Below are 71,021 nucleotides of genomic sequence, written 5' to 3'. Positions count from 1 at the left end.
AACCCATTCTCTATGATCAGGATCCCTTAAAATTCTGCTTGTTCTTTGTTACCTGCTCTCAGCAGGATGAGAATCAGAAAAGTCAAGCAGCAAATTTCCCCTGCATCAAGGAAAAAAAGCTGAGGCAACCAGGTTGTGTCTTTATCCAGAATTTAGAGACTTCCTTGGCTTTATTTCCTTTGCTGGTGGCAGCTGCTCTTTCTTCCCCTCACAGACATCATTTCCATCACCCCAAGTGATCCATCTCTCCTGAAAGAACCTCTGGAAATCAGAGGGGGGAAAAAGAAATCCAGAAGATGATGAAGCAACCAATATCTGTGTACAAATTTATCCTGACACCTCTCAGACCCTGAAAGGAACCAATACCTCTGACTGGAAAGTAAAACATCCTGAAAAGTTATCCCTTTATCTAAAATCCAGATACCATCTGGATTCTTTTGTCTCTCCAAAATTTGGCTCCGTGCACCTTCACTGAGGGAGCAGCAGCAGTGCCCCTGTGAAAAATATCTAAATAACTTCCCTCTCATGATCCCAGTTTGTTCTTGATGATCCCAGTTTCTTCTTTTGGATCTGAAATCCAGATACCAGCCAGCAGGGGAGAGGCTGGATCTTTGTTTATTTCCCTTATGCAAACTCTGACAGTGCTGTGGGAGGATTACTCAGAGCCACTTCCAGGTGGAAGATTCCAGAAGGACTTGGTACCACTTGCAGAGACGATGATGCACCAGAACCTTGGAACCAGGAACATCTGTATTTTTTAGAGCTAAATATCATTTATTACTCATTGGTGCGCGTTATGGTTCCAAGTAACCTCACTCAAGTCCTGCGTGGAGGAGAGAATGGGGAGAAAGGATTTCCAAAGAAATTTCAAAGAATACCAAAGAAATTCCTCCCTGTGAGGGTGGTGAGGCCCTGGCACAGGTTTCCCAGAGAAGTTTTTGCTGCCCCAAAACACTGGAAGTGTTCAAGACCAGGTTGGAGCATGCTGGTCTACGGAAGGAGTTAGATGGTCTTGAAGGTCTCTTCCAAACCATTCCATAATTCCATGATCCTTGGGGTGGAAAGCTTGTCCTGAAACCCCTTGTCTACTGAGAAATAAGTTTTGGTTCATCACCAAAAATGTTGGAAGAAACTTTTCCTGTCCCCTCCACCCAACAGGTTAAATAAGCTCAAAGTTTTGGGGTCTGCGCATTTGAAAATGCATAATTTTGTCTGATACCAAGGAAAACACAATCCTGGAGGATGTTTGCTTGAAACAGGCAACAAAAAAAGTGGGAAAAGAAAAAATGAAAGTGATAACTGAGTTTATTGAATTCCCTGTTGTGGTTCAAAATTCCACCTCAGAACTGCAGCAGACCCTGGATTTTCTTTCAGCTCTTTGAACTGGTGGATAGAAGTGAAGAAAACAATTGAGTCCTGAAATCTTCCACAGATTTCTAATTCCAGTAGCATTTTTTTTCCAGTATTACCAAGGAAAATTGTTTATTGTTACAGGGTGGGGAGCCCTCTGCTGACTAAAATGCCATTTTCTTGTCCCAAGGATTCTCATCAAATATTATCTGTAATTAGTTATCAACTCCAAGGTAGAATTGAGCTCTTCCAGATCTTATCACCAAAGTTCTTCCCTTTTATTCTGATCTGTTTGCAGCAGGTGGAGATGGAGAGGGGATTTTGCAGGTGTGAGAAGTACCCAGCAAATTATGAGGATGATTCATCCCCATCTTCACTCCAGTGAATATTCCCACATTTCCATGCACAGCAGAACAGCACCAACAGGCAGAAACCTCAGTGTGTCTTGCTTTTCTTCTGGAGAGATGGATTTGCTTTATCCAGAGAAAGGAGTTGAATCCACCCCATGGTTCACTGAGCACTTGTTGGCCCTGAGGGTAATTGCAGAGGTTTTACTGTGGACTTAAAAAACTGATTAAAATTAACTGCATTAAAATATTCAGCTGCCATCATTAGAGAAACAGTTAATGAATTTATTCCTGTGGCAACCTGGGGAGATTCTGCACCGTGGACAGCTGGAAGGAAAAATTCAAGCAGTTTTTTTTTCATTCTTCAAATAGATGAGAATAAAGTAAAAACCTTCACAGCATTAAAAGGTGGCTTTTGCTCCTTGTTGGCCATGTCACTGCTGAGCGGAGCAATCTGTGCAAGGAGAATTTGCCAGGAACCCCAGGAAAAGCACAGGGAATTGTTATCTGTGCCTGGAAAGCAGCAGAATTCCTTTCTTGACTTGAATGGCCTTTGTAAAAATAATGAACTGCCAGATGGATAAAGAGAGCACACGTGAATGGATGTTTCCATCTGCAGATTAATTATCTCTGGGCAGAGCCCATCATTATCTTGCAACACTTTGTTTTCAGTGGATCCTTTAGGCAAAAATGTTTTTGTGGACCTAATGACTGATTCTTTCCAAAAGAGTGGAGCTTTTCTCTCCACTCCCCTGGCATCTCCTCCCCACCCTCCTGGGTTGTGCCTGTGCTTGACCCAGAGCTCAAACAAATCTCTCAAAACCTCAACAGCCCTTGAGGAACAGAATAAGCAGACAAAACCATTTTAACAAGTATCAGTCCTTGGCTGCCGGGCTGAGTGCTGCAGAAGCCAGAAGGAAAAATCAGTGCAGGTAAAGAAGTGAAAACCATCCAGTGTTGAGACTGGTCATATTTTATGTGTAGGAACACAAATTTCTCATTTTCTAAAATGGAACTGGGGTGCATAAAGAGAAAATCAGTGTCCGGAGAAAATGTCTCTCAAATGGACAATTTATTGGTGATGGGAATGGTTTTAAACGGCAAGAAGGGGAGGTTTAGATGGGATGTTGGAAGAAATTCTTTACCTGGAGGGTAGCAAGGCACAGGGTGGCCAGAGAAGCTGTGGCTGCCCCATCCCTGGAAGTGTCCAAGGCCAGGTTGGACGGGGTTTGGACCAACCTGGGACAGTGAAAGGTGTTCCTGCCCATGGCAGGGGGTAGATGAGATGATCTTTTACGTCGTCTTCAATCCAAACCATTCCATGATTCTATAATTCCATTATTCTATGATCTCAGAAACAGCAGCTTCATTACCAGGACATTTTTTATGCTCAACAAGCATGAAAACTTCTCACTTATGTTTTATGAGATGTGGGCACGTTGCACCATCAGGTTAGGGAGCTAAAAACCCAGGAATAGCCATGAGGAGTGTTCAGGAATGTTCAGCTGCATGAGCCTCTGGATTGACTTACCAAAACCAGATAATTTTCCACATTCAGTGAAACTTCAGTTTCTTAAATAGGTGTAGTTTTAAAAGTTCCAACCTGTCTTTTCTTGATTTAATCAAAATGAGACCGAAGTAAAAAATGATTAGTCAGTAATAACCTCAATTTTTAACAAAACTACTTCAGTGACAACATAAGAAAAATGATTAAAGTTTTAGAATTTGCTCAAAAAATGGGCTATATCACAATCCTCCAGGAATGCCCAGTTTGTTTCTTCATCCACAGTTTCCAGGCTTTTGAATAACTTCCCCTGATAAAAAAAAGGAATCTGCTGCCTCCAAGACTAAAATGGGAAGCACGCAGAACACACCAAGGATGGAAGTGCTGAAATGATCCCAGGCAACAAATGGCTGGCAAGTGGGAAAACTGACTTCATCCCTCATTTGTTCACATTCCCTGCCTACAAAAACTAACAAAAAATAACTTCAGGCTAAGCAGGCCACGTCTTGCCAGAGAACTGTGACTCAGCTCTCTGAACATCTAGATCCACAGAAACAACGCACTGCGAAGGGAAATTTTAGAGATTCTTGGACCAGAATCTTTTAGGAGAGGCAAAATATTGAGGGAAAAATAACAGTAATGAATCCGTGATGTGGGATGGACATGAGGAGCTGTGTCAAACCCTTGGAACATTTCCAGGTGGATCACACAACCCTGGAGATGCTGCAGAGGGTTGTGTAAGGAGGTGGAGAATGGAAGGAGGTGCGCAAGGGGTAAAACTGATAAAGTCTGATGAGATTTAAATTAAAACAATAAATACATTTTGGCCTCGCTGTGTCTCCTTCAGCTGTTGCTTCAGGGATGGTGCTGATTTCCTGCATATTTTGGAGGCACCACAGAGACTTCTGAGGCATCCAAAATATTGGAGAAAGAACCTCAGGAGACCTTGAGGGATGGATATGTCCAAATTTCCATTAACCAGGAGCAAAAATGAAAATTAAAACCTCAGCGGAAGCTTTTTTAATCTCCAAAATGAAAATTCTGGGTTGAAATCAGGGACATTAATGAAGGAATTTCATCTCCCCTGAAGAATGGGACAAAAGGAAATTGAGATGGACAAGGGAGGAAAGAACATCTGGTAGAGCTGGGAGGGTGGTGAGGCCAAGGAATTCCCAGAGAAGCTGTGGCTGCCCCATCCCTGGAAGTGTCCAAGGCCAGGTTGGATGGGGTTGGAGCAACCTGGTGTCAGGGTCCGTCCTAGTGGACAGATGACCTGATGGTTCGTAGGAATGATCTCAGAGTGCAAAACACCAACACGGTACAAGGGGGTTTGCAGTGATAATCAAATCAAATGCAATTTTATTGAAATAACCACAGCAAAAAATGCGATAGAGGGATTAAGGGAGAGGAAAAGAGAGAGAAAGAGACAGAAGAGAGAGAGAGAGAGAGAGAGCGGATATAGCTACCAACGCAGAGACGAAGTCCTTTGGTGCAGTCCAGCCGAGGGTCCGCCTGCTACGCTGGGGAGATCTCAAAGGCTCTAGCTAACTCAGAGGGTTTCGTTACTGAAAATTGTGAGGGGGGGAAACAGATACAATAGGGAACAGATGTAACAGGTAGTCCATGTTCTCAGCAGTAAATGAGAGCCATTGTTTTCTTGGTTCAGTGGTCACAACTTGCAGGCAAACATCTCGTTTAGGTCAGCTTGCCTCCCCACACACCTCCCCCGGGCTGGGGGTTTCAGTCCCAGTCCTTGGAAGGAGCAGAGGGGCCTTTTAGGAGTTTCACGTCTCAGTCCTTGATGGAAAAGCTTCACACCTCTCCGTCTGTCTGTCACGGTGGTTGTAAAACAGATGAGGGTCTTCTGTGGGAGACCACCTGAAACTCAGGAGAAGTCCAGCCAGGCCGAGAGGTGGGACAGCTTCCAGAGCTGCTGTTGTTGCAAACGGGGCATGGTGCCCTCTTCTTAGCATACAGCAAACACACTTGTGAAAACAATAGCTCAACACTGAGCTTTCAGGTCTCAGGGCCCGTGGCGTGTGACTTTTCTCCTTCAGAGCCAGATATAGATGGGGGGGGGTCTTCTCTTCAGTGGTCTCCCAAGGACAATCGTGAGGCAGATGAGGGAAAATTCTGACAGACTCTCACACCTGGGACAGTGGAAGATGTCCCTGCCCATCTTGAAGATCATATTCCAACCCAAACCATTCTATAATTCCATGCTAGAAATCTCACGGGATTAAAAAGACAATCAATTTACAGCAATTAACAATGCTCCCTGACATTTTTTAATTTACTGTTGCCGGCAAAGCCGGTGTGGAACAGGTCATGGATTAACAGCAGCTCTGTTTATGAAGGAGAGAGGATATCACTGGCACGAAATGCGTGGCAAACAGTAAAGTGCTCATCCTGCCTCACAAACACCTCAAAATGAGATTTCTCAGGAAGATCTGCTGATTTGCATATTCATTACCAATTTATTCACCTGCCAGCAGTGAGACATGAACTGTTTAAAAGCATTAAAGGAGACAGTGCAATTCCTTCTTTGCTTTGCTGAACAGCCTGCAGAGGCTCCAATACAGGATCCTCTGTGACTGGAACACCTTCATTAAAGTGGATTTGCACAATTCATCCATGGCAAGGTCAGGAGCCCATCCCATTGAGCCAAGCCCCCAGTTCTGAGCATCCTGGAGAACCTCCAGAGGTTTGTCTAATACAAAAGAAAAAACTGGGATCATCAGAGGGAAGTTATTTGGATATTTTCACATGATTTTTCACAGGGGCACTGCTGCTGTTCCCTCAGTGAAGGTGCACAGTGCCAGATTTTGGGGAGACAAAAGGGAGGAGATTGTGCAAGGCCTTGGATTCAGGGAAGACAGATTAAGAAGCCAGGCTGGAATTTGAATGGAGCAGGAGAATATTAAGAAAACATTGAAATATGATGCAGCAAGATGGGGACAGCTCAGGAGACGTTCACTTCAGAGGTGTCCATAATTCTCATCATCCAGAAAGGGAGGAACAGAGTGAAAATAGGGATGGGACACGAGAATTCCAGGCTCTATCTGCAACCAAACGGGCACAGTTGTGTCTGTGGCCCAATGTCCAGCTGGACAGTCTCCAGGTTGCCCACCCAAGATGTCCACGGTGCTGTTTGGCTTGTCCATCATGACAGAGAAACCTCGTGCCCCTCCATGCAACCAACAGACACTAAAATGCTGCAAACAGAGTCTTCTGGGGCTCAAGGAATCATTGAAAACCACTTCAGGCACATGATTCTCTGGGTTGTCCTACGCAGGGCCAGGAGTTGGATTCAAAATGCTTGTGGGTTCCTTCCAGCTGAGGATATTCTGTGAACCCATCAATGAACCCAGGGCAGGGATGTCAGATTTTGGACGTGAGCTTGTGTCTCCTTATTGTAAGAAAGCAGGGATAAAATTAGAAATGGCTTGTTTGGGTTCATTAGCTCTGCCTGGGGATCTCTGTGGTGGGGAACAGCCTTCACTAACGAGTGAGGGGAGGGACAGGGACACAAGCAAGGCTTTTTTTTTTTCCATATTCTGCCTGCAGCACATTCACCAAAGTGGCACCTGAGTGCATTGCAAGTATTCATGAGTCTCCTCACGTCTCCTAGCTGTATTTACTGTGCATGACTTATTGAACACAATCCAGGCCATGGGAATGTAAGAGGAATTCAAAGACCCATTTGTACCGTGGCACAGTCACTTCTGTTCGTCTCAGTCCTCCTGGGCACAGTTGGGGACAGGAGAATTACCCAGTTAAGTGCAATAAAATCAAAGCCATGTCAGCTATTACTCGCTATTAAAGCTTTATGCAACGCGCAGGAAGGAAGCAAGCAAGGCTCCTGTTCTTTCCTTTTCCACTTGTATGGAATTCTTTGACTAGTTCTAGTGAAAACCACAAGGAAATCAGGTCACAAGGAGGCAAAAGGCCTCTTATGCAAGGTGGAAGTTCCCACTTGCTCCTGAGTAAACAGGGAGTTATTTTCCATCTGGTTGGCACTTGGTGTGGGATGGTTTCAGCTGCATCACCAACCACACCCCGAGCTCTCTGAGTTGGAAACAGCAGAGCAGGAGGATTTTCAGGAGGTAAAAAATTCCCATTTTCAGGGAGTTCAGGATCTCATCAGGGGACAAGTGGCAGCTACAACTTCCTGGAGAAAGGTTGTAGACAGGTGAGCGTTGGTCTCTTCACCAAGTAACAAACTATAGAACAAGAGGAAATGGCCTCAAGTTGTGCCAGGGAAGGCTTAGATTTGTACATTAGGAAAAAAACAATCTATGAAAGAATTATCAAGCATTGGAACAGGCTGCAGAGGTGGAGTCACCATCCCTAGAACTGATTAAAAAACCTATGGATATGGTGCTTGAAGACAGGGTTTAGTGGTGAACTTTGAAGAGTTGAGTTATGGATTCAATGACCTTGGAGGTCTTTTACAACCACAACAATTCTGTGATCCTGGGGTAAGGTCATGGAACCTTTGAAATCCTCTCCCATGCACAGATGGGACTTTCCAGGTCATCTCATTCTACTCCCCTGCCATGGGCAGAGACACCTTCCACAATCCCAGGTTGCTCCAAACCCTGTCCAACTTGGCCTTGGACACTTCCAGGAATCCTGGGGCAGCCACAGCTTCTCTGGGAATTCCATTCCAGGATCTCCCCACTCTCACAGGGAAGAATTACTTCCTAATATCCAAACTAAACCTACTCTCCATGAGTTTGAAGCCATTCTCCCTTGTCCTGTCATTCCAGGACCTTGTTAACAATCTGTCTTTTGCCCTTGATCCCTCTCTCATCCTGTGTGTCCCAACATTTATATAAAACCCTACACCTTCTTCCCAAGTACACTTTAAAAAATAAATTAAATAGTAACTTTTAACTGTAACAAATTTTTATAAACAAAACATTTCCACTTTCAGCCTTTTTTTTTTTTTAGAAAATACAGCTTTCCCTGAGCAGTTCAGGAAACTTTTCTCTGAGGAGGGAAGAGCTTTTCAAGGCCCTTTTATATAACTGAGGAGTCCATTGTTGTCCTACCTCGTGCTGAACTTTCCTCACAATGAAGTTAATTATAAATATATGAACTGTTATAAATAAATCTATAAGGCTCTGTATTTTTCTAAATCTGTGTATATGTTCCTTACATTATATCCTGGATGAAGCTGGAGTGGTGGCGTAATGCATATAATGGGATGAGTTAAATGTCAGCACAGAGTGGGCGAATCTGGTGTTATTCCAAACATTTTCTCAGGGGAGAACATTTCAAGAATTCACTGATGAATAAAGGCAAAGAGTTTCAAACAATGTTTTCTCTTCTTTAGAAACTTCTGCTCCCGAAGACTTTGATGTTGGAAAGGAAATTCACAGGTAACCTCCATTTTTCCAATCCACTTCTGCCAAGGAGTTGCCATTTTTTGAGGTGGTTTTCCCATTCTTTTTTGGAGGTTTTCTGGTGGGAAACCATGTCTTGCCAAGAAGCATTTCTGCTGGAATATTCCTGTTGAATAAGCCTTAAATTTTTTTTAGTTCTCTGTCAGAGTAACATCACTGATTCCAACAGAGTTTCAAGGACCTCAAAAGAGAGAAAACCTACAGCAAAACAACTCAGGAACGACAATTTTAGCTCTTCAGTCTTTCCAAACTTTGAGGTTTTTTGCCCAAATTTGACTATCTTCATTTGTCAGACTTTTTTTTTTGTTCCTTCTGCAGTTTTAGGTGGTGACTTTGTGTTTTTTTGTCTCTTTCTAAGTCACGAAAACCTTTTCAAGAAGAAGAGGAACTTTTTTTTGGCACAACTCATGGGATTAAGGGAGGTGAGAGTGTGGCCTCAGCTCAAACAACCCTTCCACCAAGAGACATCATCTCCTCCTGCTCCTGGCAGCACAGAGATCAAACTGTGCTGTGACACTCAGGAAAGAGCAGGAAGAAAAGGTCAAGGAGGCTAATTTGTAATTAAAGGGATGCAATTAAAGGGATGAGTCATTCCGCAAGTGAGCTGTGAACCTTAGCTCATCTCTTATCTCCATCACACACTGGTGGCTGCTGGGAGTAGCAGGGTGGAGATTGGATTTGTTTGAATGTTAAACATCTGTCAGGGAATGCTGGAAAAAAAAAAAAACCAGCCCCTTTAGATTTCAGAGGCAAAAAGAGACTTCACAGACAGTCCCTGCAGACCAATTCCACCTCTACACCTTCCTCCTTCCCTGTGTAATCCATTCTTCATGTCACATTTCTTCAGGGAGTCACAAAAAATAAATAAAGAAGTTTTCCTGACAAGGATGCACCTGGAGAGTTGGGAGAGGTGTGCTGGAATGTTCTTCCTGCAGAAAGGGAAGAAGAGAGAGAAAAAAGAAACAATGAGAACTTGGGAGGAGGAACACAAACCTTGAGCTATCCAATCTTCCTGATGGAATTATCATGGAATGGTTTGGGTTGGAAGGGATCTTCAAGGTCACCTGGTTCCAAGCTCTCTGGACCTTCCACTTGACCAGGTTCCTCCAAGCCCTGCCCAGCCTGGCCTTGGACACTTCCAGGGATGAGGCAGTCACAGCTTCTCTGGGGAATCTCACCACCCTCACAGGGAAGAATTTTTTCCTAATATCCAATCTAAACTTACTCCCTTTGAGCTGACAGCCACTCCTCCCCTCCAGTCACTCCATGCCCTCTCCAGCTTTCAAGGAGAGCATCGGCTGATGATTCCAGCAAGGGGAATAACCCTGGAACTCAGGTGACATCTTTCCCCTCTCTTGAAGCCCATTCCAAAAGAGAACTTTCCTGGGCGTCCCATTATCCCTTGGGTTGAGTTTTCCTAAGCCAGTCCTAGAGCTTGGGAGGAGCAAAGGCAGATCCCTGTGGCTGAGCAAGTTCTCCAGAGTTAAAACCACCCAACAAAAATTTTGGCTGACTCATTTAATTAGGAAAAAAATAGAGATACTTCTACTAATGGCAATACAATGGCTATATATAAACATATAGAAATGTCTGTGAAAGGAAGCAGCTCTCATTCCTAATTAACTGCTGGCTCTCCTGGCCGGGCTCCAGCTCCCACTGACAGATGGTGATGAGCCACTCTCCTCTACCCTTCCTTTTATTAATGAACTATCCAGGAGAAAATTCTTCTTCCGTGAGATCCAGAACTGCCCGGAGCCCATGGCCAACCCTTCCTTGGTTTTCATTAAGCCAGGAATATCTGAACTCTGGCTCATTAGTGCCCACGTTGCTGAAGGCCTCTGGTGCAATTAAGTCTCCAAATGGCAGCAGATTTCTCTGTAAAAGCTAAATCAGGGCTGACTTGTGATGGAAGATCTCAAAAAGTGGGATAAAAGGATAGCTGCAAAGCCAAGTCTCCAGGGAGAATCTCACAGCTCCACCCTAAGCTCCATGTGTATAGTGAAAAATAAGAAAGTTCTTTCTCCCTCTATTAGTTTTTTATCTCAAAATACTGGTGATGGCATGGAAATACTCCCTGATTCATTCCAGGGGATGTCCCGCCTGAAACACCTTGAAGATGAGGAAGGCAGACATTACCCTGGGATAACAGGGACAAGTTATGCCCAAAACAGTCTTTTAGATAAGTTTGGAAGTGTTGGAGAGGCACATTTGGACCATGAAGTGAAGCACTGAGCCCCCCTAGAACTGGAACCAGCATGGCCTTGCCTCTTATCTCCTCCAGAGATGTTAGAGGGAGCAAATATCACCTCCAAAACAACACCATATCCTGATGTTTAATGAGTTAATATAGAATAATATTATGCATATAACAATACCAATACTAATACTAATACTAATATGAAGAAGAAGAAGAAGAAGAAGAAGAAGAAGAAGAAGAAGAAGAAGAAAAAGAAGAAGAAGAAGAATGGTTTCCTGCTCACAGCATGGTTGGATCTGCCTTCCAGCCTTCGTGACATATTTTGCATTCCCCTGCCCATGGTGCAGAGACTGGTACTGGATGATCCCTCAGTTCCCGTCCAACATAAACCTTTCCATGATTCCACATTCTCGTGCACCCAGGAAGGAAGGCACAGCAGGATTTGTTGTGCAGGGGATGTTGGTCACACAAGGAGATGAGGGCAGAATCCTGAATGTGGCAGAGTGAATTTTGATTTGAGCAACAAAGATAAAAACAAGCCTCAAGTTCAGATTGTCATCTCTAGCTCAGGAACGTCCAACATCACATCCCTGCGAGTGTCCCACTCCAAAGAGCTGAATTAGGAACCAACATTCCTGCTGCAGCTCCTGATATCCCCTGTCAGAACCTCCTTTTCTCTTCCCTTTCTCCCACGATGGTGACAGTGCTGCAGTTATTGAGGGAAACCCCAGGATCCATGGACTGATCTTCCAAACCCTCAGTTTTATTCTGGGCTTTGTCACTGCCAGTGGGGTCATCTTAGTCAAGATTTTGCTGCTCTGATCCTCAATGTCCCAGCGAATCTAAAGGGACTATTAACACTAAATTTGTTTTTCTTGTGCCTCTCTGTCCCACAGGGTAATGACCTTATCATTTACCAGCCCTCCCAACACCTGCTCCCTCCTCAAGTGCAAGATGTCTTTCCCCTCAAATTATCTGTCTTCCCTCACAAATTATCTCCCCAATTAACACCACGAAGATAACTCAAAGCAGTTTGCTCTCATCTCTCGTTGTGTTCAAGCCTCCTGCTTCCATTTCACACCTGATTTGTGGGGTTCCATGACTGAGAGCTCAATGGTGTTTTCCAGCTGCATCTGGTGGTTCCATTAATAATATTCCTTCCCCTTGTGAGCTAAAATTCCTAAAAATGCTTTGGGACAAGTTGTTGAGGAATTCTAAATCAGACCAGCTACGATTTCATGACCCTGAACAGCTGACCCATAATTAATATTCCTATCAGGAAATTTTTCAGATGGATTGCTTCAGGAGCAGAAGTCATAAAGAGTGAGAGGATCCAAACCCACATAACTTCTTACTTTGGAATTATTCCTCCTTTTCTCTCTATATTGTTTATCCTGGCTCCATTAAAGGTATTCCAGAATGGTTCCCAGATTTATGTCTCCAGTGGCCCTATATTCCACTTTTTATTGGCTCTCTCAATTTTTCTCCCGTGGGTTTGGGGTGATCCCCATCAAGTATTTAATTCAAATTCCAGGAGAATTCAAGGAGAATTGCACTTTTGATTGGCCTATCAAATGTGATCTTACTGTACAATGCCATCTAATCCATGGCTTTTGTATATTTGGGAATTCCAGAAATATTATATCTCAAGATGAAACAGAGTTGTTCTGTTTTGATCAGACATGAGGCAGATATGGAGCAGGATGAGTTTTCCACCTGTCCATTCTTAGGGGTTAAACAATTAACATAAAAGAGCCAAAGCACAAATAATGGTGAAAAATTCACTTGGATGATTGCCACATATTCCTGTTTTTACACTTTTTGATAAAAATATCATGAAAGGGTTTGGGTTGAGAGGAACCTTAAAGATCGCCCAGTTCTAAACCCTTGCCATGGGCAGGGACATTTTCCACTATCCCAGGTTGCTTCAAGCCCCATTCAACCTGGCCTTGAACATTTCCAAGGATGAGGCATCCACAATTTCTCTGGGGAATCTGTTCCAGGACCTCACCACCCTCACAGGGAGGAATTCCTTCCTAATACCCAATCCAGAGCTACTCTCAGTTTTAAGCCAATTTTGAACATGTCGATTGAGTGTCTTAATTTTCAGGAGCATTGGCAGCAACAGGTCTGCTAAAATATTCATAGGGGAATATTTTCCCACAAGGGAATTGCCTGGATTTACCCTGGAGACTCCCCAGGATGAGTTATGCTTACCCAGCCCATGAGAAACAGCAGGCTGGGATTTTCCAACCTGCTCCAATATCACTCCACATGGCTACACTCAAAGCCCAGTCTCTCCTCTCTCCACAGGGGGTTCCTGGATTTTTTCCATGTTGATTCCAGTAGGGGAAAATGAAATTATTAATAAAATCATGGAATTGTTAAGGTTAGAAAGGACTTTTGAGATCATCAAGTCCAACTATCAGCCCAACACAATGTCCACCATCAATGCTATACCTATTGTGCTATATAAAAAATGCTTTTTGAATACATCAATGCCATATAAAAAATGGTTTTTGGACATTCCTAGTGGTGGTGATGGGATTAATTCCACAGTGTTTGTGATAATTTGCCTTCCAGGTCTCCTGCCCTCTTGGACACCACCCATTTCCCCTGTGACCTCTGCAAGTGCATCACAAATATTGTCCCAGACTGGCAATAACTGGAATGCAAAGGGAGGGAGAAGAGGTTAAATCCATGCAAAAGGAAAGAGAGAAGGTGGAAACTCCCTTACATTTAGTGCAAAAATCATAGAATCAACAATCTTAAAGGTTGGAAGAGACCTCTGAGATCATCGAGTCCACCCCATGGTCCCAGCTTCTACCCAGCTCCTGCCTCTTGTGTCTCCTTGGATTTCCTCCCTGGTGAGATCCCTGCTGCTCCTGCTGACTGCAGGGGCTGCATGAAAATAAAATCGGAGGCTGTGTAACCTGGAAAGTGCTTTCCAAATGTTTTTCTGCCCTTTTGGAGGGTGAGAAAGCTCCCACCCCGTGGGAGCAATCACTGTGTGCATTCAGAAAAAGCCTGTGCTGAGAGCAGCAATCCCCAAGGAGATTCCAAGGGAAAACAGGACCTGTGGGAGTGCAATCAGCCGCTGCAAAGTGCCTTTCCCTGCAAGACTCAGGCAGTTCCTATCAATTCCTTGTGTGAAATCAGTGCTGGGGAAAACTCAGGGACAGGATTTCCCTGCAGTGCCTTTGCGGGAGGATCTTGGTGGATCACAGGACTCATCCCCTTGGGACACAGATGCTCCTTCAGGCTGTCCTGCCCCAACAAGGATCCATGGGGTCCTGCAGGACCTTCCCACTCTTTCCCATCACCATTCACATGCTCAGCATCCCAAATGTCTATGGTCTCTCAACCAGAACCAAAAGCAAGTTGATTTTCCAGCTCCATCAGCTCCTCTGCCCGAACCAGGGGTGAGGAAGAGTTATGGGGTTTCTCTGCCATCTGAAAAGACAGATATTTGTCCTAAAGTCAGTGATTTTACATCTCTCAGGGTAGGCATAGGGGATTTGTGTGCTGCATTTACTGTCTGTTAATTTTGTGAATGCTAAAACTGAGAGGGGAAATGGAATCATGCTCATTTTATATAAATGTATCCATATATGAGGCAAAATGACACCATCATGGACCAGATGACCTCCAGTGGTCCTTTCCAAGCTCACCCACTCTGTGATTCTGTGATTTTGTGATCATCCCCCATATCTCTGTGTCTTGGATCATTCACCCTTAATTAATACCTGCTTTAATTAATATCTCCTGCCTGAAAAGCACAGCACAGGCTCCCACCTCCAAAGCCAGAACATTTCTGGCTTACACCAATGATTATGGGGGGATGTTCCCAGCTCCAGCTTTAAAAGCTTCTTGGGGACTGAAGCCCCAAAACGGATAGCCTTCAAGAAATAATGAGTTAAAACATGGAATGTGAAACATTTGAAGAAAGCTTAGCACTTAGGAAACATATAGAGCAATAAATCAGTTGAGGCATGGAACACTATGACAAGAAAGAGAGATAGGGATAGGGGAACTGATGGGCTAAGCATGTTCAGAGCCAACAAAGTCAAACTGACCCTAATAGCCTTGCCAAGCCATGGGACCAGGCCAAGTACACCGGGAATTGGCCATATTAGGATAGGAGTTCAAAAGTTTAAGGAGGAAGACTCATCAGGTGACCCCTGCCCATGATGAAGGCAACCGGAACGACCACCAAAATGATCCTCAAAAGAGATGTCTCCGCCCACGCTCCGCCTACACCACTCCTCTTATGAATATGTATGCAAAAACATGATTATGCATGTGATGTGATGTAACTTCATAATCAAAACTGTATAAAAGGCTTACCTCGGTTACGAGATACTCAGAAATCCCTTTGTGATTTCTCCGACGCGTCGCAATAAAATACCTCCTGTCTATGCTGACTTAAATTGAGTCTCTTAGGCAGTTATTCTCGCCTTTTGGGGCAAAATTCGGCATCAGGACTGCAAGAAAAGCAACAGAAATCATCTGGGGCAAGTTCTGGACCAAAATTCACAACAGAGCCTGAACTGCTTCTGCTCCATATCCTTGCAACAGCAGGCATTCCCTTAAGTAAAATCCCCAGAGAATCCTGGTGAAAAAAATTGACCTGGAAACTCAGGAAAAAGTGGGAGAAATTGAAACTGTTTTTTCCTCTTTGAGCCACACTCTAATTTTCTCATTCTGACCCAAAGAGGATCAATTCCTGAAGCATTTAAGAGCAGCAGGAATCAGAGCTGTTCCAGCCATTCCCATGTGCTTCAGGAGATCACAGGAAGCCTCCAGTCCAGATCTTCAGAACTTTTCACCAGCAGGAGTTAAGAAGATGAATATTTTATAGGTTTTAGGCTGATCTTTTTACTCAGGGATTTAAGGAATATTTGCCACAAAAAATGCAAGGAAAATTTTCAGTGAAACCTAATCCTCCCTGGCCTTCTCCAGGTGAAAAGAAGGCAATTAAAAAAACCCAATTGGAGAGATATCCACAAACATTAGTTACCCAAAAAAAAAAATCAAACTTTATTACGTTTTGTAACTTCTAAATATTTTGGCAAATTTGCTGCTTTCCAGACATGGAAAATGTCCATCACACACAACACACACAGCTAACTAAACCTGGCTTGATAAAAATGCTCGTGATAAGTGAAAAATGCTACATGCTTTGCCAGGAGTAATAATTAAATCCATGCATGCAACCAAGGTGAGCCACGGCTGAAAAGGCAAAAAGAGAAGGAAAAAAAAAGAAATTTTGGTAGCTGGGGAAACATAGAGACAGAATTTCATAAAGGCTGAGGGTTCAAACATTTCCTTGGTGTGATCCTCCCATGAGGTCACATTAATGAGCTGTTTCTTGGGCAGGACAAAAGGTCTAAAACAGAAGGAAAACTAATGGAGGAACTGTGGCCTGCTCCATCTTGATGTGGAAAAGAAAAAAAAAGCAACCCAAAACTTTGGGTTTTCTTAAATTTATTGAGGCTTTCCAACAACTTCATTCAGAATATTATTGAAATAAAGAACAGGCATCTTTCACTTAAACATGAACATCCAGGGGAGAGAAAAGAAAATTTTCCGTAGTTCTGAGCGTCTCCATTGGCAATTCCCACCTCTGTTCCTCAGCAGGTGGGATCTCCAGGACCTTCAGGAATCACAAGTCTCTGGTTGGTCTGGAATAGGAGAGGCTTCAGAATGGACACAAATGGACAAAACTGTCCATTTGTGGAAAGTTTTGGGCACCACTGTAATATAAAAAGGGTATAAAGATATTAGGAATCATCCAAAGGAGGGACATGAAATTAGTGATGGGTCTGGAGGAGAATCCTGATGAGGAGAGGTTGGCGTTCCTCGGTTTGTTCAGCCAGGGGAAGATTCTGAGGGAGGACCTGGAGCTTCTGCATGAGCGGAAGGGCAGGCACTGCTCTCTTCTGTCTGGTGACAGTGACAGAGCCAGAGGGAACGGCCTCCATTTGTGTCAGGGGACGTGTTGGACCTTGGTCCCTGCTCAGAATTTTAGACTTTCTGTGCTGACAGGCACTGACTCCAAAAAGAACACTGCATTTGACCTGAGGGTGTGGAGAAGGCTTCCAAAATTGAATGATAGAACTGGGATTGTGGGTGTGGAGTTTGAAATGAAGTGTGTAATATCACATGGTGCAAAACTTAAGAGTTTAAGGTTTTAGAATATAATAATAAATATAAAGTAAGGTGGAAGTTTTAGGGTGGAGGCTGGTGCTTGTTCGTCACCTTCTTCTTCACCTTCTTCTCCATGGGTTTGGGTGGTTTTGTAATTGGATATAAAATTAATTGGATAGAAAAATCCACATTGCAAGCTGCAGGTGGTTGGATATTGGGTTAAAAGTAAAAATAATTTAGGTGTAATTTCTTAATTGGACAGTTTGCCCTTAAAAGGCCTTGTAGAGAGAGAGATAGGTCTCCATTTTTAGTTTGTTAGAGTGAAGTGCTGCAGAACTCAGGGTTTGTGAGACTGTAACTGAGATAATAACTAATAAACATCTGAGTCCAAACAAGAAATACCATTTCACACATTTAATCCTGACCCTGGCAAAAAGAAGATACCAGAGGGGTTTAGTAGGATTTTAGGAAAAGGTTCTTCCCACAGAGGGTGGTTGGGCACTGGAAAGGGCTCCCAAAGGAATGATCAAGGCTCCAAGCCTACGGAGGTCAAGGAGAGTTTGCACAACGTTGTTGGGCACAGGGTGGGATTTTTGGACATCTACTGGAGATGGAGACTGACCTGGAGCTCGCCTGGACAGAATTTGGGCAAGGCCATGTGCTCCTAAAGGAAGAGGGATAAAAGAGAATTCCTTCCCATCCATGGAAGTGTTCCAGGCCAGGTTGGATGGAGCTTGGAGCAGCCAGGATTAGTGGAAGGTGTCCCTGCTCATGGCAGGGGGTTGGAACAAGATGATCTTGAAGGTCTCTTCCACCCAAAGCAGTCTCTGATTCCCTGAAAAAAATAAAAAAAAACCAAAACAAATCAAAATAAACCCCACAAGGGATAAAATATAGCAAATAAATGAATATATAAACAAGGAGTTAAGATTTATAATCCTGGAAAAGGAGGTTTAAAGAATCATATTAATTAAAAAAAAATCTATGAATCCAAGTCCCTTCCTTAATTCTTCCTTAATTCCTTGCTGAAAATAAATGAATTTACCTCTTGTTTCCATTTTTTTCCACACAAAAGAGGGAAAACAAAGGCTTCTCAAGTCTTTATGATGAATTGAATGCAGTTACAGCAGGCAAGGTATTTACAAGTTGTGCTTAATAGAAAGGTTTATCAAAGCAGGGTAATTACCAGACAGTTTGGGGGCCCGAAAACAGAGTTATTAAAAAAAAAAAAAAAGTAGAAAAACAAGTAGTGGAGGAAGTAAAAGAGAATTCACAGGGAAATATGCTTGCAACCCACTTGCAAGCTGAACTGGTGCCTCAGTTCTCTTTACACAGAGCAAAAAGCAAATTATGTCAGGGCAGGGCAGCCAAGGAAAACAAGAAATACCCAGATTAATGGGAATAAATAACTGCAATAAAAGGTCAGGAGGTGTGAAGGATGTCCCTGTCCATTGTTCAAGGGGGTATTTCATCAGGGATGCCAGGTGCAGGTGAGGTCATGGAATAAAATGTTTTGGGTTGGAAGGAACCCTAAAAAACATCTCATCCCAACTCCTGCCATGGAAAGGGAACTCTCCACTGGACCAGGTTGCTCCAAGCTCCTCCCAGCCTCTCCTTGAGCACTTTCAGGGGTGGAAATTGGTGAAATCTTCTACTTTCCCAGTGTCAGAAGGGGCTCATGACCCCGATGGACACTTTGATTCAACTGGGAATTGTTGGTCTCTCCTTCCGAAGCATCAGGAGCCCCACAGCTTCCCCAGGTAGCTCTCTCCAAAGTCTAATCAGTCTGAGTGCTAAAAATAACTGCTGCTTATCCACGCTCAAATCATTCCAGTAATTAATAGAAAATTAATTCAAGGAGGCGGCGATGCCCCTGAGAGCAAACGACCTTGCTTTGTGCAGGGAAGACAAATTAGCCAAGGTCCATCCAATGTGAGCCATCAAAATGGGAGGAACGGCATGTTCCCAACCTCCTGACTGTTTTTATCCACACAGGATTTGTGGATCACAAGGGAGGAACAACTCCCATTACCATTCCTATTATTCCCTGGCAAGCAATTATATTATCCTTGATATTTTGTTGGGATCCTTGACATTTGTTTTGAATTTTTTTTCAATTTCTTTTCTTTTTTTTTTTTTTTTTTTTCACCTCTGGATGCTGCTCCTACAGTTCCATAAGTCTTAACCTGGTCTATGGAAATCTGATTAATCCAGCTCCAGCCCTGTCCATCCCTCTGTCCATCCACCTGTCTGCCCACAGATCAGACTGGGCATCGCCCTGCCCAGATTCAAGCAAATTAAATGAGGAGAAAGCTCTCAAAGCTCTAGAAATAATCTCATGAAATTCGTGAAAATTGGTCAAAAAGAGGAGAAACCTCAAAATGAAGGGTCCCACAAAAGTTCCTCAAGCACTCCTAGAAGCAGCAGCCAGGTGGAGAACAGGAAAATTCACCCGCGATGATGCCTTTTCCTCAGCAAAAGAGGAAGAAATCCTGGAAAGGAGCCCAAAGGCAAGGAGAAAACCAGAGAGCTGGGACCTAAGAGGATTGAGGGACAAGCAAATTGGAAATTCAGTTTCATTCATTCATTCAGAAAATTTTGGGTTGAGGAACATGATTCTCTCCCTCTACTCTGTTCTGGTGAGACCCCACCTGGAATTCTGCATCCAGCTCTGGGGTTCAGCAGCAGAAGGATGTGGAGATTCTGGAGCAGATCCAGAGGAGGCCATGGAGATGCTCCAAGGGATGGAGCCCCTCTGCTCTGGAGCCAGGCTGGGAGTGCCAGGAATGTCCAGCCTGGAAATGAGAAGGCTCCTGGGAGACCTCAGAGCCCCTTCCAGTGCCTGAAGGGCTCCAGGAGAGATGGAGAGGGATTTGGGAAAAGGGATGGAGGGACAGGATGAGGAGGAATGGCTTCCACTGCCAGAGGGCGGGGTTAGATGGGATATTGGGAAGAAATTCTTCCCTGTGAGGGTGAGGAGATCCTGGAATGGAATTCCCAGAGAAGCTGTGGCTGCCCCTGGATCCCTAAAAGTGTCCAGGGCAAGGTTGGATAGGGCTTGGAGCAATCTGGGATAATGGAAGTTGTCCCCGTCCATGGCAGGAGGTTGGAATGAGATGATCTTTAAGGTCCCTTCCAACCCAAACCATTCCATGATTCCATGAAAATTGCACCCCTTTGGCTGTAAATCCATCTCCTCCATTTCCCTCCTATGGTTTGTTTAATCCTAGGCACATTCCTGGCTATCCTTTGGCATCCCACTTTTTGCTGAGAGGAGGAGACTGACAAGGCAGCTGTTAATTCCATGGTCAGTGCTGGCTGCGCTATCAAAATCCCAAAACCTCTGGGCTCGCGATCTGTGGCACCTTGGAAAAGGTCACGGCTGAGCAGGAAGTGCAATTTGTAAAGGTCGGGCAGCGGAAGGGATCCTTGACTCCTGCCTGGGCAGCTGAGAGGGATGATTTCATTCCAGCATTGAAATCAAAAGTGGAACTGCTGGGAGCAGCTTTGAATCTCACCACAGGATTTTGGTTTTCCTTTTATGTTTCCATTTATTGTTAAGAATCTAACAAAACACAACCATCTGCAAGGTGGTGCCTATTTAGTAGCCAAGCTCCTGTAAATCTGGAAAGATTTAGCCAAAAACAGAGTTGGGAATCCGATTTGTTTAATCAAATTCAGGATTGGCTTTAGGACACGTTGGACAATGCCCCAAGATCTTCAGGCTTCTCCTGGGCATATCGTGGAATCTTGGAATGGCTTGGATTGGTAGGGATCTTGAAGTTCATCTCGTTCCAACCCTCCTGCCATGGGCATTTTCCACTATCTCAAGTTGATCCAAGTTCCATTCAGCTGGTCCTGGACATTTCCAGGGATGGGGAAACCACATTTCCTCTGGGCAATTTGTGCCAGGGCCTCCCCATCCTCAGAGGGAAGAATTCCATCTAAATTCCATCTAATATTCCATCTAAACCTGCCCTTTATTGGGGGAGCCTTAAAGCCATTCCCCCTTGCACTTCCAAATTAGCAAATTCCTAATGACTTTAAGCAATTGAGGGTTCATTTTTTCCAACTGATTTTCCAGCTAAACAGTTAAACCAGGAGGAAATGACAGATATTAATCAGAATTCCTATTATCTCTCCTGGTTTGTGCAACTCATCTTCTGCTGTCCTAAGCATCATAGCATTTGATAAAGTAGTCGGGAGAAAAAAAAATCAACTTTTTTAACGAAATAGTTTTTGTAAGAAATTGCCAATTCATCAAAATCAAATTGCTTCATGCCACCGCATCTCTGCGGCCCAATTAGTTTGTAATTAGTTAACACAAAGTGGAACAGTTCTAAGCAGAGGGACAAAGACAAGTGCTATCAGAATTCCTGCCTCTGTAAATAGAGGAGCATCTGCTCCAGGGAAAGGAAACCTGACTTTAAAGGACTGATCCTGCATCTCCTGCATCATAATTGCATGTCCCGAGTGGAGACTCGCTGGTTCAGATGGATCTTGGTCTCCATACCTGGGTTTGATCCCAAAATCCATCCTGGACTTCAAATAACTTTGTTACTTCTTCACAGCACTTCTTTGTCCACAGAATCCTATTTTTCAACACTTTGTCAACAGCTTCAGAATCAAGACACAAAAAAAAAACCCTGACAGGAATGATCCCTCAAGAAAACATTTTCCCAGTGCTCATGAGATGAGCTCCTTCTGTGCAGAAAATTTTTCCCAAAACCTTGTTAACATTGGGAAAGCACTATCACTTCTGAGGACTGACCATAAACTAAGCACAGGATGGACTAAAAAGGAGATTTTATGACCTTTGCATGAGGAGGAGACAACTTAGGAGGACTTCAAGGATGCCGTGAGGTTAAGCAGGGAAAAAATTAGAAGGACCAAAGCCCTCCTGAGTCGGGGATTGATCTCTTCTCCCAAGGAATAGGACAAGAAGAAACAGTCTCAAGTTGATAGGGAAGGTTTAGATTGGATACTAGGGAAAATTTCTTCACCAGGAGGATTGGAAAAGGCTGCCCAGGGAGTGCCCATCCCTGCAGGGATTTAAAGGATGTGTGGATGTGGCACCTGGGGACATGGGCTTGTTTTGGGAATGGTTGGACTCAAAGATCTCAGAGGTCTTCTCCAACCTGAAGGACTCTGGGATTCTCTGGGAAAGGAGAGACCAAGAGGACATGGATTGAGGGCAGCTGCGGCCACATGAGGGGCAATGGTCCCTGCTGGTCATGTCTGGTACCAAAACCACCCTTTTCTACCCAGTGTTGGACAGGACTTGGAGCAGCCTGGTCTGGGAGAAGGTGTCCCAGCCCATGGCAGGCATTGGAACTGGATGATCTTGAAAGTCCCTTCCACCTAAAATTTTTCTGTGATTCTGTGTTTCCGCCTGCAGCAGCTGCACTGCAAATCTCAGGTTCTTCCCCATCCATATTCTCTGGTTTCTTGTGGGGCCAGGAAAATTAATTTTCCCAACAGAAGGAAAAGTTCATAGACTGGGAAGCAGCAAGGGTGGTTAAGGGTCCCGATTTAAGATCGGTTGTGTGATCCCAGGAAATTCACATTTCCTGACTGTATTTCCAATATTTTGCCAGATTTGCACATAGGAAGATGCAACACGAGGTAAGGGAAAAGTCAGAAAGTTTTTTGTGAGGGCAGAACAAGCACAGAACCTCTTTGTGGTCCCAGCCCAGGCTGCTCTACCCACCCTTCACCCCAACTCCGAAGTGTGGGTGCAGGAAAATGCTCTCCTTTCTCCCTGCAAACAACTCTGGGATGCACCAGGCATCGCTGGCAGGAGCTGGCAGGAATCCCACACTCTGAGTCTTTTGAGAGCAGAAGAGCTCAGCAATTAGCAAAATAACAAAAAAAAAAAAAAAAAAAGAGAGAGAGAGGAGAGAGACTCAGATGCATTTTTGATGCTCTGAAGTTGCTGAGATTTTTAAACAAACAATCTGGGACTGCTCCCACACTCTGGGAGAGGTCTGGGCTCCAGCCATGTGGCAACAGCACCATCGTATGGGAATCTCCAATCCCTGCAGCCCTCGGAATTTTCTCCATCGACTCCTCACTCTACAGACGAGATCAGCACCGTGGTGGGATTTATTTTCTGCTGTGCATTGATTTCATGGTTGTCAGCAGGAATGTGTGGGATGTAAAGGTGAAGTTTTCCTCCAGGGCTGGTCAGGCTGGCTCTGGAAATCAGAAATCCCACATTGGAATCACTGGATGTTTCATTCTTGTGCCCAGACCCTTGGAGAAATGCTCAAGGTCAAACAGACTCCTTGCTCCTTAAACTTTTGTGTTGCACCCTGGTTGTACCTGTGTGCATCCACAGATCCGAAAAACTTTGCTTGGGATGCAGGAATTCCAAGCCCTGTATGGTGCTGGAGGAAAAAGAGGCACAAAGAAAGGAAGGATCGAGCCAAAGGTCCCTGAGAAGCTCAGTGACAGAAACCCAAACCCCTTCCTGCATCCTCTCAATATCCTGCCCCTAATGGCAACCCCAGCCTCCGTTAGTGGGCTCTGGAATTCCAGCAGGAATGCATCCATGTGCTCTGAAGCTCATTTGAACAGCAAACCTGGATATAAATCCTTGGGGAGGGAGGTGGACCATGACATGGAATGGTGTTAAATATCTGCAAATGTGGGAGCTGAAGCTACTCTGTGCTGGCAGTCAAGGGCACCTCTGGAGCAGCTGGAATAATTTTTTCCTACTGCTGGATCAGCATCATTGATGTCCATCCCAGGACAGAGGAAAGTGGAAAACAGCCAGGAGATGGAGAAGGCTGAGATAGGGGACATCCTGTGTGTTTTCCATAGAATCATGGAATGGTTTGGGTGGGAAAAGACCTTCCAGGTCATCTTGTCCAACCCCCTGCCATGTCAGGGACACCTTCCACTTGACCAGGTTGGTTCTGTTGTCCTGTTGTGGCCTTGGACAGGTCCAGAGATGGAGCCACAGCTTCTCTGGGAAACCTGTGCCAGGGCCCCACCACCCTCAAAGGAAGAATTCCTTCCCAATATCCAGCCTAAACCTATTCTTTCATCCATCCATCCATCCATCCATCCATCCATCCATCCATCCATCCATCCTTCCTTCCTTCCATCATCCATCCATCCATCCATCCATCCATCCATCCATCCATCTCTGGGAGCATGTCTACATCTCTTCCTTTTGAAATCTTTCTCTCCCCTTATCAATCCATCTGTTATCCTGCCCATCCAATTCCATGCCTCATTTGGGATCCACACTTCCCACCTCACAGAAAAGTCTATGATGGGATTTGCCTGACTCCCAGCTGGTGACTTAATCTCATTTATTCCCCACCCATTCTGATTTGGGACAGCTGAATATTCCTGAGTCTGGATTCCCAGCAACAGCCATCAGAAATTCCCCTTTGGATGCCTAAAATTGGCCACTAAAATCCCTTCTCTAACATCCCACAGCCTCACAGCCTGGGCAGATTTGCAGACAGTGCTTCAGGCAGCATCAGCTCTCTGTTAACACCACCCAGGAGTGGAAACGGCAATAAAATTCCCATTTTAAGCACACACAGGGACTTCAGAACATCCTGGAAAGGAGTTACAGGCACAAGCATGCTGAGAAAACAACTCAGAGCTCAGCTCAGCTGAACTGCCCCATCCCTGGAACTAAGGCCAGGCTGGACCAGGCTTAAACTTGGCTTAGGCCATGGCAGGGGTGTGGAATGAGATCATCTTGAACACCTTTCCAACCCAAATAATTCCATGATCCTGTGATTTTAATATCTGTGCCATCCTACAAGCTCCCCTACAGATGACCAAGAAATCGGAGAAACTTCCTTTTGACGTCTCTCTGTCCAGATTTTCCAGGAATCCTCTCACCTTTTTTTCCTCAAATTTGCAGTTCGTGGCTGCTCCTCGATGTGATCCATGACTCCATGATCTGTACCATGATCCATCATCATTTTCCTGACACCAGGCAGGAGCAAATCATCCAGAACCAGGACAGAGCAAGTAATCAACTCCTGTTTCCCCCTTCCCAAACAGAACTCCAGACCTGTCTCCATCAGGAATCCACAGTGACGGCAAAAAAATATTTTAAAAAACCAAATTCCAAGGGATTTTCAGATATCTTGAGATTTCCAGAGGAAATTTCTATGCAGGCAGAAGAACTGGCGATTTTATAACCTCAGGAACAGAAAACAACACCTCATACACCCAGTCCTGTGGATAACTGTGTGTTCATGCACGTGGAATTATAACGGGCTATGTTTGCCATCTTCAGGAGTCAGGCAGGAATTGCAGTTCACTTTCCCAAAACACAGTGAGAATCAACAATTTATGTAAGAACACAGGAATTCCTGGGATCTCACACAGCCTCAGGCAAGCAGGACTGGGGGATGGAGAAGCTCTCAGCTGTCAATTCACTCACAGCACCACAAGTTTTGAGTTTTTCTAGCTGATGTTAGAAAAAGAATACAAACAGTGGCACTGGGAAAGATGGAAAGAGTTTTTCTTCCTTATCAATGCTTTTTAAAACAAATATTTAATTCCAGGCCTTAATGGATTTGATAGGGAATGGTTTTTTCCCCTTGGCCCTGTTCTTCCTTACCATAAAAAGCCAAACCCTACAGGGATAGTTCTAAGGGATTAAAAAATAAAAATAACCTTCAATACCTCTGAATGAGGAAGTCCAGAGTCTGAAAAAAATATTGTGCTTTTATTCATAAAACTTGGCTATAAATGATATGGTCTGTAAAAATATGATGAGGTAGAAGCCAATAGGCACAGAAAGATGATGTTAGGGTGCTTTTTTAGGCTTTTTTTTACACAGAAAGGTGCAAGTGGAAGTGGTCACAATCCCCATGGAGGAATTAGGATTTGTCAAATCACCTCCTGCAACAAAGTCAGGGCAGGAGTTTTAGTCTGTATCCTTCATCCCACAGCCACTGATAAATGATCCACGTGCACACCTTTTGGAAAAGTCACATGGGAATAAATGCCTGAAGGAGAGAAATGCACAGCGCTAATCCCAAAATCCGGGGGGGGGGGGCAGGGGGGGAGGAAATTACAAGTTGAATTTAGCAAAAAAAGCCCTGTTTTCTTTTGCCCTAGCATGTCCTGAGAAGTGGTCACAGGATGTGAGGAATGGGAGAGGACTCTGCTCAACCCACGAGAGCAAACATTCGCACTCGAGGCTGGAATGTGGCTGAACTCACCCTGTCTGTGATGGGGAAGTGGCATTTTATGGACAAGCCTGGGTTGTTGACTTTGCATCTGCTCTGAGCCAAGTGTCCAAACTTGTACCCAGCCTATGCCAGACAAGAGCACACAAAGAGAACCAAGCCACAGAGGAAACATCTCAAAACGCCAAACAAAACCCAGCACAAAGACCCTGTGGGTTTCAAACATCAAAAATAAGAGTTGGCCATTGCTTTGTAAGAGAAAACAAACGCAAAGGAGGGCGAATGAACCCCTCGGTACCTGGAAATGCCAATGCACTTTTAATTTGCCCACATACCTCCCTACCACATACCTTGTTATCACGAGTATCACTCACACGGGCAGATAAATACCCGGAGCTGTTGATTCAAAGAACATTTTGTCCTCAGTTTAAACACAATGGCTCCACTCAGGGTGGCACTGGGGGCGGAGAGCCTCGTTCACAGGGTGCCACCGCAGCCTCAGTGGCTCTGAAGAAATGCATAAGGCCGGCCTTGTTCGGAAGAATTTGGGGCTTTTTCCACTCCTGTGAGCACTTTGCCCAAGGGTAGGAGGGAAGAATCTGGGGCTTTTTCCACTCCTGTGAGCACTCTGCCCAAGGGTAGGAGGGGAAGGCAGGGGTGGAGGGGAGCCCAGAGAGTGGCAGGGGAAAGAGGAGAGGCACCAAACGCAAATATCCCAACGCCACAAAGCAACCCCTCCCTTGGTGCCGCCAGCAGTTCCCTCACTCAGGTGCCTTCTCAGGGATGACCTTGTGGGCACGCCCGGCCTCCCAGGATATATAACCTGCCCCAGGAGCAAACAAGCCAGAGAGGCAGCCCCAAGACAGGTTGTTCCAAGATGAAGACTTTCCTCGTGCTCCTGCTGGGAGCGCTCCTGTGCGTGGACTCAGGTAAGAACCCACAAAAGATCTGCCCCCCATCCCTCCCTGCAGGTTTTCAGACTGGAAGGAGGATTTGTGGTGGGGTTTGGAAATGAGGGAAGAGAGTTTGGCACGTTGTCATACCAAGGCGTTTCCCTTCGGATGAGTGTTGAGTGGGAATAATGCACATCCCACATGGGGATGGTGGGATCTGAGTGATGGGGAGAGAAGCTTCCAGGAAAGATAACTCCTGAATCCTGAATCAATCAAAATTAATTTTTTTTTCCCAGCCAGACCATATAGTTAAGGGGGAAGGGGAGGGGCTAAGTGGGGTGGGAGGATTATTTTCCTTCTTTCCAGGCTATCAAAAATGCAACATTTACGCAATGTTTTCTACCAACTTTTTTTCTGACTCTTCCTTTCAAATGCAGACCGTGACTCTGCTCAGATTTCCAGAATTTTAGTGGGACAGTAAAAATGACTGTGCCATGATGTGTTATTTTATAGACTGAATGGGTGGGCTTTAGATAATATCAGATTTTTATAGCTTCAGTAAGAAGGAAAAAAAATGGGTTTAAAGCAGCTTCTCCCTATTACCAGAGAAGAGAAGAATCAAATTTGGGGAGTTTCTCAATCAGCAGAGGATGCTTAAGGAACAAGCTGTGAATGGTCTTGCACAGCCCTCAGACCTTTCTCTCTGCCGGCTTCCATCAGAACACTAAAAATTTGACTTTTATTGCTTTAAAAGTCAGATCAGTGTGAGAACAGTGCAGCACAAATTGAGGGTTGGCTCCTCACCTCTGTGACTGCATCAGTCATTTGCAACAGAGAGGATTGGACAGAAGGAGACCAAGTGCCTCAAATTAATTCCTTCAATCACTAATTTCCAAACAGGTCTTTCCAGTGTCCTAAAAGAGTATTGAGATGCAGGTTTGATGGTCATGGGGCTCAAGGAAATTTATTTATTTATTTATTAATTAACTGACACTTGCAAGGCTCCAGTGACACCCTGGGGCACAAGTAGCTGACAGGAACAGGTAATTACACCACAATCTCACTCCTCTGGGGACAATTTTTCACCAGGGCCATTTGCTTGGGAGGTGCTGTGTTTTCCCTGCCTTTGCTGGATGCACAGAGCAGCCCAGCAGGTGTGCCCAGTACTGATTTCCATCCCCTCTGGAGTGACATTTCCACAAGGGGTGGTCAGAGAGGGTTGAAAGCCATTTGCACTTTGATTTCCAGGAGGGTGTGATGGAAAGGGCGAGTCAAAAGTTAAGAACTGAGACAAGGGGCTGGAAGAGACTTTGCAAATTCCTTCTTCATCCCTCACTCAAGGCAAGGTCAGATGGGGCTTGCAGAAACCTGGTCTGGAGGGATGTGTCCCTGATGATCCTTCCAACCCAAACCATTCCATGATCCTCTTCAAGCCCTGCTGTCCCTCTGCTCTCTTTTTGCTCCCTCACTGCACTGACTACATCCAAAACATCTCCAGCATCTGCCAAACCTGGCTCCCACTTCAACCAGGTATATTATTATCCACAAAAAATAAAAAATAAAAAAGGAAAAAAAAAAGAAAAAAAAATTCCCAAACCCAAAGCAGAGAAGATATCTTCCTTTGAGGATCCCCAGATCCCCAGAATTTGTCCTGTTCTGTTTCCCTGTGGTTGAATTCTCTGGAAAGCTTTGGATAGATTGAAGATACATAGATACATGAGAGGTGTAGAATTGTTCCCCACCTGCAGGGCTGGGTCCAGTTCTGGGGTCCAGCATCAGAAGGACGTGGAGCTGCTGGAGCAAGTCCAGATGAGATCACAGAGGTCTCTATGAGGGTCTCCATGCTCCGAGAGCTGGAGTCTCTTTCCTCTGGAGCTGGGAGAGCTGGAGGTGCTCACCCTGGAGAAGAGAAAACACTGGGGAGACCTTACAGCCCTTTTCAGTGCCTAAAGAGACTCCAGGAGAGTTGGGGATAAATTTTTAGGAGGTCCTGTTGGGATAGGATAAAGGGTAATTTTTTAAAATTAAAAGAGGGTGGATTTAGGTTAAGTATAATTAAGACATTTTTTATAATGAGAGTGGTAAAAAAAAATCAGGCTGCCCATGGAAGCTGTGGCTGCCCCATCCCTGGAAGTATCCATGTCCAGATTGAATGAGGCTTGGAGCAACCTGGTCAACTGGAAGTTGTCCCTTCCCACAGCAAAGTGGTGGAACTTGATGATTTTAAAGTCCCTTCCAAGCCAAACCATTCCATTATTCCCTGATTTCTCTCCTAACCCCTCTTGGTCTCCTGCAGGTTCATCTTTGCAGTGCTACAGCTGCACCTCCCAGCTCAGCAACTCCAAGTGCCAGACGGTGAAGACGTGCGGAGAGAACAACATGTGCAAGACGGACGTGATCCGTAAGGAAAAGCGGGGGTGGGAAATGTCTTATCTGGGATGGTGGAGCCAAACCTCTTCCCAGCCTCAGGTGCCCCATCCAGGCTCACCCAGTCTGGATACACCAGGTGGTCTGGGCCAGCAAACCTCAGTGTGCAAGTGTCTTTCACCTGTGCAAAATTAGGTTTATTTCTCTTTCACAGCACCAAAAATTATTTGTTTGCAAGGGAAATGGTTAATTTGTTTTGCAATACTTGCAAACATGAATTAGGATGGGAGGGGCTGAGCCTGGTCCATCCTGGTTGTGAAATTAGGAGGTGCTGATTTGAGGTGAAATCGATGAAAATGACAAAATTTAATCTCTGTGGGAAAACATGAAAAACTAGGATTTTATCCTTCTGTCCTAAATCTGGTTTGCCCTGTCCCAGGTGTGCCAACAACTGAGTTGCTCTTGAACCTGGGGCACAAAACTCATCAGTGCCACATTTAAGCTCCCCTCTGTCAGGCAGTAGATGGGATGCCTCCAGTAGGAATTATCCCGGTTGGAAATGTGGAAATCCATGACGTTCACATGCAGGAGGGCCAAGATGTTGTAGGACTCTTTGTTATTTATTGCACGTGGCAAAGATTTGGTGCCCATAATGGATTTTAGATCTCCTGGAGGAGAATGGGTCAAATCTCCTAGAGGTCAAAATCTGCTGGTAACCAGCAGTTGCCAAAAACGGCTAAAAAGATGGGCTGTGCCTCTCAGAAACAAATCAAACAATATCTGTGCCATCTGAAATGGGAATAGCCATGTTTCCATAATTTCCCAGGTGTGGAAAGGCTCCATGCAACAAAGATGTTTGGGATTGGGCTTCACGTGAGAGAGTGCAGGGTTAGATGTGATATTAGGAAGAAATTACTTGCTTTGAGGGTGGTGAGGCCCAAAGAAACTGTGGCTGCCCCATCCCTGGAATTGTCCAAGGTCAGGTTGGACAGGGCTTGGATCAGCCTGGCCTAGTGGAAGGTGTCCCTGAGCATGAGATGATCTTGAATGTCCCTTCCCAACCCAAACCATTCTGTGATTCTGCCTTTTGTCCCACAGAACGAGCATCCCGCTATTCAGTTCCACAAGGCTTGCCTTGTGGAAGGCTGAATCTTAGGCTAAGCCTAATGGTCCTGCTTTCCTCCCAGGGGTCGTGGGGCTCTTCAGCATCATCAGCAAGGGATGTGACTCCTCGTGTGACCCATCCTACCAGGACTTCAACGTGGGCAACAGGAACATCTCCTGCTGCAGCAGCGACCTCTGCAACGCCAACGCCGCGGGCAGCGTGAGGTCCAGCTACGGGCTGGCCGGAGGGATAGCGGCCGGAGTGGTCTGGACCATCCTCAACAACAAATTCTGAGGAGCAAAGATGCCTCCCATGACCACAGAGAGTCTCAGAGCACCCCTCTAATAACAGGAATCCTAACCAGGAGCAGTGGGGTGTGTTGGGCACCCAGCACCCCGCGAGCTGATGGCAACTCTTTGCCATATGATGGCTTCTGCTTTAATCTCATTGCAAAGGTCCTGTGCTACCAGATAAGGAAAGGTGTGTTCATGTTATCTGCAAAACACCTAAAATAAAGTTATTTCTCCACCAACCGTGTCTATCACTCAGTCATCTATTTCTGCCCACGGCAGAGCTGCAGGTGGGTGTTTTATGTCTGGCCAATGCCCAGCCTAGGTCATTGCTGCGCAATGTGACCTAAAGTCCTTTTTATGACCAGGTAACCTCCCCAGAGGAGAAGGGAAAAGCTACAGATATATCTCCCTGGAGTTCAGGGAAGCCTGTGATGCTTCTTCCCATGACGTTCTCCTGGAAGAACTGGCAGCCCAAGGTTTGGGAATGTGCACTCTTGGTTGAGTTAAAAACTGGCTGGATTCCAGGCACAGAGTGGTGGGGAATGGTGCCACATCCAGCTGGTGGCTGGTCACCAGTGGTGTCCTTTTGGGATCAGTAATGGAGTCAGTCCAATATATTTATTGATGATCTGGATGGGGAGGTCAAGACCACCCTCTGGAAGTTCATGGATGACGCCAAATGGGGTGGAACGTTGATCTGCTGGAGGGCAGGAAGGCTCTGCAGAGGGATCTGGACAGGCTGGATCAGTGTTCCAAGGCCAGTGGTTTGAGATTGAACAACACCCATGGGGTGTCTGAGTACAAGGCAGACTCTAACATCTCTCATAAACAGTAACAGCCCCTCTCTGTGGCTATAAATTCAAAGTTATTCCATGCCTTTTCCAGCTGATTTATTTTATGGACATAAACTCAGGTGTTCCCACCTGGCATTGGGAGATCAAAGGCAGCAGGAAAAGCTCTGTACAAAGAGGCCTGAGAGAAACTCTCAGGGGTGTTTTCCAAGCTACATCCACGTGGAGAGATCTGGTAAAAAAAATGAGGAAAACATAGAAAGTGAATCTGGAAAAGCCCTGGGTGGGAGAACAGGATTTAAGGAGCTGTGAAGTCAGGACAGCAGTGGTTGGAGGATTAAAAGGGGAGGGACACTCGCCAAGAGCCCCAAATTTCTCTCTTCTACCTTAAAACCTACTGGAGCTGCCAAGGATGTGGAGATCGACAGGCTGAAATAACAGGGAATCATTTCCCTGGGGGGGGATGAGTCACCTGGAGGATCCATAGCCATGGGACAAGGGTCAAAGTCCCATATGGGATGAAGTCAAAGGAGCTAATGACACCATCTGCTGTTGTGAAAAGCTCATAAAGCCTCAGGATGCCAGGCTATTTGTAAGGAAGCTGCTAATTGTAGGAAGCTGGGAAGGGGTTTCCCCGGAGGAAATCAAGAATGAGCCACCTTGTTTATAGGAATCCAATCTGGTTATTGGTGAAGGGAGGATTTGGGACAAGTGCAGTGATTTATTCTGGCTTTTCCAAACCTCCTGAGTCATATCCCTGAAAAGAGGCTTGTCCAGCTGTAAGTCTTCCAGTCAGGCTGTTTTCTGCATGGGTGACCAACTCCATGAGCTCTCCATTCCAGGGAATCTTCTCCTTGTGCTGCAAGGATGTCCCTGACACCCTTAATGCCCTGTGTCCACTTTCTGAAACAATTCCACATCCAGACATCATTCCCAACAAGCAATTTTGCTGCTGTGGTCTTTTCTGTAAACTGGGAATTTAAGAGGCCAAGGCATGGTGGCACCAGAGCCATTGGAGTCCTCAGGGAAATTGGGTCAAACAGCCTCTTCCAGCTTCTGGAGCAGTCAAACACATTCCTAAAATCATGGAATGGCTTGGGTTGGAAGGGACCTTGAAGATCATCTCATTCCACTGCCCTGAAATGGGCAGAGGCACTTTCCACTAGACCAGGTTGCTCAGATCCCCATCCAACCTGGCCTTGAACACTTCCAGGGATGGGAATTATGGTAATTTGTCCCCAAAATATATATTTATAGAGTATAAATTTGGGCTGTTCAGCTCTGATTTAACATTTTGGTCCCACGGCAATGCCATCTACTTCCTCAAGCATGTAATTGTGGAGTTTCCTCCCAGAGCCAAGAGGTGGCTTTCCCAAGCTCTGTTGGTTGAGACCCAGTGTCTAAACACTCAGAGGCTCAAGGGATTATTTCTTCTCCCAAATTCTGCCCTGAAGGAGTCCAGGACTGACCACTGAGTGGTTCTCATCTGGATTTACCCAGAGATAAATCCTCTCTGTGGATGTATCTGGAAGTTGCACAGGTAGGACGGCATGGAGCACCTCTCCTATAAGGAGAAGCAGAGAGAGTTGGGGTTGCTTAGCCTGAAGAAGGGAAGGCTCTGGGGAGAGCTTTCAGTGCCTAAAGGGGCTCCAGAAGAGCTGGAGAGGGACTTTGGACGAGGGATGGAGGGACAGGACACAGGGAATCGCTTCCCACTCTCAGAGAACAGAGTTAGACAAGATATTGGGAAGAAATTTTTCCCTGGGAGGGTGCTGAGGTCCTGGTACAGGTTTTCCCAGAGAAGCTGTGGCTGCCCGATCCCTAGAAGCATCCGAGGCCAGGTTGGATGTGGTTTGGAGCAACATGGGATAGTGGAAGTTGTCCCTGCCCATGGTGGGGGGGTTCCAGCCCAAGATATTCTGGGATTTTCCATTATTTGGTGGTGAGATAGTTTAGAAAAGGTGCAGCTGGGAGAGGCCAAGACTGGGACAGAAACAGGAAAGAGCTGGGCAGGAGCCCCCTGTGGAACTGATGGCACCTGGCACAGCACTTGGAATATCTACTGTCCCTCCAGGTCACTGACAGAGCAGCCTCAAAAACAACCCTCTGGTTTTTGGGAGGGCAAGGAGGTGGCAAACTGGGGCAGATAAATGACTCAGCTGCGGATCAGAACCTGGGCTGGGCCAGGGCAGGACCAGGAAGAGAACGAGATGTTTTCTTGAGGGCTGTGACTGCACCTTGGCAGAAAGATTGGTTCTCCCTCCTGCTTTAAACCTATCATAAATCTCAACAGGACTCTGGGTCAGGTCCCTCTGCTCTGCCCTGAACCCTCTGTCACCAGCTGTGCTCTGTTGGTGCAGAAATCTGTGATAATTTACATTTTGGGTGCTGATAAAACATCCTGAGAGCTGCTGCAGGACACACAAGCACAATATTCATCTGAAAAACAAGGCTGGGTTTATTTTGCCCAAGGAAGTTGCTTCTTGAACAGTTTTATCAATTCTTCTGTCCTCTCCACACTTCTCAAATTTGAGAACAGGGTCTTAAAAAACTCAAGTGTCCCAGGCTGGGTTGGATGGGGCTTGGAGCAATCTGGTCTAGAAGAAGTTGTCCTTGCCCACCACAAGATGATCTTGAAGGTTACTTCCAAATCAAACCATTCCATGATTCTAAGGTTTCATGAATTCTCTTTTGTCGCAGACATCTTTTTTTGAAAATCCTTTTTTAAGATTTTTTCTTCCTGAGAAGCTGAGAGACTCCAGGAACAAAATGTAGACAATGGTTATCTGCTGCTGTGGAATGCATCAAGTGGATTTTTGATTGGCCCATCTTGGATGTGTATAATCAATGGCAGAGTCCAAGACAGCTGCCTTTTGTTATCATTCCACTCCATTCTATTCTTAGCTTAGGTAGCCTTCTGAGATGAAACTTTTCCTTCTATTCTTTAGTATAGTTATAATGTTAATTATATCATAAAATAATAAATCAAGCCTTCTGAAATATGGAGTCAGATCTACGTCTCTTCCCTCATCCTGAAAACCCCCGTGACCACTGTCACACACTTTACTCCTGGTACAATTAACCAATTATTCACCATCCTTGTGGATAAGGATTAGGCCACCCAGTATTTCCTACAGCATGTTAGAATTTACATTACCAGTCTGAAAAAGTTCCTCTGAAACCAACCCAATTTGCAGCAGTTGATTAAAAACTGGATTTAAACCACTGGAGAAAGTCTGTGGATAAGCTGGACTTAGGGACCAGCAGTTCCTAGTTGTGCTCCACATTTCCTTTATGGCCCGGGGCGAGTTCCACAGCATTTCCATTCCTCTGCCTTGTTCAGATGTTATCAGGTCAAACACACTCAGAGATGTTCAGATAGTGACTTTAACTGGCCAGGGGAGAGATTGAGGCTAAAAATGATCTCACAGAGCCGGCTGGGGAAGGCTCACCCCGCTCCCAGCCCGCCCTGCCCAGCCACACTCCTGCTCTGAATCATGCACGTGTTGCTGTGCAATGAAGGTGCTTCTGGAGATAAATAGAACAGTTAGCTCTCCTCCACCTCGAATTAAATTAATGGTTTTCTGGCCTACCTAAAAACAGAGGCCAGACAAAATTAAGAGGATAAAAAGCAGTTATATTTATTGAAAGGCTTTCAGATACATTTTGGGCAGACGAAGCCCACCCAGGGGCTACACCCAAAAAACCAGATAATGGGTCATAGGTTTTTATACTTTTATAAGTTTGGTCCATTTGCTTATTGGGGGTTAATCCAATTACAGCTTAGGTAATGAAGTAATTTACCCTAAGTTTGCGCCTCCCAACTCACTTTTGTTTGTATTTCTCAGGGCCTGAGACAGTGAGTTGTCCTTGATTTCCAGGCCTGGAGAGAAATTGTTTTGTCTGACCAAAATGGGAAAGCAGTAGCTAGCAATGTATATGGACTTTAGAGTTATGCACTAAAGAATTACAGGATTACAAATACATGAAAAACACAAAATCTTAAATCCTAAGGCATCATTACCACTAAAAACCAATCCAAGTCCCTGCCCTTTGCAGGAATGTATAAAAAATACATGCAAAATATAAAAGCTTAAATCCTAAGGCATCATTACCACTAAAACCAATCTGAATTCCTGCCCTGTGCAGAACTTCCCTTGATGAATTGTAGCTGCCTCTCATGCAGGACAAGCCAAGTTCGTTCCATGGCCTCTTGATTATTCCCACTCCCATCCTGCCCCTTGACAGCTCCATGTGCCAGGGGACCCTTGATCCCTCATTTCTGACCTTATCCTGAGCTCTCTTAATGCCCTTCCAAACTCTTTTTCAGGACTCTTTGCAAAACGATGCTGCTCTGACTCACCCAATGATGCTCTTGATGCTCAGATTCTCTTGCAACCCCAACCTCCTCCCTCTGTGGCTTCTCTGATTCCTCATCCATATTTTATGGAGACATCACCTTAAAAGCCATCAACTCAGTAAAAAAGCTCTTGTAATGTACCTTTCCCAGAATTTTTTACACCAGACAAGTTCACCCCTGACATTGGAATAAATTCTGTGTCTGGATTACTGAAATTTAAGGGCACCTGCCCACCTCTGCCAGTGGTTCCCCACATGAATCACCCAAAGACACCATGACCCAGCCCTGGAACCTTTCCCAGCTCTGCTGGTGGCCCTCCCTGGCTGGGGTAGTGTCACCACCTCCCATAAAGAGAGGTGACAGGTGTGGGGCTGAGTCAGAAAAGGTAAAAAACAATTTGGTCCTTCCCCTCTGCTTATTTTCATTCAGATTCAATCGAGGGAATCTGTGGAATGAGGACTTCACCCGGGGCAGGGGAGCGAAAGTGGAGTGATGGAGTTGTTTTCCTCAGGGGTCACCACACACTGAGTTATTCGCAGGGACAAACCTGGGTGGTGCCACACAGAGGTGCCAAATGAGTTGTGATGCCTGCTTTTGGATTTACATTTGGCAGCAGCCTTTGAACTCGCGAAAATAACAGATTTGTCTGCTGTCACCGACAAATTCAAGAAAAAAAATGATGTAATCTCTGTCTGTAACTTCCAGTATTTCTTCAATGAAGAGGAGGGTGATCATTCATCCTGCTTAAAATATTAATTTTTTTTTTACACCTTCTTAACTGCCATAATTAAAAAGAGAGGAAGGTGTGGCCAAGGTTTCAAATCAGCACTTGAAATGTGATAATTGGAACACACCTGCCCTATTCCATTCCTCTGCACGTGAAATGAAAAAAAAGCAGAAAAATAAAGGCAGACTTGCCATCAGAATTTGACTATTAAAATAAAATGGGAATATTTAGAAGAAAATAATTGGGAAAGCAACCCTTTCCACTCTTGCTCTTGCAAGGAGGAGGCAGGGAATGGTGATTCCTTGTCATGAATGAGGCGCTCATTTCCAGTCATTACCTTTGGATTGGCTCCAGCTGCCTTGCATAAAATGACAGAGCATTTAACAACATTCTCACACCCATGGACTATCAAAGACAGCTGTTTCTCTGCCCTTCATAATCCCAGACAATTAATTTATCTTCTCTGATGTTTTTGCAGCAAACGTTCTGTTATCAGGCGCTCAAGTGCAGCAGCTCTGCCCTGCTTCTCCTCATCTCTTTGATGAGGAAAAGAAATATTTGCCTTTGCCATGGAGATCTGTTGATTCACAGTATCCATGGGAAGCAGGGATTCATTGCCAGCATGTCCCTGTCAGGAATTCTTGCAGGGTTTTCATCAGTGTCACCTGTGTCTATAAGAATTGAGAATTCCCTGACACTTGGATTACCAGAAAAAATTAGGTAGATTCACTTCTTGGCCATCCCCAAAATTTATTGTCCCTTTGTGTTTGGTTTTTTTTTTTTTTTAACATTACTGTACAAGTTATGAGGCCCATTTTGGCATAAATCAAGCCCAAGACATCCTGATCTACACTGAATTCCCTGTAAGGATCCTGCTTAATGAGCACAGGAGGTGGGATACACCCACACAGCCCCCAGAAATGTGGGTTGAATAAAGAGTGAGAAAAATATTTCCTTAAAAATCATGGAAAGCAAAATACAAACAAATTACTACTTTTCTGGCCTTCTAGAAATGGGATCAGCCCAGAAGTCACAGCTCCAGGACAGTGGACACCTCTGAGCACTGGAGGTTCTTCATTCCTGCTGTCACCAGCATGAGTTGAGGTCAAGGATCTCCCAAACAATTCCTAGGGGTGGCAGAGGAGTTAAAACAACCCAAACACCATTCCCAGAGGCCAGTTGGGTTTTGGCAAGCAAAATAATCACAGATCATTTTTTTAGTCAGCTTCAGTGCCAGAGACTCATCCTCAGCATCTCTGTCCCTGCCCATAGCAGGGAGTTGTTTGAGAGGATCTTTGACAACCATTCCAAAACAAACTATTTCCATGATTCTGTGGTCTTCAATTTTTTAGATGCTCTGCAGTATCATTTTTAACCAACAATATTATTTATTGCAGTAAAGATGCATAGCAAAAGGCTGCAGATGTTTGAAGAGACTAAAGGGTTTTGTGTGAAAATGTGACATTGAACTGTGGGATTGCTGGGGCAGGAGAAATCTGAGTAATCTGGTGAAGGGAATTCCTCTTCCAAATGGATTCAAGAGTTCTCAGACTGAACCATTCCCAAAACCATTCCCAAAACCAAACTGAGTTTGTCCAAACCCTTTTCAAAGTGTCTTCAACCAGTCACTACCTCAACCCAGGTCAAGGTCTACCCAAATGGTCATTGCTGTTGCTGGTCCATGCAATATCCTCACATCCAGGGCTGCACAGCAGTATTCTCCACTCTCAGCAGGAATTCCTAATATCCAGGCTGGAAATGTTTGTTTTCCTCCAAAGTTTTGTGACTCTGTTGTGAAATGTCTCATTCTCAGAGACATTTGTGTAAAGCGGAAAAGATGCAAAGAATGGAAATGGAGTCTGGGATGGGTGTCTATTCCCCAGTTGTGAAAGAGGAGGAAATTAATGGTCAATGGGATGAAATTTAACAGGTCTAAATGACAGATTCTGCACCTAAGATGGAGCAATGCCAGGCACAAGATAAACTGGGAGAGGAGGGACTGGAAACCAGTCCTGCAGAAGGAATCTGACAGGAGTTCCATAGGAGTCACCAGTGTGTCCTGGCAGCCAGGAGGACTGGGCTGTGTCCAGGGAGATTATCCTGCTGTGTCCAGCATTGCTTCCCCTAGAACATTCTGTACAATTCTGGGCCCCACAAATCAGGAATGATGGGAATGTCCTGGAATGCATCCATGTAAGGGCAATAAAGCTGGAGAAGGGCTGGAAGGAAAGTCCTTGAGTGTGCTGGGTTTGCCCAGTTTGGAGAAAATGAGGATGAGAGGGAACCTAATTGCAAATCCCTGAGCAGGCAAAGTGGAGAGGGGTGTGCTGAGCTCTTCTCCCTGGGACCCAGGGACAGGACATGTGGGAAAGGGTCAAAGCTGCACCACGGGAGGTATAGACTAGACATCAGGAAGGATTTTTTGCCAAGAGAGTGGTCAAACACTGAAACAGCTTCTCGGAGAGGTGGTTAGTGCCTCAGGTCTGTCAGAATTTGGATTTCAGAATATGCTTTAAATTCTGGTCAGCCCTGGACTTGGGCTGGATGGGCATTGTAGAACCCTTCCAACTGAAAATTCCAGTCAAGTCTAGTGTAATCTAATTTATTCTAATCTAATCCAATCTAACCTAATCCATCCTGTTGAGGACAGCTGGCTCTTTCCCTGCACATATTTTACCACACTTTCTGTGAAGAACCCCAAAACACCAAGGGTGGAGCCCAAACAGACCAGGAAGCAAAGCCACAACCCTGTGTGTCTACGCCAAGGTAAATGCCCTGCCACCACCACCCCGGTGATTCACCACGAAATAAAAACCAGGGGACACCTTTGCATCACGGAAATGACAGGGGAAACTTTTGTTGGCGCTGTTATTTAGATGTCGACATGAACAAGCCCAAATCCTCTGGCTGAAGTAGAGCTCACAGCTGCCTCTTTCCAACCCAACGGTGGGATCAGGAGCAGGCAGCATCCTGAGGACAGCCAGGGATGCAGGAGGCAAAGAGACAATGCAGACACTCCGTGAAGGTTTTTGGTGAAGGGTGGATGTGCTGCTCTGCCCCACATGACAGGGCTGTGTCTCCAAGAGGAGCCCAAGAGGAGAAGAAGAGGAGATCTGCTTCATCAGTATCAAGTTCAGAATCGTGGAATGGTTTGGGTTGAAAGGGACCTAAAAGATCACCCAGTTCCAACACCCCTTCCACTATCCCAGGTTGTTCCAAGCCCCGTCCAGCCTGGCCTTGGACACTTCCAGGCATGGGGCATCCACAACTTCTCTGGAAATTCCATGGCCTCACCACCCTCTCAGCTCTACCAGATGTTCTTTCCTCCCTTGTCCTTCTCAATTTCCTTTTGTCCCATTCTTCAGGGGAGATGAAATTCCTTCATTAATGTCCCTGATTTCAACCCAGAATTTTCATTTTGGAGATTAAAAAAGCTACCACTGAAGTTTTAATTTTCATTTTTGCTCCTGGTTAATGGAAATTTGGACATATCCATCCCTCAAGGTCTCCTGAGGTTTTTTCTCCAATATTTTGGATGCCTCAGAAGTCTCTGTGGTGCCTCCAAAATATGCAGGAAATCAGCACCATCCCTGAAGCAACAGCTGAAGGAGACACAGCGAGGCCAAAATGTATTTATTGTTTTAATTTAAATCTCATCAGACTTTATCAGTTTTACCCCTTGTGCACCTCTTCCCTTACCTTTTGCTGGGAAAACCTGTGCCAGGGCCTCCCCACCCTCACAGGGAAGGATTCCTTCCCAATATCCCACCTAAACCTGCCCTCTGGCAGTGGGAAGCCATTTCCTGTGTCCTGTCATCCATCCCTTTTCCAAAATCCCTCTCCAGCTCTTTTGGAGCTCCTCAGGTACTGTGACAGGCACTAAGGTCACCACAGATCTTCTCTTCTACAGACTACACAATCCCAACCCTCTGAGCCTTACTATATATTTAATAGGATGCTAAGGCAAACAGATCCCACACATCACAGCACAGTGAATATTCCACTTATGTGTCACCCTTATTTTCCTTGTCACCTTCCTCCAACTTCATCCAGGCAGAGCTGCCACGAGACTTTGGGAGTGCTTTCAGCAGAAGCAAGGTGTAAATTTCAGTCTCACCTCACTCACATGGGGAATAACTTTCAAACCTGCTGAGTTCACCCCCAAACCAGTGGAGATCTTACCTGGGCTCTTCTTCCTCCATCATCCACTTCTACCATTCCAAATCTTGGAGTTATCCAAACATGAATTGCCAGGGCATAGGCACTGCCAAAATAGTGTGGTGTGGAAGAGCTGGATTCATCTGTACCCAGAGCTCAGCACCGTCCATAAATTCTTATTTTTAGCTATGGGGGGGTGTTTGCTAACCTGGAACTCCAAATGAGGCATTACTCAAAATCCTTGGATGACAGGACAGATATCCAGGATAGATAGACATTGGAACAGTGGATGGACAGGTGGGCACTGGAGGCTGAAAAGACTAAAGGTTTTCCTGGAATGTTACTGCTGGGAAGGTGATAAAACCTTTCCACTCAAGTGTCTGGCAAAACCACTGTTTATATTCAATCCAAACCAGTCCAAACCTTCTGTGTCTCCATCCCAGTTTTCCAGTCATGAACGTGGATCAGTTCTCCAGCCTTGAGAACTCCCAGGCTGGCACTGAACCTGGGACATTTATATGGAGAAGTGAAGGACTATTTTTCTCTAGTGCCACCATTTTTCTTATCTCAGGCAACTCTTCCCTGCTGTTGAGTGTGTCCATATTTGGGAAAGAAATCCCATCTCTTTCAGAATTATGGAAAGGTTTGGGGTTTAAGGGACCTTCAAAACCATTAATTTCCAATCCCATGCCATGGGCAGGGACACCTTCCACTATCCCAGGTTGTTCCAAGTCCTCTCCAACCTGGCCTGGAACACTTCCAAGGATTGGGGGACCACACCTTCTCTGGGCAACTTAATCCATTGTTTCCCTTCTCTCACAGGGAAGAATTCCTTCCCAAACTCTGATGTCAATCCCCTTTTAGTTTAAAACCATTTACCCTTTGTCCTATCACCATCTGCCTGTGTGAAAAGCCACTCTCCCTCTTTATTAAATCTTCCCTTTTGGCTTCATATTCCCTCCATTCTCAACTCCCCATGATCCTTTGGATGGGAATTCAGGTCCCTCAGCCACTGGTGGGGAAATGCACCTGGTGTTGAATCTTTTCCATGCTCCACAGCAATTCCAGCCGGGATCATCCAAGAATTCCGGCGTCTTTCATCTCCCAATCATCTCCAGGTGACGTCCTCATTTACCGTGCAATTGACTTATTATGGTGGATGATCCTCTTTAATCCATGACTTGCATCCAAGCCACCTGCTTGTTCATGATACCCTGATCCTTCCTGGAATTGCTGAGGCTTCCCGAATTTGTGCCACCAGTAAATTCCCTCCTATTTGGCATCTTTCAAGGTCTTAACAGAAAATTTTAAGCAAGAGCACTCCAAAAGTGAGGAACGGCGCTGATGAACTTTCCAGGCTCATATCCTGCTCCCAACACATTAAATATTTCTAGCTCCTCCACTCCCAGGCCTTTAAAAAATTCTCACCCATCTTATAGCAATTTAATTTCCATCTGTGACATCTTAATAAATATTCCCACGTTATTTTGTGTTATTACTTTGCTAAACTTGACTTTAAATATGATTTTATTAACATGAAAACAGCAAATACAACATTGGATTTTAAGTATTTTTCTGGGATTTTTATTGTTTTCCTTCCTTCAAACCTTGTTTTTACCCCTGGCACTCTATTGAGGTCAGACAGTGGCTGTTACCCCTCCTCTTTTTGATTTAGGGGTTAAATTCTGACCTCATGATTCTGCCTTGACCAATTTATAAACAATATTTGGGAGTGGACCTGGACCTGTTTTTCTGTATCTCATCCAAGAGTTCTGGGATGGAAAACATCCTGACCTGCTTTGTCATGGTTTGAATACATAGAATTTTTTTTTTTCACCTCAGTTGTGGTTGTTTCTTTTTCTGGACTTTTTTTTATGCTGTCTTTACCCCCAAAATCAAAAGCATTTTACATATTGAATAAACAAGTGGTTAATTTAATATTCAGTTTTCATCTATCACTAGTTTATTTTGCCTCTCAATTTAAAAGCTAAATAATTTTACATAATATTTAAATAACATTAAATTATTCATTTTAAATAAATGAATAAATAACATTCAACGTCTTTCTCGAGATCTAAGTCATTTTGACTATTGCAAATTTTTCCTTCATATATTTCTTAACCTCCCTCATGTTGTTTTGTCTGCTGCTCCATTTTTCATTCATTCCTTTTGGCTTCCCTCTCATTCCTGGAATAATCTCTGAAATTATTCACCTATATCAGGCCACAGTCTCTCTCTCTCTAGAATATTTTTCTCTATTTTTCCTCTTTTTTACAGAAAAAAAAAACCCAAAGAGGTTTTTGAATCTTTGATTTCAGTGTACCATAAGCTTCACTCTTTGCATCCATACCGTTGAACTTCCAGTTCACTTTTCTTTTTTCTAGATATCAACAAATATATCTGGATATCAACATATTTATCTATATATCAATCATATATCAACATTTTTCTGCCTATCTAAAACTGAATAATCCCAAAACTCAGCCAGATGAGGGGACAATGTTATTGAAGGGCTTTATACTCCTGATCCCAGAAATCAGGGTGTGCCACCTCAAAAACTTCTCTGCAGGGAGGGAAGGAATGGGCAAGGAAGGAAAGACACTATTAGTCTGTGATGTTGGAGGCCAAAAGGAGCAGAAGCTGAATTAATTTTGAATTAATGAAAACTAATTGGCAAATCCAAACTCCTGTGGAATTACGTAGGAAGCCAAGAAGCAGGACAACAAACAGAGAGAGCGTTGGATGTGGTCACTGAAGTTGGACACATGGATGGATGGATGGATGGATGGATGGATGGATGGATGGATGGATGGATGAGGAAGGAGCTTGTTCCTGATGGGATGGACTGGCAAAATTCAAGGGAAGTTCAGAGTTGGGAGGGACCTCCAAGGATCACCAAGCCCAGCTCCTGGCCCTGCACAGGACACTCCAAGAATCCCAGAGTGTGCCTGAGAGTTATTCTGGCAGGGAAAGGCAGCCCTGAGACTCCCCTGTGTCCTGAGCTGTGTCCCCACAGTGTAGGCAGAAGGCGAGGGGGGGATTCTGGCCCACTGCTCTGCTCTGGTGAGATCCCATCTGGAATTCTGCATCCAGCTCTGGAGTCCAACAGCAGAGGGATGTGGAGATGCTGGAGCAAGTCCAGAGGAGGGCACGGAGATGATCCAAGGGCTGCAGCCCCTCTGCTCTGGAGCCAGGCTGGGCAAACTGGGAATGTCCAGCCTGGAGAAGGCTCCAGGGAGACCATGGAGCTTCAGGCACTGGGAGGGACTCCAGGAGAGCTGGAGAGGGGCTTTGGAAAAGGAATGGAGTGACAGGTCATTGGGAATATCTTCCCACTGCCAGAGGGCAGAATTAGATGGGATATTGGGAAGGAATTCTTGGCTGTGAGGGTGCTGAGGAATAGAATTCCCAGAGAAGCTGTGGCTGCCCCTGGATCCCTGGATTCCTCTCTATCCAAGGCCAGGTTGGGTGGGGCTTGGAGCAATCTGGGATAGTGGAAGCTGTCCTTGCCCGTGGCAGGGATTGGAACAAGATGATTTTTAAGGTCCCTTCCAACACAAGCCACTCCACAATTCCATGACAAAACACACACATTTAACATTTACTAAGAAGAGGCCTCCAGGTGACCCCATCTCCACCCTTGCAGGGCTCGCTTTAAAGCCAGTGAAGGTAATCCCCAGTGCCATCCACTTTTTGATGAAGCTTTTGTCTGATGACATTTGGTTTTGTCTGCCTGACTGGAAAAAGAAACAGCTCCAGTGAGTCACCCAGGAGCCACCTCTGGTAGAGAAGAAAGGCTATGCTTAGGCCAGGTGACTCCCACTCCAGACTTTTTGTCCTGCTTCAATCGGCCCATGACTCCACAAATTTTCAAAAGTCATTTCTGCTGCATTTTCTGCTAACTGGTGCTCCCACAAATTTATGCCTTGACGATACAGACCCCAATGATGGGAATTGGCTTCCTTGTCACGCTATTCCCATTATTGTGCTGGATCCCCATGGCAACACCCAGCACAGGCTAATTTTATTACTTAGCAGGGGTTACTTATTTAGCTTGACTCATCCAGATCTGTATCTGGCGACAGACTCTGCTGCCAACCTGTCAGTCAGAGGCACTGCTGATGATGCTGAAGGTTGACAAAGTGATGTCAGGCACTTCTCACTCACAGACTCGGTGACAGCCCCTGGGTTTGACAAGTGGCAAATTCGTGGCCAGGTCTCTGTTTCCTTTCTCTACACAACCAAAGTTGATAAAAAGGGAAAATCTTCCTGAGATAAAGGGAAGGAAGTAGCTCTGTGACTGGCCAGTCTCTGCATGTTGCCCTTGTACTGCAGAATGTTGATAAGACATCAACAGTGCCATCAGCTGAATAAAGTGTGGAAAAAAATGCTGGGGACTCCCAGCCAACAGCAGCCCTGAGGAATGTTCCCAGCATCCTTAAACCTTGGCTTTTTTAGTGTTCAAGCACCAGAAAAGGGTGGGGTCACCATGCCTGGAAGTGTTCAAAAAACCCACATGGATCTGGCAATTGAGGACATGGTTTAATGGGGAACATGGTGGTGGCTGGATTTGGTGATCCCAGAGGTCTTCTCCAACCTTTAACAATCCCATTATTCCAAATAATCCAAATTTCAGGTGGAAAATCACATGGCCACAGACTTCCTACATGTTGAAGTGTGGATTTATGGGTCACATGGGCTTTCACATAGAGTTGGCAGCAATTGTCACTGGGATGGAAAAGGGAATCACACCGGAATAAAAAGGGAATTTAAAAGGGATCAGGATCTATTCTCTGATCCTGATCACTACTGTCACAGCTCGTGCCTGAATTTCTCATCCTTCCAACCAGAACGACCTTTCTGGAAACATCCTTGGCCCTCACAGTGTGCCTGGACATTCCCTGGAACAAATCCAGTGGGTTCAGGATGTGACACACTCAGGGACCATTTTACACTAGCTAGAGATCTCTCAAGTCCATGGTAGGACTGATACTGCTTAAAGGAAGCCTGAAATGTCTGAATTGTGGATATTCATCCCTCTGGGATCCAATCCAGAATCACATCTTGGACATTTTTGCTGTTTTCAGAAAAGACTTGAGGGACCTACGTTTCCAGGGTGGACCAAACACAGGTGATGCCTGAAGGAATTGTCCTCAGCCCTCTGGCTGGAAGAAGAGGAACTTGAGCAAGTTGGTCTAGTGTAAGGTGTCCCTACCCATGGCTGGCCGGTTGGATGAGATGAGATTTAGGGTCCCTTCCAACCCAAACCATTCCATGATTCAATGATTCCAACCTCCACGTGACCACATCCCAGGACTCCCCTTTTTCCTCTCAGAGCCCTGAACACAACTCACCTTTTTGTAAAAGTCTTTACGTCTTTTTGTAAAAATCCAGCAAGCTGGGATCTTTCCTCCCATCCTGCTTTTTAGTCTTGGGATTAGTGATCTTAAGCCAGAATTTGGGAAATGCAAGTACAGTTCCCTTCTCTGCTTGGAGACGTTCAACTTCTCACCTCACATCTTCAGACAGGGGGTGCCAAGCAGTAAAATGAAGCTCAGACACAGAACAAAAAAGGGTAGGTGCTCTTTAGAGACTGAATCAGAGCTGTGAATCTGGATTTTTTTTTTTTTTTTGGGATACTTTCCATGGAGGAGAAACATTTAATACCAAACAGCTCCTGAAAGACAGACCTGAAGTGCTCCTTGGAGAAAGGTTCTCACATTTTCACCTTTTTCCAGCCCAACGAAACCTGAATTCCTTCCTGCCCAGTAGCAGAGTTTCATCAGGAGGGTGGAGACCAACTCCACCCCAACAAGCCCAAAGTCTTGTTGTTGACACACACCCATGAGAGGTGGAACTTCCACTGGATCATCAAACATCGCTGGGGCCACGGGCATGGGCAGAGAGGTTCCCAGCCACTGAGTCACACGTAAAGATGGTGGAGCATCCGAAAAGCCCCCTGGCAAAAATTCTGCCCCTTTGGAATCACAGGAGCTGAACTCCAGGTGGCTCAGTGCAATGATCAACAGTATCTGTATTTTCCTGCAAATCAATTATCACTAGGATGCTTGGGAATCTGATATCTGGAAAATGGAGCAGACTCCATCCTGCAAATCAGGTCTCAGGAATGACACTGATGTCATGTAGATTGATGCCATGGTTACCATGACATGACCACGGTGTCAGATAGGGCTGGTTGGTGTTTGTATCATGGCAGGTGGATTCATCCTGTTTATTCCTGGGATTGCAGAGGATGAGGCTCTGGGGTGACCTTGTTGTGAGCTCTCAGTAGCTGAAGAGAGGCTCCAGGAGAGCCAAAGAGGGATTTTAGAACCATGGGGATGGAGTGTCAGGATTTTGGACAAGGGCATGGAGTGTCAGGACAACAGAGAATGGCTTCAAACTGAGAGTGGGTTTTCTAGGATATTGGGAAGAAAGTCTTCTCTGTGAGGGTGGTGAGGTCTTGGCACAGGTTTCCCAGAGAAGCTGTGGCTGCCCCAGCCCTGGAAATGTCCAAGGGCAGGTTGGACAGGGCTTGGATCATCCAGGGATAGTGGAAGGTGACCCTGCCCATGACAAGGCGTTGGAACTGGGTGATCTTGAAGGTCATTTCCAACCCAAAACATTCTGGGATTCTATGGAGTGGCTCAAGAAAATGTCCAGATCTGGGCTGGACAATGTGGGAGAGAAGTGGTGGAAACAGAGGGAGTTCAAAGGACCATCAGAAGGATTAAACCCTTGGAGAACAGAGAAGAAGTCAGAGAGCCCATCAAAGTCTATCCAAGAGATATCCCAGACAAAATACATTTCTATGGAGAAGAGGAAAATTGCAGCAGTGAGAAACTGAATTTAGTTGAGAGGTGCAACAAGAGCCACTGGCTGTAGGGACTCCATAAATCATTGTAGAAATATTTTACACAGGACTAATTTCACGCGTGGCTGATAATCAACTGGAACAACTGAGCATAGCTTGGTGTTCACTCCCTGCCACAGAGTATCTCATAAAAATGTGGAGTTTAGTCATTCAAACATGAGTTGATTGTAAGGGAAATTAGAGCAGGTGAAGCGTTTCACCTTCTTACCCGTAAACACCAAATTTCTGTCATCTGCTTTTCCTGGTATTTGTGATAAGCAGAGAGAGATTATGTCTCCCTGTATTATGTTATAAATTAGGACAGTCTCCCAGGGACAGTCTGGGAGAAGGTTTAGATTGATCCCACTGAGAATTCCTGAAGGCTTTTGGCACACAAACCTTTCTCCCTAACACACCACGCCTCGTTGATATTCTCAGCTCTCCAGACCCGAAATGACATTTCAACCAAAGTCCCTTCTGGCTCCTGTCAGTCAGTGCTTAAAACCTTTCCCAGGGTTTATTCCTCCCCTGACAGAGACAGAAGGGAATTTTTAGGGCCTCCTGAGTCCTACAAGCTGTCTAAGCCTTTCCCAACTGCCCTGTCAAACTACAGCTTACACATACTTATCAGGTTTAAAGCAGGTCAGGTTTCTTCCCTGCCTTTGTTTACAGAAATAATCCAAAATTTTTTAGTGTTGCATATCCAACCTCAATTTCCAGTCTCATTTAACTTAGGTTTGTCTTAACTCTGCCAAGCTAAAAGGAGCCAGTGTTTTCCAATGTCATCTTTTGGTGTGAATCCTGTTGTCCCACTCTCTTCATTATTGCTTTGGTGTTTTTTTGTTTTTTCATTAGGATCCCATTTTATTCTTGACAGTGGTAGTGGAATTCTACGTGGGAAGCCAGGAGGGTGTTGCCACTTCCAAAATCAAAAATCCAAATCCCTCCTATCCCAACACGCACCCAGACACCACCTGGGGTTGTTTTTGTTAGGTTTTGGGTTTGTTTCTAGGGCTCCATCTCTCCGTGAGCTCCTGATTATCTTTAGATCAAGGAATACCTTAAGGTAACAGACCTTAAAGGTCTTTCCTTGCCTCCACAATTTTACTGGAACGCTCCCAAATCCTCTTTCCCTGAAGTCTGGCACTGCTGCACCTCTGCAGGAGCCGTGGTGTTTTGTCAGTGTTTTGCCTTATGGAAAGATTTCCAACATCTCAAAGCCTTTGAGACAGAGTTAAGACAGTGATTAAGTATTTATATCCCTATTCCTTCAACCACACAGATTTATCCCAAAAATTTCTTGGTATGGAATGACCATGGACATTTCCACTCCAAAATCCACCCAGCAGCTTTACTGTGCCAACCCCACTGTGCTTTCCCGTTGAGGCACAACCACCTGGAATGCTGAAAGCACTGGATCTCTTCCAGTTTCATGGCTCTTAATTAGGATATTGCTCAAATGTGCCTTGAGCTGCCCAGTTCCGAGCAAGGATCTGGATGTAACCAGGTCTGGTGGCTCTCACCGAGTGGATTTTTTCCTACGTCCCCAGAAAAATATGTTTTATCCAGTTGTTTTTTTTAGCACCTGAACTTGGAGAGCACAGGAAGATAAAATAAAGGATAATTTTCACTCTCATAGGGAAGGATTAGGGTGTAGGTCTTTCTCTCCCTTTCCCACAGCTCTGTCAGCTTTGTGTCATCCGTGGCTGTGGAAATTTTCATTAGCAACGCTTCTCGGGTTACTGGGAACCATCCTCCATCTGGGAAGAAGGAGAGGCTGCTGGGAATGGCAGCAATATTCCCACGTGTGCTGTCGTGACAAGCCTGTGACAGGCAAAGCACCTCATTAAAGCTCCTTCACTCACCTCATCTCCAGCCCTAAGATCTCCCAAGTGCTTCAGTGATTCACAAACTTTGCCTCTTTGGCTTATTCAGCTGTTTTATGGGAAATTGCACAACTCCAGGTTTTTCCAATTTGGATCACAACAAACCCAAGGAAAAGTCTATCAGCTTTTCCTGTGAAATATAAAATACCAGCGCCTCACTCCAAAGGGAGAAGTAAATAATTTCTCCCCAGCTCCAAGCATTTGAAGCTGTCTCCTCAAATATTGGATAAGATACAAAATAAATTATGATGTTTGAAAGGGTTACCCTGATGTGGATAAAGTGAAATTTCCTATCAGGAAAGTGCTGGAGTGGGAAAATTGATTAATTGTTCCATGTTGTGCTTATTTCCCAGCTTCAGGATAAAATTTGGTAAATAATTGACATCTTTCCAAAGGGAGGCTGAGCATCCTGCTTTGCCAGCATGACCCAGGACCTGAAACCACATGATTTATCCCAATTCCAGACTTGGGAGTGGGAAATGGAAGCACCATATCCCATTGGCCTCCAAGCAATTCCCATGCCCGGCAGCTCAGTTAATAATCAAGGGATCCAGAAACCAGGCTTGATTTTGAACAGGATCTGAGAAAACAGACATCTTTGGGCAACCTCAGTCCTGCCAGCCCATGCAATCATTTCTCCAAAGCACGTGGAAGCCAAGCCTGCTGTCACTTGCCCCTTGCCGGTTGTTGACCAGTGCAACATGTGTGACACAAGCCAGCTCTGGGCTCATGGAGCCAGACTGGAAGGAGCAAACAAACCTTGTCTCATTCCCCATCCAAGCCCTGGCATGGGGCCACACCTTGCAGTGCCAGCCGTGTTTTTCCTTTTTCCATGGGACCAGCCCCAGGACATAAACCTGGGGAAGAGCCAAGGTATGGCAGGAGTCTGCTCATTGGGGTGATGTCACCTCATCAGGGAACTCATTCCTCTGCAAATCCCAATCCAGACTGGAGCTGGGCTTTCCCCTGATCACCCCGAGGGAATCCGCCCACAGGATCAACAACAGCTGATGGTGGAGGGTGGGAAAACATATAAAGCTCCTTGGGAGAAGCTCTCTGGATCTGTCCTGGCTGCCTGGATCTGCTCTCAGCATGAAGAAACTCCTGGTGGGATTCCTGCTGGGCCTGGCATTCGTGGAGTTGGGTAAGAGCTCCTCATTCCCAGCACTCCAGGGCCCCCCACCCTGGGAAATTTGTAGGAGGGGAAGGAGGGGAAAGACCTGGTGACGTCCAGGTAGGGGAAATGATGCCTTTTGTATTGAAGAAGGTTGAAGGAGAGGGTGAAATGGGAAAGGGGAGATGCATTCCTGGTGGGAAGAGCTGTGATGCCTGATTGGGAGCGATGCACGTCTTTTGGATTCCTGTCACCCACATCCAGGGATGGAGGGGACAACCACAAGGCACAGGGGAGAACCAGCCTGGGCAAGAGCTTGAAGTGCCAGTCTCCACCTGAGCTGCCACCCTGTCCCATGAGGAATGTTCATCCCAAGCTCCTGACTTTCCTAAAACCACCCAGCTGGCTGCTGGAAGTGCTGGAAGCCAGAAGGTGAAACTTCAGTACAGTAGGGATGTGAGAAATAACTCCAAGGACATTGGAAAGTTTTATTAAACCCTCAGCTCCAGGATTTTCCCTTATTTCAGGAGATAGGAAATTCCCCTGAAATTTCAGGAGATATTTCAGGAGATAGGTGGAAATGGGAAATTCCCCTGGGTGTGTGATGGGTCTGGATCTTGGGCAAGCTGGCAGCAGGGTTTGGCCATCGCTGTGTCCTTCCTCCATGCGGATGTGACCAACTGCAGCCACATCCCTGCCTGGAACAGGCATTCCAGGGATGGCACCACCCCAGAGGGGTTTAACCCACAGCCCATGGGCCCCAGATCCATGGGTTGTTTCCATGGAAGATCTCGAAGGAAAGGCAGCCTGGGCAGGGATCAAACATCTCCATCCGAATTTTTCCCTTGGATTTAATGGAATTTCTGAGAAACCACCCAAAATCTCAAAGAATTTTATGGAAACAGAGTTATCAACCCCATTTGCTTTACAGTTGAAATCAGGCAGAAATATTTTCTGGTGGATGATCCAAAAGGAAGCAGCTGGTCTAGGCACCCCTGTTGGGGCTGAGGTGTCTGTGACCATTCATAGTCCTGAGGTTTGATATCAAGAAATAGAAGGTCCTTTTGGACAGTGAGGAACTGGGAATTATTGGCTCAGATCAGGACACAGAGCTGTCCCTGTTCAGTTCTCCTGTCCCAGTCCTTAAGGATTTGGACTTTCCTCTTCCATGCAACCTTCCCACAAAACCCATGTCCTCTAAATGCCCCATCTGGAGTCAGTGAAAGATGAGGGGGGTTGAGGTTTTCCTTCCTTAAACCTGCTTTTAACCGGGATCAATTCCCCCAAGGCACTTCCCAGTTTATCTATGAAAATATTGAGGTTCGTAAATGGAAACCACCTCACCCCAAGGGTTGCAAGGCAGTTTCTCAAGTTCCTGAAGCCAGAATTGCTCTGTCCATCCATCCATCCTAGGCATTCACAGGCATCCAAATGATTGTTGATTATTTGTTACCTCTGTTAAAATATATAACAATTTTATGGATTGGATCATGGATCGTTGGATCATGGATCAGGGAACTAGTGAGGTCCTGAGCTGGGATAAACAGGGATGGCTCCACCACCCTTGTTTACAGAGAATATGGCCACAAGAAAATTGAAATATTTCCATGAAAAAATCCTTTTTACTTCTGCAAAGAGACAAGGAATTGTCTCTTTGAATTGAATTCCTTAGCAAGAGCTAAGGAATGAGAAAAAAAAGTTTTGCGCTGTGTAGGCTCTACCCCACAGCTGAATTTTCCAAAGGAGCTGCTGCGAGGAGTAGATGTTTGAAAATTCCTCTCTGAAGTCAGGTGTTCAAACAAATGCCTTCAAAAATATTTATCCTTATCACAAAGCCCCAGAGGTTCCTCTGATGGCGGAACGGCAACAAAAAAAAAAAACAAACAGCGTCGGTTTGAATTTTTACCGATAGATGGCACTGGACGCTCGCAGGTTGTTTTTCAGCCGGTGGAAGGAGGGTAGGATAGAAAATCTCAAACCAGGCTGGTTTTTGTCACCAAGCCACACCAGCAGGACTTTGGAAAATCCACACTCTTAGTGTCTGCTGGCTGTGGATGGACAGCGCTCACACTGAAGGTTTTGAGAGCTGCTTTGCATAGATTTGCATATTTAGAGATGTCCCTCCCTCAGGTGGCAGCCAGCAAGGGTTCGTACATGGCCTCTTCAAAAAGCAGCAGTGGCCCCTGATGAGGGTGGTTTTAGGGCCTCACTCAGCCCTCAGGATCTCTGACACAGCTCTGAAATTTAAATCCTGCTCTCAGTTACTGATTCCTGCAGAATTTCCCTTAAAAGAGCAGGAAGGAGCTGTTGCTGCGAGGGGAGGGATGAGGGAGTTGCCTCTGTCACAGCTGGAGAATGGTGCTCTCAGCAGAGGGAGCTGGTTTTTACAACCATGGAATATCCTGATTTGGAAGAGACCCACAAGGATTATCAAAGCCCAGTTCCTTGTCCTGCCCAGGACATCCCAATAATCCCACCCTGAGGCCTGAGAGCGTTGTCCAAACATGTCCTGAGCTCTTGAGGCCATGACCATTCCCTGGGGAGTCTGTTCCAGTGCCTAACTGGGGGAAGAACCCAGTTAGGCACTGGATATCCAACCCAAACATCCCCCGACATGGTTTCAGGCCATTCCCTTGGATTCTGTCACTGCTCCAGAGAGAAGAAATCAGTGCTGCCTCTCCACTTCCCCTCATCAGGAAGTTGTAGATCCCAAAAAGTCTCCCCTCAGCCTCCTATTCTCTAGGCTGAATTCTTAAAGAGGATGCTCAGACCCACCAAAACTCAAGCTTAAGTCCCTCTAAATCCCCTTTTTCAGTCTGCTGAGCCTCCAAAGTCATGTTTAGGCCCAGCTCCTGCTACACCACACTTGTCCTCCAGTGCTGGGATTTATCTTTTTCCCCCCAGCATATCCAAGCTCTGCCATTTCCTCCAGACACGCTTAATTTTGGACAATTTTAGGCACTGCTGCATTTTGGTCAGAAAGCTGCAGATTTGCGTCTGTCTTCCTGGCTGTGTCACCTCAGAGCCTTTTCTGTCCCCTCTGCAGCCCAGTCCCTGCAATGTTACGTGTGCAAGCAGCCCATAGACATTTCTCAGTGCAGGACACCCGTCACGTGTCCTCCAAGAGCCACCGTGTGCACCACGACCCTGCACTCCGTGGACTTAGGTGAGTGACACCACTGCCGCTGAGGGGCCCTGGGGAGAATTCCAGGATGGGTTGGGTTGGGGGAGAGCTTAAAGATAATGGAACTCCAAATTCCCACATTCCAGTCGACCAGGTTGCTCCAAACCTCGTTCAACCCGGTCTTGGACACTTCCAGGGATGGGACAGCCACAGCTTCTCTGGGAAGCCTGTGCCAGGGCCTCACCACCCTCACAGCCAAAAATTCCTTCCCAAAATCCCATCTAACCCCAGCCTCTGGCAGTGGGAAGCCATTCCCATTGTCCTGTCCTTCCATCCCTTGCCCAAGTCCTTCTCCAGCTCTCCTGGAGCTCCTTCAGGCGCTGGAAGGGGCTCTGAGATCTCCCTGGAGCCTTCCCTTCTCCAGGTGAACATTCCCAATTCTCCCAGCCTGGCTCCAGAGTAGAGGAGCTTCAGCCCTTGGAGCATCTCCATGGCCTCCTCTGAATCTGTTCCAACAATTCCCTGTGTTTATTGTATCAGGACCCCAGAGCTGGATGCAGATCCCACTCTTCAGGTGGGGTCTCACTAGAACGGAGGGGGAGAATCACCTCCCTCAATCTGCTGGCCACATTTCCCTCTCCCCATCCCAGTCCCTTTAACATCTCTGTAAAAACCCTGGTGAAATTATCCCACTTTAGAGGGCGAAGGAGAGAAATCCATCAGATTTGGAGCCTCACAGTGAAGTACCTTTCCTACCCCGATATCTCTCTGGACCTTGAATTTATAGAGGGTGCAAACCTCTATGGGGAATTATGTCCCTTGTCCATGCTAGAATGATTTGAAAGGAGCAGGAGGGTGAGAGAGAGTCAGCAGTGAGAGCTGGCAGGCCTGTTCCCACAAAAAATAGCTGGGTTAGAGGCACCCATGGATTAGGGATGTCCAACCCCTCCTCTGTCAGCGTTTCTCAATCCCATTTTCTTTCCCTGTTTTTTCCCCTCTCTCACCTCCTCCTCCTGTCCAATCTGCCTCTCCCAGGTTATCCCTTTTTTGGCAACATCACCGTGACCAGGGACTGTGAGGAGGAATGCCTCGCCTACGATGGGATAGGGGCCCAAAAGCCCAAATCCTGCTGCTACACTGACCTGTGCACAGATGACACCAAGAGCAGCAGTGGGGTGAGGAGCAGCTCTGCAGCACTGGCTCTGGTGGCACTGGTGGCTGGCACGGTCCTTCAGTGCTCCCTGTGAGGTCACAAGTGTCCCAGCTCCAGCTGAAAGCCCACCACTCTCCCTGCCAAGCTGCCTCATGAACTCTTAGATGCTTTGGGAATGTCCTTCTTTGCTGACGGGTGGCTGCACCCCATCTTCAACGCTGGATTCAAGCCAAGAATGGACTTAAACCTGGACTTAGCCTGGACTTAAACCCCTCAAATCCCCAGTTTCCTGCTGTTTAAGCAGATGTTCCTCACTTTCAGCTGCTTCTGGTCCTCAGGATCCACAGAGAATGGGTTGGGTTGGAAGGAACCTTCAAGATCATCCAGCTCCAATCCCCTGCCACGGGCAGAGACATATTCCATCATCCCAGGTTGCTCCAAGCCCCATCCAACCTGGCCTGGAACACTTCCAGGGATCCAGGGGCAGCCACAGCTTCTCTGGGAATCCTGTGCCATGTCCTGACTGAGAGGAGCAGATGGATCTGGACCCAGTTACTTCCTGCCCATCAGGGCATGGGTGGCAACTGCAGAGATCTGGAGCTTAAGTCCAAGGATAAGCTAAGGAATGAGTTCAGAAGGGCTCAGCTTCCATGTGGGAAGAGGATGGATTTCTGGAAAGCTCAGCACACCCCCTGGACTGACAAACCTGCAACTCAAATTTCCAACTTTGGCCAGACAAACACACACCCCCCTCCCTCAGCTTCTGCCTGAGCTCAGGTTGCAGTTGGAGCTCCCAGATTTCCCTTTCCAGATGTTTTAAAGACTATTCCAAGCAAATTCTTCCCTTATTCTGCCCTCCCTTCATCCCTTCAGAGCAGAGACTGCAGGATAGGAAAAATAATGGTTATCCCAGACCCTCAGCTCTAGGAAAAATCAGTTAAAAGTGTTGAGATCCCAGCTGGGATTTGCTTGGAGCAGATGTGGGATTGATTCTGAGGCCCTGTCTGCTGCAAAAGCAACTGGAGTAGAAGCAGATATGAGCCAGGTGTGCCCAGCTCACAGAGATGCAGGAAATTTTCCATTCCCTCTGCTCCTATTGCCAGGGATCGTCCAGATGATCAGGAAACAAGGGGAGAGTGGAGCATGGATACACCCCATGCACCATCTTTGTGTGCTCACAGCATCCCTGCAACCTCCTCTGTGGCAAAATCTATTTATCCTCCATTTTTTCTCCCCTTTTCCACTCTCTTTCCACAAGAAACCAAAGCAGGGGGCTCTTTTTCCTCCTCGCACAGAGGGAATATTTTCTCAATGTCTGTCTCAGTACCATTTAGGAGAAAACTCTGACAATCTTGCATTCCTTGGCAGAGCTCAGGAGGATGGTGGGCCCTTTTCCTTGGAGGTGAAACCCACTAAAACACTGAAACACCCCCCTGGCAATGCTGAGATCTGCAGGGAGCAAATGCCATGGAGAGGACAATAATTGGAAGTTACTCAAATCCCAGAATTCCACCCACCCTCACAGACACTGAGCACCAGGCCCTACTTCCCACTCGTCTGTTCTGTTTTTCCCTGCTTCAAAACCAGCTGGATGTGTCAGGCCAGAAGCAAAGCTCCATCTTTGCCATCCTCAGATCACATCCCTTTTTTTTTGTCCTGGATTCCAGCTCTGTCTCCAGCAGCCTTTCCACATTTTCTGCAGGATCCTGGGCTCTGCTTTCCACCCGTGGATGGGGCAGGATCTGGATACAGAGGGACTGGGAGGGTGAGAATTTGGTAAATAAAGTTGGATTCTCTGTTTTTCAGCCTGCAGCATCTTTATTTTGTCCTGGATATTCCCATGGGAAAGGAGTGTGGGGCAGCACAAGGTGCAGGGAGAGGGTTTATTGTGATGGTGTTCACAGGGGTTTTCAGATGAGGGAAGAGATGAGGATTTAACTCTGTGTTTCAGAAGGCTTGATTTATTATTTTATGATATATATTACATTAAAGCTATACTAAAAGAATAGAAGAAAAGGTTCTCAGAAGGCTAGCTAAGCTAAGAATAGAAAAGAATGAATAACAAAGGTCTGTGACTCGGACAGAGAGAGAGCCAGCTGTGCCCTGATTGGCCATTAATTCCAAACATCTACATGAGACCAATCACAGATCTACCTGTTTCTTTCCACAGCAGCAGATAATCATTGTTTAAATTTTGTTTCTGAGGCCTCTCAGCTTCTCAGAAGGAAAAAAATCCTAAGGAAAGCATTTTCATAAAAAGATCTCTGCGACAGTTTATGGCTTGTTTTTTAGTTCCCAAACTGTCCTGTGCCAGACAGGGGGAAAACCACACACAGGGATGAGCACAGGAGTGCAAAAATCCTCCATGGAAAAGTCAGATTTAAGGCCATCCCTGCTGGAAAAGGAGGGGGAGAGGGGTAAAATAGTGGGACAGGAGGCGTTTTTGGGATATGCACAGGGAGAACTGGGAGGGTTTCAGGGAGCAAAAGAGAAAGTGCCTGAGCTCAGCATCGAGGCCAACAGGAGGCTGGGAGTGACCCTGCTGTGCTACAAAAATGCTCCCTGTGGGGACTGTCCCCTCATGTCACCAGTGCTGGCTGTGAGCATCCTGCCCCTCCCGGCCTCCTGTCACTCAGGACTCACCCTCCAGCATGACCTACAAGTTTCTACTGGAGCCAAAACAGACTCAGAATTCCATTTTTATCTTCAAAGCACCTCTAATACGTTCCTTGATTAGGAGAGGTGACAAACCCTTCACGCAGGGGTACAAAATGGCCTTTTTTGTGTTACAAGCGACCTGATCACACTGTGGCAGCCACAAGGCAGAACAGGCACACTTAAAAAAATCGAATTTGCTGTTTCTTGGGTTATTGCTGTTATTTATCCCTCCCTTTGCCCCTTAGGAGTTAAACACAGCCAGTGCCAGTGCCCCAGGAAATGCAGGAGAATCAAAGGCCTGACCGGATTTTTGCGTCACTGGGTCGAGTGGACACGGGGAGAGAGAAGTTTAAATATAGGCTGGAGAAAATAGAACAGAGGAAAACGTGTCTCCAAAGGGCTAGAAAAAGACCTGCAACCTCTCGGCCCTGCCGGGTGAGGCTTCACAGTCAGCGGAATCCAGCACTGGTGTTGCTTTGCTGAAGGATTTTTCTTGTCTATCTGAGGGCTTGTTCTTCCCAACACATGCAGAGGTTTTATATCCAGATTTGAGGGCATTCCTCAGTGCTTTATGCTTTATCTGGTCAAAAAATTTTCTTTTTTCACCTCCTTCCAGCCCTTCTGCAAATATGGGGCAGTGGTAGAGGTATGCAGAGTCATGGAATGGTTTGGGTGGGGAGGGAGATTCAAGATCATTAAATTCCAACCCCTGCCATGGCAGGGACACCTTCCACTATCCCAGGTTGATACAAGTCCTGTCCAACCTGGCCTTGGACACTTCCAGGGATGGGGCAGTGTCCTGGTTCAGAGCAAATTTGGGAGAGGATCCCCAAAGGGGTTCCTGTAGGAAAACAGATTCAATAGGCCCCTTCCCCCAACCGGTCCGGGAGAAACTACCTCCTTGGAGAAAAGTGGAAAAACAACTGTTTATTAAACAATAAAACCTAAACAATATCAAACAATAAAACCCCTTGCCACTCCAAAAGAGATGAAAAACTGAGAAAACCCCTCCCCGGGTTGCAGCTCAGCTCACTCATTCTCTGATCAGTCCCTCCGGTGCTGGAAATGTCGCAGGCCAGGCCCGGCCTGGTGGGCCACAGGTGCAGCTGCCAGTGCTCCCCTGGGTGTTCAGTCCAGAGCAGGTTTAAACAGCTCCAAAGAAAAGGGAAAAAACCACAGTCCAGGGAACTTCTTAGCCTGAGCTAGCTAACATTAACTAAAAGCAAAAGAGAGCTCTGTCCAGCTGTCTGTCCATCCGCAGACATCATAGTGCAGGAGCAGAAATGTGCAGGAGTGAGTGCAGTGTCTGAAAACAAACTGTGTGTTTCTTCTCCCCCCCCCTTCACTCTCTGGAACACGTCTTAAAGGTGCAAAACTTACTATTCATCATAACAGAACGAGACGATTTGGGATAAAAGCATCATATAGTCAACCCAGGACAGGCAGCCACAACTTCTCTGAAAAACCTGTGCCAGGGCCTCCCCACACTCACGGGGAGGAATTTTTTCCTGATCTGCATGTCCTGCTTCCAAACCTGAAGTGCTTTTTTCCACTCAAGAATTAGAGAGTAAAGAACAAGAGAGGCTCATCTGTGAGGATATTCCAGCTGGGATATCCTGTGGAGTCCCACCTCCAGCCAAAAATCAGGGCTAGGTATGAGCGTTGAGTAGCCTTTACTTGTGAGCTTCACAACTCCAGAAGGTGGAGTGGGCATTCCAAAAGATAATTTTCCCAGAAAGACAAAACACTCAGCTTGGATTTAAACTGAAGGAGGACCCAGGTTCAATCCTGGTTTGCCCTGAGCAGGATTCCCAGGGAAGCATCACAAGAACAGCAGGATTAATATTTAAAGGACTGGGTTTTCCAGGAGGGATCTTTTCCAGTGGCTTTCCACAGCAGGACACTGGCCAGGCCATGAGTGGTGGTTGTTATCCCAGCACGCCCTGATTGCAGAGGTGGGAAACACCAGGAGCTGTTTGGCTGCTTCATTTTTTAAAAAAATTTATATATTTAATCATCTTTGAGAGCAAGAAAGAGGAAAAAAGCCCCACACAGCCCTCTTGGAACACATATTAAAAATGAAAGAGAGATGAGATAAGGACAGAAATTGTTGCGATATTCCAAGAGCAGGAACAAGAAGGGGATATTTTTTGCAGTCGGGACATTGCATGTAAAACAGAGCTCTGATGTCATCAAATACAGAGAGGACTTGTAGTTCTTGCTAAAAATACTTATCTAGAATATAAATATACATTAGAGTGTAGCTGCGAGGCTTCTGGAGAGCTCTGCCACAGCCTTGTATTTACAGAGAGGGATTTAAATGTTTAATTCTGCACCCTCAAAGGAAAGTCACTCCATCTGAAGGAGTTATTAATTATGGAATGAGCCTGGCAGCGCTGAAGTACAGCAGCAGTGATATCATTTTCAATATCACTCCCAAATTATTTCTCATCTCAAACCTATCATGTGCACTTTTTTCCGGTCTTAAAATAGAGCTATTTTTCCATATTAGGGTTTGGAGGGCTTGGAGCATCTGCCTCTGACATGGCAGCACATCCTCTCTCGGATATCTTCATTTTTCTCCTGCTTGACTCTCACATCCCTAATTCTAGAGGAGCACAGAAGCCTCTTTCCCTCTTTATTCTGTACAGCCCCAGGCATGAAAACAAAGCCTAAAAATGAGGTGAAAAGATCCTTTCAGTGTCAGCAGCAGATGTGTTGATGGGGAAGGAAGTTGAGCACGGCATCGTGGTTGGGATCTTAATTTAGAAAAGTCATTTTGGGTCACTTGGATACAAGAGAAATGCTCAGAGTGTTGCAAAAGGCTGGGGCAGATGGTCTGGGTGGGCTCCACCTCCAGCACAGACCTGGGGCTGCACTCTGCACATTCCCATCCGGTTGGAAAACACAAGAATTAAAACATGTTTTAATCCTTCTGTGCCCTGTTCTGGGTCCTGATCCCTTTTATCCCTCAGTCCCCATTGGACAGATGGGAATTGTCACACGTTGGTGGCTCCAGGCTTGGTCCAGACACACATTTTTTTTAGGATTGAGCTTTAAGTTTCTGAATATCCTCACTAAATGTGGTGGGGATGTTATGCCTTGAGGGGAAATGATTTTGCACCAGTTCATGGCTGGACAAATTGCTGAAATCCATGAGATCCAACATTTTATAGGGAACTGAAAGCCAAAAGATAGGAAATCCATGGGTCATAGTGTCAAAAAACTACTCCAGAACCTGAACAAAAATTATACAGGCTGCCTTTGGCCAGCAGGTCTCTTCATGGAATGAGGGAATGGTTTGGGTTGGATGGGTCTGTAAAAATCATCACATTCCAACCCCTTGCCATGGGACACCCGCCACTATCCCAGATTGCTCCAAGCCCTGTCCAACCATGCCTGGAACACATCCAGGAATGAAGCAGCCACAGCTTCTCTGGGAAACCTGTGCCAGGGCCTCCCCACCTTCACAGCCAAGTATTTCTCCCCAGTATCCCATTTATCCCTGCCCTCTGTCAGTGGGAAGCCATTCCCCCCTGTCCTGGCACTCCAGACCTGTTTAATACAGGGGGTGAATATGTTTTCCATGTCTTCAGGTCTTTCCTGCCCATTCCAAGGACAATTTGATGTGCAATACAAGAGGTGAATACACTTTCCATGTCTTCTTCCATGCCTATTCCAATGACAATTTGATGCATCCCCAGTCAAACCAGCAGTGACACCCCTGTACTGAGGCACAGTTCAAACCTTGCTTTAATGCCCAGCCTTGCCCTGGATTCATCATCCAGGAGAAGTTGAGTTATTCCTGTCTTGTTGGGACTGAGACATCCATCCCTTCACACCTTCCAGAAGAAATGGCTTTCACTTAATAATCAGGGAAGGAGATATAAAAGATTTCCTGGAAAAGCAGGTTGAGTGAAGTCAAGGCACCCCAGTGTCGGTGCATTTGCTCCTGCAGTACCTTTGGATTTCGAATCATGGAATCACAGAATATCCAGAGTTGGAAGGGACCAACAAGGCTCATCAAATCCAGCTCCTGGCCTGACACAGGACACCTCCAAAAACCTCACCAGAGGAGCAGAGTGAGGAGTTTGGGATGACTGGGAGAAGCTCTGCTCCTTCTTTGAGGCCTGCTGCTCCAACATTCCTTGGCTGCTCCCTGGACCAGGCACAAACACGGGCTGGGGCTGAAGGCTTTGCCTCTGTGAAATCCCGGGGGCGGGTGGAAATGTGCCAGTCGAAACTGTGCCCTGGGCAGTGGCAGGATTCCAGAGGGTGGCTGGGAGCCAGCAGGGATGGGAGATGCTTGCAGAGGGACGTGCCACTGCTCCCAGTGAGGAATATTGATCCAAAGTGGGATTCCTGGGAACAGGCTCACCATGAGCTGATTATCGACATGCTTTGGTGTCATTCTTCCACACAAACCTTCTGAATCTTTAAAAATGTGTCTTCGGGTGCAGTGGAAGCTTCAACAGAACCTTTTCCACCCAAAAATCTGTTTCCTAAAATCCACAGGGCCTCCAGAAACTCCTTCCATGCAGCAAATCCAAAGCAGCATCTCTGTGTCGTTACCTGCTCATGCACAAAACTAGGATCAGATGAGCCATGTCCTTACAAAGCTGGGCTGAAAACAGGCCAGACGTTGTTCCTAATCTCTCCTGGCTGCTGCCAATCTCCAGGGAGAGAAGCCACGGGGGAAGAGGTGTTTTTAGCATCAAGACAGCTGTCACTGTGTTGGGAGATGCCACCCAAATCTGAAAGAGAAACAAACACCCGGGAGATGGTGACAGACTTTGACGCACTGACAGCAGAGCAGGAAAGTCAGCCTGGAAAGGAAGGGAGAGTGAATAGCAAAATATCTGATTTTTCCTCACAAAATTAGGGTTTTAAACAAAATGCCATCATCCACTATCCATGGGCACCTAAGAACTTTGGGGATGCAGCTAGGAAGGGTTTTATGCTTGCTGGTGCCCTTGGATCACAAAAGGGGTTTCTGAAATCTTATTTTTTGCTGTTCTAGCTCTGTGCAAAGATGTCACGGGCTGGTGAGGTTCTTCAAGCACAGAGAGCCTGTCTTGGTATCTCAAGGGGCTTTTACTACTCAAGGAGCTCATGCCTAGGGTCTCCTGAGCTTCTAGAAATCAAACCCCACCCTTATTTTTATTCTATTTCTTATTTCTTCTTTGAAGAAAAAAACTCTTCTGAAATCTGTGCATCTTTGTGGCTCATATTCCAGACTTTCACAGCTGTGATAGTCAAAAAGCACATGGAGAATAAATCACTGCTCTTCTTCCCCTGCTCTTGGGGGGTATTTCCTGTTCTGATCTGCTCTTGGGAGATCAGCACTCCAAGTACAATAATTATCATTATTTGTGACTGTCACCTTGAGAAATCCAAGCTCTGTGCAAGATGTGGGCAGTTAGGAGAATGTCACAAAAAGGGTCCTTGGAGGATCTGTTGTTTTCTGTCTCCTGGGCTGGATAAAGGAGCTGAGATGTTTTATTCAGATAATATCTGAGCTACAATATTACCACTAATAAATTATTTAAATAATTAATGAATCCTTACTCCATAGAAAAACACAGAAAGTCCCACAGGTGCTCCCCCTTTTTTTTTGGAATGAAATTCAATTCTTGGCAGAAGGCTGCTTTGAAAAGACACGAGGTCACGGGGAGAGAAGAGGAAGGAGAAGGAAAAAGAAGGAGAAGCAGAAGGAGAAGGAGGAGGAGAAGGAGAAGGAGAAGGAAAAGGAGAAGGAGAAGGAGAAGGAGAAGGAGAAGGAGAAGGAGAAGGAGAAGGAGAAGGAGAAGGAGAAGGAGAAGCTATTTCAGTTGCAAGTGACCTACAATGACCATCTAATTCAACTGCCCAATCTATGGACTGATGAAAAGTTAAACCTTGCATTATCCAAATATTTCTTAAGCACTGACAGATTCAGAACACAAATCATCTCTCTAGGAAGCCTGTCCCAATGTTTGACTTCCTTCTCTGTGAAGAAATCCCTCCCAATTTCTACTCTAATCTGAGGTGTTCAGCACCTCTTTTTTTCTTCCATCCAGCTCTTTTATTCAGTGTCATTTCCCCGCTTGCCATGATTCCATGGATTTTTCCAAGCTTTAGATCTCAACCATCCTCCACCCCACAAGCAGTCAGCACCTCACCCTGAACTGCTCAGGGGAGCTCTGTTCAAGCTGAGAATTCCCAGGAACCTGAGCCAGAGTGATGGAATCCATCCCGATCCATGTCCCAACCTCTGAAGGATTAGGAGCCCTGGGGAGTGGCTGGGTTTTTTGGTTTTTTGGGAAATCCAGGACAGCAGGAGGATGGATGGATGGATGGATGGATGGATGGATGGATGGATGGATGGATGGATGGATGGAGCTGTGTTCTTGTCTCTCCCTTGTCGCTCAATAACCTCATTTATTTTGGCAGCTTCTTGCCAGCCCTGGAGGCCAAAGAAGGGGTTTTATGGAATCCTGTAATCATCCAAACTCTGGTAAAACATGTGACAACATTATTGGTTCATTAAGGATTAGGTGTGCCCGATCTTAATGAGGCTGTTGGGAGTTTATAGGAGATGACTGTAATCCCCCAGATATTTGCAGCTGGATTGGCTCCAAGATCCTCATGCTTTGTTTTTGGGGACAAGGAATGACAAAGTCACCTCCTCCCAGCACTGAGGCAGAAACAACCCCAGGAAATGTCCCTGCCATGTCCTGGGTTCCCCCAATCCCAAGGGAATGATTATCCCATGGGGATGGGTGGCAGCAGGTTCCTCTCTGCAGCCCAGGCAGGTCCAGTCCAGGGTGGGATCATTTTTTCCCAATCATAGGAGGAGAAATGAGGCTGAACCATTTTTATAGCATTGCTTCTCTCCTGGAAACAAGAAGTTCTGTCCCTGGGCTGTATCCTCCCATTCTACAGGTCTGGAAAGATGCATGGAATTAGTCACCACTGGAGAAAACAGCTTTGTAAGGAAAGCAGGCCCCTGACAAACCTGAGCTGTTGAAATGCAGCACTGTTGTTTCCAATGTCTTTTTTAATTCCTCACGAAGCTTTATCCCACTCTATTTTTGGGATCCAGATGTAGGTTTTCCTTATAAATAGCTGCATATTCTAATTCTGGCTGATAACTGGGACAAGGATGCACTGGGCATCCAGACCTTGGTTTTGAGGGGTGGAGAATGCAACATTTCTAGCCAAGTTTTCTGTGAGATCCTTCTCTTAGGAAAACTTTGCACCTGGAAAGTGTCCTGAATTCTTGGGGTACAATCAAATAGGAGCACTGGGAAGGGTTCATTGCCAAGATAACAAATTATTGTAACGAGGCTTTGAAGCTCAACAGCTTTTCCTCTGAGGAGGTCAGAGTCTGAATTCGGACAGAAAAAACTCCAGCATCAAAGCTGGTTGATAAGTATTCCTCTTATTTTGGAGTCAAGGAAGCTGTGTCATAAACCCACCCTGTGTGACACTGAACTAAAGCCCTTTACAAAAGTTCATAGAATAAAAAACTCTGTGTGGTTTGTGAAGAGACTTAAATTATTAATTACTCCAAAAAATCAAGATGCAAACATGTCCCAGCAAACAGAAACAATTCTGTTTGAAAGAAAGGGTAGATTTATATTGGAATTTAGGAAAGAATTCTTCCCTGTGAGGGTGGGTGAGAGCCCTGGCATTGTGCTGGGCACAGAGAAGCTGTGGCTGCCCCATCCCTGGAAGTGTCCAAGGCCAGGTTTGACATGGCTTGGAGCAATCTGGGATAGTGGGGGGTGTCCCTGCCCATGGCAGGGGTTGGAACTGGGTGATCTTGAAGTCCTTTCCAACTCAAACCATCCTATTATCCCATGAAATATTTTTCAGCCATGAATAAGGGAGAATTATGAAGGACGGCTCAGTTCCCACCCCACATTCATCTTACTGGAGCCTAAGAAAAGTCTGTAAACCTCCATAATTCACCAAAAATGGGCTTTGGAACAGAACTTCCATCCACATGTTGGGAAAAGCAGCTGATTTGTCCCCCTGAGCAGCCCAGGGGGTTGCACCACAGACTCCTGGGCTGCCTTCCAACCCCATATGTAATTCCAGATCTGGATCCATACTGGGAGGCAACTCCTTTTATTTCTGCTTTACCCCCAAAACACCTTTCACTACACCTCAGCTGCTGTCACATCCAGCTGGATATCTTTCCAAACATCAGCAAGAGTTTCCATTCTCCCTTGGATACCTGTGCTGGCTCCAAGTCCTTCCCGGTTTGTTTGCAAAGGGGATGGCGGGGTTGCCATAGGGAGCAGGGATTTGCAAATCCATAACCATGGCCTGGTGACACAGCCCTGCCCTTGAGGGCCTGAGTCACGTTGACACAGCCTTGAAGTCAAAGATAATCTTCTTATATAACCACGGGAGCCCTCCTCAGAGTGAAGGAAGCCATCCAGATTTGTTTTTAAAATCAGTTTTGAAAAGAACTTCCTGGATTTTACGAGCGCACGTTTCTGCTTCCTGGTCCAGGCATCTGCACAGCTCTGCTTGCAAACTGAGATGCTCAATCTGGGTACATCTATCCAATTTTCTGTTTATTTTCCAGTAAATTAAGGTGACACTGCATGGATAGGCTGGGAGAGCTGGGTGGGTTCACCTCAACAAGAGAAGATTCCAGGGAAGAGAGCTCCTGGTGCCTAAAGGGGCTTCAAGAGAGCTGGAGAGGGACTTTGGATAAGGGATGGAGGGACAGGACACAGGGAATGGCTTCCCACTGCCAGAGGGCAGGGATAGATGGGATATTGGGAAGGAATTCTTCCCTGTGAAGGTGGCACAGGTTTCCCAGAAAAGCTGTGGCTGCCCCATCCCTGGAAATGTCCAAGGTCAGGTTGGATAGGGCTTGGAGAAACCTGGGATAGGGAAATGTGTCCCTGTCCCAGGGAATTAAAGGGATTAGCTTCCAAATGGAACAACTCAAGCACTGCTGAAATTCAGACTTCACATTCTCAGGAGCAGTAGCAAAAGGGTTTTTTATGCAGGGACATAAAAGAAAACCTCGGTGCCTCCTCCTCAGGATGTCACAGAGTTCTGCAATCCCCAGCAGGAAATCACAACTGCCTTGGCCTCTTGGAACACCTCCTCCAAGGAAGAATTAGCAAACACACTGCAGGATTGGAAGCACAACACAGATCCATCCCTGTGTGAAATGTTCTGGCAGGGCTGTTTGCTGATTCCCAGATTACTGAGCTATACCCCACAGTCATCAAGCTGGATTTTACCTGGAGGGCTTCCAAGAGGGAATTCACCTGCTTTTGCCTCTGGGGACGGGGAAAAAGCCAAAATATATTCAGAGAATTATTGTAGGGAGCTTAGCTCTGTGTACAGACAGATCGTGTTTATCCAGAGTGCTGCCTGAATCCTACTGCTCCCAAGGGAATCTGTTTAGACAGATCCAGGCCCTTGGGAAGGTGTCTCAGGCTGGGAGCTGAAGCAACAAACCAAAGCCAGGTTGTTCTACAAAAATTCATGCCTGAGCTGAGCTAGGAGGAAAACACAGATCACTTTATTAATTCCCAATAACAAAAAAATTAGGTGTCAACTCATCCCAGCTCCATACAAAAGTCAGGAAGATGTGGGGTGGATGTCTGCTCCAAAGCCAGTCTCCACTGAGCAAGCAAAGCCCTGCCTGATTTCCCCAGACAGCTTTTGGACAAGTTATCTATCTCCCCCTGAAGTTCTCCTTGACTTTTGTCTGGAACATGAACCCTTGTCCTCTCCAAGTATTTCAAAAAAGGTCAAGAAAAGACTGAGCCAAACTCTTCCAAAGATTCACCATGACAGGACAAGAGGTAAACCCAAAAAGAAAGAGCTTGGGAGAAAAAAAAGAAAAGGAGCAAAACACTCAAACAAATCCAGGGAAACTTTCAGGGACAGCTTCGAGCAGCTCCCAGGAATGAGGAGGATCAGAAAAAAAAGATGGCCCTGGAGGTCAATTGGATGAGGAGGGAATTAAATTTCAGCAAAAATGAACAAAAAAAAAAATCCTTCTGTGGCTGTTGGAGGGAAATAAATAATCAGAGACATTTCCAGAAGCGGGAAGTTGAGGACAGCTTCACTCCAGGTGGAACAGAGCTAATATATTAATCAATATATTAATTTTTATATATCAGAAAAGTTACAAACCACAGAGAGGTTCAGGTTGATGTCTAACCACAAAGCATCACCCCGTGCTTGGAGAGCTCCACTTCACTCCAGGGGGAGCGGCTCCAAAGCCTCACCCGCACAGATTTTCTGCCTTTCAGACCATATCTCCCCCACAGCCATGATCTCTGCAGGGAACAGCTGGAATGTGGGAAACACGCTGCCAAACTGGCTGGAGATCAAAGGAGTGAAGCATTCATGGCCAATGAAGGGAGGGGAGGATCAGCTCCTCCACGCGCGGCTCCTCAAAGCGATGACGGAGCCGCTCCGGCTCAGCCACCTGAGAGGTGCCTGCAATCAGCCGTGCCTGATCATTTTTGGAGGGTGTGGACCTCAAAAAAATCTCAGTGGTTCAAGGGAGTCATAAATGGGAGAGACAAAGGACAGAGGAAATTGAAACAAGGAAGGAAATTGAAAACAATTTCACCGCTTACCCCAAATGAAATCTCAGGGCGGGTGTTGGGATTTCCTGGTTTTATCCCAGGTGGCACCTCTGGGGTCAACCCGCTTGGCATCAGGATCTGTGACTTTGGCAGAGCTGGAGAAGTCCCCACCAAGGAGCTTTCAGAGTTTCATGGAATCATGGAATGGTTTGGGTTGAAAGGAGCCTTCAAGATCATCTCATTCCAACCCCAGCAATGGGCAGGGACATCTTTCGCTCTCCCAAGTTGATCCAAACCCTGATCAACCTGGCCTTGGACACTTCCAGGGATTGAGCAGCCACAGCTTCTCTGGGCAATCCGTGCCAGGGCTTCATCATCCTCCTAGGGAAGAATTTCTTCTCAGTATGTATGTTCCTTTTAAAATGCCTGGAAATTATGGCTTTTGTGTTCCAGTGATCCCATTGGAATAATGATTTACAGGGAGCTCAGGTTGGAAAGGCAACCTCAGAATGTTCCTAACCCAAGTTCCTGATCCAAGCTCCGAATTTTGAGGTCAGCCCAGGTTTCCCAGGACTTCATCCATCTAGGCCATGAAATCTTCGAAGGATGGGAATTGTGCCACCTCTCTTGGAAATCACGTCTGCCACATGGAAGAGTTTATATCACATTTGGATTGATTATCCCAAATGTCAGGAGCAGGGTGATAATTGGAGGAGGATATTTTTGCTGGACCTTGGAAAGGGGATTGTAGGAAAGTGCAGAACCACAGCAGGAGAGATCAAAATGTAGGAGCCTAGAGCAATACACAAGGAATTCAGGGAAAATTCAGTAAAGATAGATTTGTACAGTTAAGATAGATTTTTATTCCCAGTAAAGATAGATTTGTACAAGGAGAGTTGATGGAAGAAATGCTGATGGAAAGTCACTTCCAGTGAGGGATAATGGGAAATGTCTCATCCATCTGCTGTGTGACTGACCCCAAAACCCAACCCTGTTAACTGTTAAACAATACTGAAAGATGGAGTTTGGAAATACAAAAAAGGAAAATTAAATGTGATTACAACCATTTCAACACAAGATTCTTTTTATTCTGCTTAAAAGGGTACAGAGAACATGAGACTTTAACCTCCCTGGAACAGATCATTGGCATGGCAAGTTCAGTCTCCTGCCTCATATTTTGGACACAGAAATGTCTCCTTAATTTTTTTGGGTACAAAGAAGGAGATCTAGAAAGAACAGCAGAAAATGATGGGGCAGAGAGGACCTGCTCTAAGGAGATAGGGAAGGCTCTTTTCAAGGTTTTTTTGCCTTAAATATACTTCATACATTTTAATTTTTTACTTCAAACCCAACCACACCAGCGCAACAAAGAAACTCCATAGTTAATTTTGGGGGGAGTTGTTGGAAAATCAATTTAAAAAATTGAGTTGGGCCTTCCTGTGTTCTGCTTCTCTCTTAGTTGTGGGGAAAGTGTGGATATTAGAAAACAAACAAACAAACAAAACAAAAAAAAAAAAAAAACAAAGAAAAACCAATAAAAACAATTTTTGGGAGCTGTTGAGTCTTGTTCATGAGGCATCCACTTGGAAAGCTGGGCTGGTGGGGGGTTATTTTCTTCATGGAATTTTTGGAATGAACGACTCCCATCATCCCCTCACAGTCTAGCCCAGAAAAAGGCACAGAGGGAACTTGCCAGGATCCCAACTGGCGCAACGCTGATCCCCAACGTCGATGCTGCATCATCGACGTTGCACAGGTCAGAGAAACAGCAGGTGACAGGATGTGTCATCCCGATGCCATCCACGTCAGAGGGCTCACAGACAGAGGAGCACATCTTGGTGACAGTCGAGACTCCCGTGTGGGGATAAACTATGGCAAGGAAAAAAAGCAGGAATAGTCAGGAATGGGAAAAACAGGGGAGAGCATCATCATTGTCTTTTGTCTTCTGATTGACCAGGAGTTGGTGTCATGGAATTAGAGAATGGTTTGGGTTGGAAAGGAACTTAAAGATTGTCAAATTCCAACCTCTCTGCCATAGGACACCTTCCTCTATGCCAGGTTGCTCCAAGACCTGTCCAACCTGGCCTTGGACACTTCCAAGGATAGGGCACCATGGCTTGTCCAGGAAACCTGTGCCAGGGCCTCTCCACCCTCCCCACCCATTTCTTCCTAATATCCTAAATCAAACTCACTAAAATCTCCATCTAAACTCACCCTCTTTAGGTTTAAAGCCATTCCCTGTTTGCCTGTCACAACATGACCCTGCAAAATGTTAAAATCTCATTTCTGAGCATTAACCAGGAGCTTGAATTCACCAAATATTCCCTCGCACAAACCTTGCTTCCCACAACAGCCTGAGAGCTAGAGCTCCCATAGGAATTCTTCTCCACTTTTTAAGTGGAAAGAGGAACTGGTCTCCACACCAGCACTGTCGAAGCACTGATTCCTGTTAAAAATTCCTGGAAGAGCCATAGATTCTCTGTTAAAAGTATGGATAAAGAAGGAATTGTCCTTACCATCCTCCAGGGAATAGATTGTAGTCTTGCATATGGTCTCAGCCGCTGTGCAGTTCTCAATTTTCAAGCACTCCTGAACTGGGGTCAGTTCCTTGCACGTGTAACACTGCAAGGAGTGTCCTGTGAGGAGGGAAAACAGGAGGATGGAAAACATGAGGATGGTCTCAGTGTGGATCCTCATCAGGTATCTCTTGGGAGGGATTTTCCAAAATAATCATGCTGAGAATGGAATAATAGGACGTGTTTGGGAATGAGAAACACAAAGGTCTGGTGGTCAAAGCACAGCCTCAGATCGGGTTCAGACCCCTTGTGATGAGTCAAACAAGACAGAG

The 71,021-nt window shown here is 45.8% G+C and overlaps 3 protein-coding genes across 3 annotated transcripts in view; 2 read left to right on the top strand and 1 right to left on the bottom strand.

Annotated features, from left to right (window-relative positions):
• The first annotated feature begins 27,009 nt into the window (after positions 1 to 27,009).
• On the top strand, positions 27,010 to 30,791 carry LOC128939864 (prostate stem cell antigen-like). Its single transcript, XM_054281116.1, has 3 exons — positions 27,010 to 27,061; positions 29,322 to 29,426; positions 30,580 to 30,791. Exons 1-3 carry the CDS (start codon positions 27,010 to 27,012, stop codon positions 30,789 to 30,791), a joined length of 369 nt encoding a protein of 122 aa, XP_054137091.1.
• Positions 30,792 to 50,657: 19,866 nt separating this feature from the next.
• On the top strand, positions 50,658 to 55,050 carry LOC128939782 (ly6/PLAUR domain-containing protein 2-like). Its single transcript, XM_054280999.1, has 3 exons — positions 50,658 to 50,709; positions 53,726 to 53,845; positions 54,839 to 55,050. Exons 1-3 carry the CDS (start codon positions 50,658 to 50,660, stop codon positions 55,048 to 55,050), a joined length of 384 nt encoding a protein of 127 aa, XP_054136974.1.
• A 14,777-nt stretch (positions 55,051 to 69,827) lies between these two features.
• Positions 69,828 to 71,021, bottom strand: part of LOC128939701 (ly6/PLAUR domain-containing protein 2-like) — a 4,497-nt gene continuing 3,303 nt past the window's right edge. The window contains exons 2-3 of the mRNA XM_054280877.1: positions 70,690 to 70,809; positions 69,828 to 70,042 (exon numbers count right to left, since the gene is read on the bottom strand). Of these exons, the coding sequence (XP_054136852.1) occupies positions 69,828 to 70,042; positions 70,690 to 70,809 (335 nt within the window). The remainder of the gene's footprint in view (positions 70,043 to 70,689; positions 70,810 to 71,021) is intronic.

This window comes from Melozone crissalis, unplaced genomic scaffold, assembly GCF_028551555.1.
Source record: "Melozone crissalis strain CALT ecotype California unplaced genomic scaffold, PUWL_Pcris_2 ptg000002l_1, whole genome shotgun sequence".
NCBI classification, from domain to species: Eukaryota; Metazoa; Chordata; class Aves; order Passeriformes; family Passerellidae; genus Melozone; species Melozone crissalis.
The sequence above is the reverse complement of the archived record's forward strand: the minus strand, read 5'-3'. Positions and strand labels throughout refer to the sequence as shown.

Bases quoted from the DNA above. Each gene is read 5' to 3' on its own strand.
- LOC128939864 (XM_054281116.1), top strand. From the start codon at position 27,010: ATGAAGACTTTCCTCGTGCTCCTGCTGGGAGCGCTCCTGTGCGTGGAC. The intron at 27,062-29,321 runs GTAAGAACCCAC...GGTCTCCTGCAG, and splicing joins GCTCCTGTGCGTGGACTCAG to GTTCATCTTTGCAGTGCTAC. The intron at 29,427-30,579 runs GTAAGGAAAAGC...CTTTCCTCCCAG, and splicing joins GTGCAAGACGGACGTGATCC to GGGTCGTGGGGCTCTTCAGC.
- LOC128939782 (XM_054280999.1), top strand. From the start codon at position 50,658: ATGAAGAAACTCCTGGTGGGATTCCTGCTGGGCCTGGCATTCGTGGAG. The intron at 50,710-53,725 runs GTAAGAGCTCCT...TCCCCTCTGCAG, and splicing joins CCTGGCATTCGTGGAGTTGG to CCCAGTCCCTGCAATGTTAC. The intron at 53,846-54,838 runs GTGAGTGACACC...TGCCTCTCCCAG, and splicing joins CCTGCACTCCGTGGACTTAG to GTTATCCCTTTTTTGGCAAC.